Source organism: Rhinoraja longicauda, chromosome 14 (assembly GCF_053455715.1).
Source record: "Rhinoraja longicauda isolate Sanriku21f chromosome 14, sRhiLon1.1, whole genome shotgun sequence".
NCBI classification, from domain to species: Eukaryota; Metazoa; Chordata; class Chondrichthyes; order Rajiformes; family Arhynchobatidae; genus Rhinoraja; species Rhinoraja longicauda.
Genome location: NC_135966.1, coordinates 1 through 59,449, shown reverse-complemented (window position 1 = coordinate 59,449; position 59,449 = coordinate 1). Strand labels below are relative to the sequence as shown.

At 46.4% G+C, this 59,449-nt stretch overlaps 1 protein-coding gene across 2 annotated transcripts; it reads right to left on the bottom strand.

Annotated features, from left to right (window-relative positions):
- Window positions 1-1,262: 1,262 nt before the first annotated feature.
- LOC144599978 (E3 ubiquitin-protein ligase RMND5A-like) lies at window positions 1,263-38,691 on the bottom strand. Of its 2 annotated transcripts, XR_013548064.1 has the most exons (10): window positions 37,896-38,691; window positions 26,514-26,659; window positions 23,390-23,527; window positions 16,638-16,738; window positions 12,993-13,159; window positions 9,192-9,357; window positions 6,909-7,011; window positions 6,439-6,593; window positions 5,420-5,543; window positions 1,263-1,428 (listed from the first exon to the last, which is right to left on the bottom strand). XR_013548064.1 is itself a non-coding variant. In XM_078411259.1 (9 exons), the coding sequence occupies exons 1-9, from the start codon at window positions 38,344-38,346 to the stop codon at window positions 5,480-5,482; spliced, it is 1,491 nt and encodes a 496-aa protein (XP_078267385.1). In that variant the 5' UTR covers window positions 38,347-38,690; the 3' UTR covers window positions 3,211-5,479. The 2 variants fall into 2 exon arrangements, 1 of the variants encoding a protein (XP_078267385.1); XM_078411259.1 differs by lacking the exon at window positions 1,263-1,428 and having other exon boundaries at window positions 3,211-5,543; window positions 37,896-38,690.
- Window positions 38,692-59,449: the final 20,758 nt, after the last annotated feature.

The window sequence follows — 59,449 nt, the reverse complement described above, 5'->3', positions numbered from 1 at the left end:
GGCATTTGGATGGGCACTTGAAATGCTACAACATTCAGAGCTACGGTCCAAATGCGGGAAAATGGGATTAAAATTAGACTGTGTTTGGTAACGGGCGGCACGGACACGATGGACCGAAGGGCCTCTTTCTGTGCTGTAGGACTCTATGACTCTATGAGTATCATGAGAAAACCCTGTTTCCATGTAACCTGCCAGCAGTAATCAGACACCATTGTCCCTTGAGAACACAGTGTCAGTTTCACCATGGGCAGCCATTGAAATTCACAATCACAGTCTGAAGAAAGGCATCGACCCGAAACGTCACCCATTCTTTCTCTCCAGAGATGTCCCAAAGCATGAAAGAAAATGGCATCACCGCAAAGATGGGACAATCAGCTACATTAATGGAAGAAAATTACATAAAGATGATATCAATTTCACTCTGCCTTATGATTAAATGATAAGCCTTGTTATGTCGAATGGATTTTGATGGTTTGTGAGTGAACCTTGTGTGGAAGGAGTGAGCCACAGCCACTGTGCAGCTTTTACACCTCCCTGCCAGCTGAGTGTGGCATAAGACTTGCTTTTACACATTTATTTTACAATTTCCCCATGTACACAGCTTGAAACTTCAATTTTGTTTCACCTCAAGTTTAGGTATATTTCTCATATTAACCCTAAGTACATATCCTCACAGAACGAAGTCTAAGAAATTAGTCCAGCTATTCAAATGCTGATTCTTTAGCTCAACTTTTTGATTTTTTTTTAGATTTTAGAGATACAGCGCGGAAACAGGCCCTTCGGCCCACCGAGTCCACGCCGCCCAGCAATCCCCGCACATTAACACTATCCTGCACACACGAGGGAAATTTTTTTAAAAACATTTACCCAGTCAATTAACCTACATACCTGTACGTCTTTGGAGTGTGGGAGGAAACCGAAGATCTCGGAGAAAACCCATGCAGGTCACGGGGAGAACGTACAAACTCCGTACAGACGGCGCCCATAGTCAGGATCGAACCTGAGTCTCCGGTGCTGCATTCGCTGTAAAGCAGCAACTCTACCGCTGCGGTATACCGTGCCGCCCTTTTCACCTTTGATATGACAAATTCTCTTACAGGTCAGTGTTTTCTTCCTTGTGGAGATCATAATGACCAAGGGCAGTGAGGAAGTTAACATCTTCCAACCCACTGAAACAACCACCCAAACTATATGGTCACATGTAGCTACGTGTTTCTGTGGGTGAGAACAGTAAAGCCATTTCAATCATTTAATCACTTCAACATATTTATTAAACATTTGTTATATAACATAAATTATATTACGGTTAATAAAATTAAAAGTCACATAAGTCTGAACTGATCGGGGCATCGAGCCCCCAGCTGCAGATTGCATTCTCTACCTTTCCTTTGCATTCTTCTAGTTTTGTGGGGACTTGCGACAAGCAAGCTGGGGATAAAAGAAAACATCATGAAATAGAGCATTCTGGGGTTTTTTCCTCACACAAATACAAAGTGAGAATGAGGAAGGCATGATCACTCCCCGCTCTGCAATGGCATCAGGAAAATGTATCTTTTCCAATTAAAAACCTGAGCATCGTTTAAGAACTATGTTCCCCACACATTGCAGGGCAAGGTATCCATTAATTGTTTATCAGCCACACCATTCATTATTAAACTCATCATCTCTTAACAAACTAGGCCTGTGTGTTGGCCAATGTCACGAACCCACCAGACTCTGCACATCCCTATCTATCACCAATGATTTTGACAGTCAAGATTATCACAATACTTTAAAGCTTTAACGATTGTTGATAGTGATGCTGAATACCTGACATTCAAAACCTAGATAAACCCTGTTGTGTGCATGAGCCTCCCACCTTACATGATTAATTCTTGTCAAGTCAATGAGTTCTACTTAAGGATAAGGATAAGGGGGAAGTCTTTTAGGACCGAGATGCGAGTGGTGAGTCTGTGGAATTCTCTGCCACAGAAGGTAGTTGAGGCCAGTTCATTGGCTATATTTAAGAGGGAGTTAGATTTGGCCCTTTTTGCTAAAGGGATCAGGGGGTATGGAGAGAAGGCAGGTACAGGTTACTGAGCTGGATGATCAGCCATGATCATATTGAATGGCGGTGCAGGCTCGAAGGGCCGAATGGCCTACTCCTGCACCTATTTTCTATGTTTCTATGTTTTACTTCTGTTATCCATCTTATCAGCATTGCCACGCGAGGGATGTGAGCAGGAGCTGACCATAGGGGTGGTCATCCCATGGAAGGACAGTCTTTGCCTGTAGGGGTCTGCGCCAGTTGGGTAGCGTAGGGTGGGAAGGATAAAGGAATCAAAAATCTTCATAAAAGGGACCAACATCAAAGTTAACATCCAGTAAAAGTATTCAGAAGTAAAAAAAAGTGTAGCAGGTTCTGTCAGGTTCTCATGAGACAAACAGAGGGGCAAAATCATTTGTTTCCCAGTTTCTCCCAATTAGTCCGACCTCGGCTCCAGATGAAACTGTGTAAATTTACTTAATCCGTTTGACCAAACTGATTCTCTTCACTCCCATTCTGTGAAATGGCTAACCAATGGCAACGGCTAACCAATGGCAACGGCTAACCAATGGCAACGGCTAACCAATGGCAACGGCTAACCAATGGCAACGGCTAACCAATGGCAACGGCTAACCAATGGCAACGGCTAACCAATGGCTAACCAATGGTAATGGCTAACCAATGGCAATGGCTAACCAATGGTAATGGCTAACCAATGGCAATGGCTAACCAATGGTAATGGCTAACCAATGGCAACGGCTAACCAATGGCAACGGCTAACCAATGGCAATAGCTAACCAATGGCAATGGCTAACCAATGGCTAACCAATGGCTAACCAATGGCAACGGCTAACTAATGGCAACGGCTAGCCCATGGCAATGGCTAACCAACGGCTAACCAATGGCAACGGCTAACTAATGGCAACAGCTAGCCCATGGCAATGGCTAACCAAACTATTCCATGGTGACCGGTTATCTGGAATTTAATGCTCAAGAAGAACAGTTAGACAATAGACAATAGACAATAGGTGCAGGAGTAGGCCATTCAGCCCTTCGAGCCAGCAACGCCATTCAATGCGATCATGGCTGATCACTCTCAATCAGTACCCCGTTCCTGCCTTCTCCCCATACCCCCTCACTCTGCTATCCTTAAGAGCTCTATCCAGCTCTTTCTTGAAAGCATCCAACGAACTGGCCTCTACTGCCTTCTGAGGCAGAGAATTCCACACCTTCACCACTCTCTGACTGAAAATGTTCTTCCTCATCTCCGTTCTAAATGGCCTACCACTTATTCTTAAACTGTGGCCCCTTGTTTTGGACTCCCCCAACATTGGGAACATGTTTCCTGCCTCTAATGTGTCCAATCCCCTAATTATCTTATATGTTTCAATAAGATCCCCCTCATCCTTCTAAATTCCAGTTAGTGGCGCTACTCTGAGGTGTATCAGGCTTTTATGGGCCATTCTTAGTCACTGCCTCAGAAGGCAGTGGAGGCCAATTCTCTGGATGCTTTCAAGAGAGAGCTAGATAGAGCTCTTAAGGATAGCGGAGTCAGGGGGTATGGGGAGAAAGCAGGAACGGGGTACTGATTGACAATGATTAGGCCATGATCACATTGAACGGTGGTGCTGGCTCGAAGGGCCGAATGGCCTACTCCTGCACCTATTGTATATTGTATATTGTAAAAATGTGAAAAATTCTGAAAGCATTACAGGTATATTGTTTTGTACTGTATATATGACATATATGTCGAAGTTGATCAAGTGAAATTTTTATATGTTATGCTGACAATGTTTCTTTAGGGACAGAGGTCAATTATGACTGGTCATGTGTGTGTGACCTCACATGGTCACACATGTGACTAAGAATGGCCCTTATAATTAACTGGAAACTAGACTGTTTATCCCGTTAAAAGAAAACAAGCAATTATTTCCCCCCATAATTAACAGAAAATGTTCCTAGATGCACAACTACAACCAATGGATGGAAGGTCATGACTGACTTTCCAGTGCTATTCACTTAAAACCAGTGCAAGAGGCAGTTTTGCTGATATGTCATGGAAAACAAATATTTGCAATGGCACAGATAACAACCAAATAATGACCATATTATGACCATATAACAACTAAACCAGGGATACTTGTAAAAAAGATTAAGTAGAATCATAAATAAAACATCAATTTTAAAAGCTGACTTTTGAAAAATCAGTGAAAAGCCATCACAGCTGTGATGCTTCCAGCAGCACATCAACCCTTGTCTGTAACCGAGGAATTCACCCCCAGTCAGGGGGCAACGCACTAACAATGCACACACCCCGCAGTCTAAGCTGGGCACTGGTTTCATGGGGCACTGGTAGATGCACAAACTGACCCCAGGCAACACAAGAGACAAACCAGCAACTAGCATGATGGTCACAGGCTGACCACAGACACCTCTCACACAGACACCTCACACAGGCTCACCCTGACCACAGACACCTCTCCAAATGGATAAAGAATGAGAATAGGATGCAACTTCTCTCATTCCCCAGTTTAGGAAAACAATAGTTCTCCCACTTCAGCCCTAGATTTCAATGTGAGCACACCTAGAGGTTGTCATCACTAAAGTCCATAAAGACTAAGGTATACCGAGCTATAGACAGTTTGACATTAGGTCTGTTTGTGAAGGAAAGGGGCTATGTTGGTGGACTTCATGTTGCGTATGTCAATTTCAGGGAAGAGAAGAGATGGATCCGATGTAATCCATGATCCATGTCATCAGATGCAACTCTTGTTCCATTACTCCGCCATGCTCTTCCCACCACTCAGAAATATCAAAAGCACCTCATGAACTTTCAATATCATTGAAACTCACCAGCTATGAATAGTATTGTACAGATCATCCAAATCTGGGGACATGATGAGGTGAGGGAGGGAGAGTGGAAGACGGGGGTTGAGGACAAAGTGTTCTGTGATCAACATTCTCTAATTAGTGGCACAAATGGAACAAGGGGAAGTCAAATAATTTACACGCCATTTGTTTTACAACAGTAAACAGTGTCAGTGTACAGCAGTTAAGTCACTGGAACTCCACTGACAGGGAACTAACTACTCCACAGTAAAGGCTTTATAATGGATGCTGCCAAAATTAGATGGCAACAAATTAGAACTGGATTTGTACTTAAACTACCTGATAGTTGCTAAGCATTTGCAAGTGGGACAAATAAAAAGTTAGATAGGAATTAATGGCAATTCCAGGTTCCATACTGGTGCAACCAAAGTTCAGATCCCACACCAGCTGGGTGGACAGGGAAACCATCAGAAACTTCTGCTACAATCCCCTACAGCTAGCTCCAGGGCAAATCACATTCACACCACCCAGTGGTCTTGGCTGGCCACAATTAAACAGACACACCCTAGCTATAGCTCTTCTCCCAACAGGAGGTGTATTGTCCTCAGAGTTCAAACATGGTCTTCAGAAATAGATCTGCTTTGCATCAGAGGGCGCTTGTTCCATCGGACAATAGGGACACTTTAATCTGCAGAAAGAGAAACACACAAGGTAAGATACAGAAACAGATTACGCAGTTTAAAATAAAGACTCATTAAATTTGTGAATCAGTAAATATCTTACCACCAAAACAATTGTCTTGCAAACGGTAATCTATGCTTTTATATAATCCATCATCAGGAAGTGAGTAATGTATCCTGCTGGTTGCTTGAAATTCTCTAAAATGAGATTAGGAGCTCACCATGACAAGGCTTATCCTTCTCGATGAGGTGTCAACTCTTCACACCACACGGAAACCGGTGGAGAACCAGGTGGTTGGTAACGAAGACTGCCCGGGGCAGAGGGAGTGACCTCTGTCACCTCTCCAGCCAGTTGTGGACAGGGAGCCAAACCAGAGATATGGTCAATGCTCATGTTCATTTCATAGGAGCAGAATTAGGCCATTCGAGTCTACTCCGCCATGAAATCAGAGCTCATCTAATCTTTTCCTCTCAACCCTTGACACCCTTACTAATCAAGAACCTGTCAATCTCCACCTTAAAAATATTCAAAGACTTGGCCTCCACAGCCTTCTGTGGCAGAATTCCATAGATTCACCACCCTCTGACTAAAGAGGTTCTCCCTCCTCTCCTTTCTAAATGTACGTCCGTTTATTCTGAGGCTATGGCCTCTGGTCCTAGACTCTCCAACTAGTGGAAACATCCTCCCCACATCCACTCTATCCAGGCCTTTCACCATTCGAAAAGCGATACTTCACGCCAGGTGTTCATTTCTTTAGACCCCAAAGCATAAATTATTTCTCCTCATCCCCATCAAAATGAAGACTGTAGCCACTTTCAGAAACTGTCCACACAATAGCCACAATGGGAAGGGCAGTCTCAGTCACCGCTCAATGCAGCTGCTCTGTCCACTAAGGTACGTACTTCCCACCGTTGATCAGCTTGTTCAAAGCATCTCTGGAGATCACGTGGCCGCAGATGAGTTTCATCGGAGGGTTGGACTCGGTAGCCTGTTGCCGGAGGATGGGACAGGCAAACACAGAGTGGTACCAGCACCTCTTCCCCAGCTCAATCTCAATCTGAAAGAAGTGAAAGGATAGCTTACATTTTCATTTCTGATCTGGTTAAGGGGAACAATGTCTGTCAATAAATCACCAGAAGGGTCTCGACCCGAAACGTCGCCCGTTCCTTCTCTCCTGAGATGCTGCCTGACCCGCTGAGTTACTCCAGCATTTTGTGAATAAATACCAGTCCAGATGAAGGGTCTCAACAGGAACAAGTGTTGATTGTCCTGCACAGATGACCCACAGAACTGTTCTAGCAGCTCTCGACTTTCCTGCATCCCAGCTCACGCACAAGTAGAAGAGCATTTTGTCAGAAAATGAACAACTCACCGGCAGCTCGTCCTTCTGGCTCCAGATCCCAGTGCACTGTCGCTGGTCTATCACTGCCTTGATGTTCAGCAGAACCGGTAACGCCAGGCACCCGGCAGAAAAGCTGCAAGGGGAAAAACACTCAACTGTGAAGAGAGAGAACGTGGGCTAAATCTCTGGAAAAGGGTTTTCATCACTAGTAATTGGGAAACGTACTCTAGCTCAACAAAAAACAGACAGGTGAAAACATATTTCATGGCAACGGCTACTTCAAGAAACTAGACAAGCCTCTGATTGACCAAAAGATCGCCATTCCTCCCCCCCTCCCCTTAACTGAAGATCTTTCCAGGAAACAAGATCTGACTTTCACTGCATTGCTGGGCTGCGGTTTCCTTTAGCAATGGGAAGGTGGAGACTGGAACAATCATTCAAATCAAAAGTAGGTGCCTGTTGTGGATTCAGCACCTATGTCCTCCCCTTCTGGGTGTGATCTATAGGTGGACACAAAATGCTGGAGTAACTCAGCAGGACAGTCAGCATTTCTGGAGCGAACGGATGGGTGACGTTTCGGGTCGAGACCCTTCTTCAGACTGGCTGTGATCTGTGCCTGATTCAGGAATTGCACCAGCAATTGTGGCTCATGTTAAAATGAACCAACTAAAGAATCGTCCATCACACAGGCAACTGTCTGTCCATCACACAGACACTGTCCATCACACAGTGATGTTAACTGTCCATCACACAGACAACTAGAACCTTGCAGCACCAAAGAAAATATTCACACCAATATGCCTCTTCCATCTTTTTAAAGGAGCTATGAAACTATCCCCAATTGCCTTGATCTTTATGCAAACCTTCTGTACATGCTTTCTATCCAAGTGTGCTATGTAAATTTACTAGATTGTTGTAGCAATGCCCTTGTAAATTCCAGATATTAACAACGCATGGCATGAGGAGATCTTATCTCAAATCCTCCTGCATTCCTTGGCTTTGCATCGTTTACCACTCTCCCACTGCAAGTGGAAATAGTTCATTTAGTTTAGTCTCATCAAAACCTTTATATTTTAAAGCCTCTATTAAATCTAGTAAAAGTCTAACACTAGTTTTTTTGCACCTGTGGTTGTCAGACCTTTGAGAAGCTTCCAAACTATCCAAAGCCCAGGCAACATTACTGTTCTTATTAACTCCAAAGCTGTTTCAGGAAAACAACAGTTTGATCCAGTCTGGTCTGATACTCTTGCCTCTGCAAATTCTGGAATCTTATTTCATTTTTTTTGGAACTATTCACCGTGCCAACTTCTCACCCAGTTAGCTTTCATTCATATCTTGCATAAGCATATTCTTTTGCACCTGTATAATCCACACAACGGCATGCATGGTCATTATATTTTGCACCTGTATAATCCACACAACGGCATGCATGGTCATTATATTTGTTTCCTTAATTCAGATTGCAAAATTCAATTCTGTCTAATTAGAGTCAAATCAAAGAACAATCATTACGTCATTGTTTTTATAAGCATATTTCTCAGCAAAACTGAACATAGAACCATATAAACATTGAAAATCGGTGCAGGAGCAGGCCATTCGGCCCTTTGTGCCAGCACCGCCATTCAATGTGATTATGGCGGATCATCCACAATCAGTACCCCGTTCCTGCCTTCTCCCCATATCCATTGATTCCGCTAGCCTTCAGAGCTCTATCTAACTCTCTTTTTAATGCATCCAGTGAATCAGCCTCCATTGCCTTCTGAGGCAGAGAACTTCACAAATTCACAACTCTCATGGTGAAAAAGTTTTTCCTCATATCAGTTCATAATTGCCTAACCCTTATTCTTAAACTGTTGCCCCTGGTTCTGGACTCCCCCAACATTAGGAACATGTTTCCTGCATCTAGCTTGTCCAATCCCTTAATAATGTTATATGTTTCTATAAGATCACCTCATCCATAACCTCTGACATCCATTAGAGGTATTTTGCAAACAACAGACCTAATGCATTGGCTCTGAGATATTACCATGTGCTGCCTTCACACTGGCCCCGAGAAGACATGGAACATGGTGCACGTTGAAGTAGAAACTGACGATGGTTTTGTTCATTTTTTGGGTATTCTAGTATTTATTTTATTAAGATTATTTTTCCTCCACACTAAAGCATTCCACATTCCTGTAAGCAGTGTACATGTATAATTAGGGCTAACACAGCAATTGTCTTTTTCATAAAAGATGCATTTTATGTCAAAGACTGTAACACACAGCTACAACCTAAAGGGCAAAGAGATTCTTACTCGGATGTTAATCTTACCTGACACTGAGAGGGGACTCCACTGAAAGACCAAGGAGGGCACAGGCATCTCTGGTGAAGATGTCACAGATGTCTGCCCATTGAGTTGAATCCAGCAGGTGCAGATATGGGGAGTTTGCAATGCCATGTCGCAGATAGACCAGACTTCCCATCAACACCTGGATGTCTGGAATGACAACTTGTGTATCAGCATTGAGCAGTCATGGAGAATTAAAAAGCTAAAAGCTTCAGATCAAAACCAACACTTTGGAAAACAAGAAGTTATTCAGTTCAAGAAGTTATTCAGTTAACAAAAAGAACTGGAATATGGATCCCACTGCAGTGCAAGTGGATCAGGGTTTGCTCCTGAATTCTGGTGCCAACTCTGTGGAGTTTGCATGTTCTCCCTTGACTGCATGGAGTTCCTCATATGGTGCAGTTTCCTCCCACATCCAAAGATGTGCTGATAGGTTAACTAACGGCTGTTTGCTGTGCACAAGAGAGATTACAATGCAGGTTTACAGGGAAGTGGGGAGGGTCGGTTTACTCTGCCACCATAAACCTGATGGGCCAAATGGCCTCCTCTGTCGTAATAGATGAAGATCAAATACACACACCCCAATCTAAATCAGTTTACCAACCATAAATATACAGTGAACAGCCACATGCATTACAGCACGCCATTTTCTCAACGCAATACACTATGAAACCAGGTTTTCCAGATTTGTGTTGTTGATGCAGATGAGAACTGCATCAGGCAGGGGCAGTTGTAGTGAGTCATAGTGTCATTACCAAGTACGTGAGTTGTTGGGAGCCAGTAGAGCAAGTCTGGCTGGAATCTGGTCAGGGAGGGATGTGTTCAGACATCGCAAGCATTGCACGAGCAAAGCGCAGGTATTTGTGATTGACGTATCTGTGACGGGTAAATGTAGAACTAATTAAATTATTGCCTAATCGAGGCAATTTGAGGCCGTGAGGCAGTGGCTCACTATATATATATATATATATATATAGTGTCAGTGGTAGGGAAGCTATTGGAAAAGATTCTTCAGGATGGGATTTACACCCATTTATAAGGGTTAGATAATTAAGGTTACAGCAAGGTTGGTACACACCACGTTGTGGCTTACAAACGTAATCAAGTTGTCTTGAGGAAGTGATGAAGGTGACCGTCGAGGATAGGGTGTGTAAGAAAATAACTGCAGATGGTGGTACAAATCGAAGGTATTTATTCACAAAATGCTGGAGTAACTCAGCAGGTCAGGCAGCATCTCAGGAGAGAAGGAATGGGTGACGTTTCGGGTCGAGACCCTTCTTCAGACTGATGTCAGGGGGACGGGACAAAGGAAGGATCATGTTGCTAAACTCTCCTCGAAGAGAGGAGAACTTCTTCAAAGTAGACATACGTTACTCCAGCATTTTGTGAATAAATACCGTTGAGGATAGGGTGGTGGATACTGTTCACATACATTTTAGTCAGGCATTTGATAAAGACCCCCATGGTAGGCTGACCCAGAAGATTAAGATGCACACACGTTACACGTACTGTCCCGGGCAGCCGCAGGGGCACGATCCACCCGCCGACCAGAACGATGACCGGAACGCGCCCTGGTAGACCCGCCTTGCCCCACAGGCCTACCAGGGGACTGCAGGGAACCCAGGCGGTGAGGCCTGTCTGGGCCGAAGGAGCCTCAGAGGTGGTGGCGATGGGAGCCTCGGCAGTGGCAACGTGAGCCTCGGCGGTGGTGGGGCCTCGGCGGTGGTAGGGCCTCACGGTCGATGATCGTGGGAGGGGAGGGGAAGGCAATGGGGGCCCGGTTTGGGGGGACCACCGTGCGGGATGGTGGGAGTACAACGGGGGAGCTGGTGTGGGGGGGAACTCTAGTTACGAATCCTCTGCCCAGGGGATAAGTCTGTGTTTGTTTGTTTGTTCGTTTGTTCCGGTGAAGGCGCAGTGCACACGGCAGCCAGACAACAGGCGCTTGTCTTTTTCTTTTTGTTTTCACTTTTAATTTCAAGTTGTTGTGTACCTTGTGTGTTGTGACTGTCGGCAGAACAATCTCCCTCCCAAGATGAACAAAGTTTTATCTTATCTTATTAAGATAAATAGTGACTCAATCGTACAGATTCAGAACTGGCTTACTGACAGAAATCATAAGGTTATGGTGGAAGGGCCGTACTCATGCTGGAGGACTGTGGTCAGGGCGGGGATCTGAGCTGGGACCTCTGTTGTTTGCAATGTATGACTTGGATTAAATGTAGATGGATTAGTTATTAAGTTTGCATATGACTCCAAAATTTGTGGAGTTGCAGAAAGTGAGGAAGGCTGTCAAAGTTTACAGCGGGATATAGATCAACTATAGAAATGGGTGGAGAAATGGCAGAGGTAGCTTTATCCAAGATTGTTAAAAGCATTGATGTGCTTGTAAACCTTCATGTAGATAAATCGATAAATAAGGCATATGGTACGCTTGCTTCATTGGTCTGGGCATTGAATAAAACAGTCGGAAGTCATCTTGCAGCTTCATAGGATTCTGGCTCGGCCGCATGTGGAGAATTGGATGATGTTGCGGTCGGCCCATTACCAGAAAGATGTCGAGGCTTTGGAGGTTTCCCAGAATGATGCCTGGATACAAGGAGAGGTTGGACAAACCTCCGGAATGCCAGAGGTTGAGGGGAGACCTGACAGAAGTAATGAGAGGCACAAAGAGGGTAGACAGTCAGAACCTTTACCCAAGGGTGGAAATGTCAAAGATTAAAGAGATAAAGGTTAAAAGAGATGTGCAAGGCAAATTTAGTTTTACATGAAGGATGGTGAGTACCTGGGGATGTGGTGGTGCAGACAGATTATGGCAGTGGCATTTAATTGGCATGTATGCTGGGAATGAAAGGGGTTGAGCATGTGTAGGCAGGTGAGATTAGTTTATCTTGGCATTACATTTGGCACAGATATTGTGGGCCGAAGGGCCTGTTCCTGTGCTGTACCATTCCACATTCTATATAAAGTAGTTGTAATGCTTTTGTATAATTCACAATGGACATATTAATAGTTTCAGAGACTGCTATCAGAGGTGCTTATGTATTTAAAAAAAATACTGTATGGCCTTTCTTGCATAAAACATGAGATCATGATGGGATAAAAGTTTCTAATTCAGCTAATATATATTCATATGCTTTGTTATGTTAGGTTAAACAGCCATCTTTTACTCTGGTACTTTCAACATCTTGTGGCCTTTACACATGTAGGTGCATTGTGGAAGTCTCACTGAATGGTCAAAGTGAACCAATAGTCTCACAGGTCGGACACACAGCCCCAGGGTATTATTGATGTGTAACCAAGGAAGACCTTAGTCTGCTGGTGAGCTGAGTTGGTCAAGGTGGAAACTGGATCGCAATGCTGATGATGGTTACCCCAGCTCCGAGAGTGAGATCATCTGATTGGGCCCGGTGCTGAGCCTCGGCCTCTGCAGAAAGTCACAGTTTGAACAGGAGAGAATGAGATGAACACAGCAGAAAGCCCAGGCTGTCAGCTTCTGACAACATACAGGAGGGCTGAACATCCTTCAATGTACTGCCAAGAACTTTCATATTTTGTTTAGCATTAAAAAATGGCCACCAAAGCCTCATAATATCAATGTTCTGGTAAGAAGAGACAGGTGAAGTAGAAAGGCAACAGAATTAATAAAGTGAATTTAGGTTTTGAGTTATATTGAAAGGTTCATTCAATCAGACCACTGCAAATTTAGCTTGCTACCCAATTAGCTTATATTTCACCAATTAAGTCAACCTGTTAAACAATTGACCAAACACATTCTGGCTGACCTCTTTGATGTTGTTGTGCAAAGGGCTGGAAGTTCTTGGCATACCCCAGTGCCTCTGCTTGGTTGACCATTCCGCCTATTAGGAGGCTGATGAAATACAATCGGTGCAGTTTGAACTCCAGCGTGCTGTTCAGAGCCAGCAGTCTCTGCCGGTTTGATATCGTCCATCTGGGCACGAGAATCACAGCATTAAAATGCATCGTTGCTCGTACTCAAAAGAAATTGTACTCAAATGACAACTTTTGAGTTAAGAATGATTAATATAACAGCTACTAAACACAAAAGAATATACAAGGGTGCTACAGAATGTTATGTTGGACAACTGCCCACTGACAATATCCAACTTCTGTTTCATTGCAAGCACTGGGCTGGCATCATCCCTATGGTAACAAATTCACGTTGACACAGAGCCCAGTGTTTCACAAAGTCATATCCAAATGAAAAATGCATTGGGTTTTAAAAAGGGGAACATTCAAGGGTGTGGCTAGAGAGATGGGTTTTAAAAGGGAGGGGACATGCAGAGGGGATATTACAGTGAGGTACATGAACTCTGCCCACAGTGGAAGGTGCACAAACCACAGCCAAAGGAAACCATGACTCCATTGGGTTGTGGTGGACTGGGCACCAAGAAAGGAAGAGGCAAAACCACACAAAGGTTCAAGTACAAAACCGATATTGTTTGCTGTATGTTCGTGTTGTTACTTGCGAGCGGAGCACCAAGGCACATTCCTTGTATTTGTACATACTTGGTCAATAAACTTATGCATTCATTCATTCATTTAAAATTGAAAACGGGTGCGGTGGGAGCCAGCAGATATCCACAGCATTCACAGAGAGAGTGAGCCAGACTGGGCAGGCTAGGATCTGGGCAGAGTTCTGTCCACGTTGGGATTGAGAGATGTATGATCTCAAGAGCTGCCTGAATGGAGTTTGCATGTTCTTGCTGCAACCAAGTTGGTCTCCTCAGGGTGCTCTGATTTCCTTCACATTCTGAAGATGTGCTGCCAGGCTGCTGTAAGTCACCTCTTAGTGTGGGTGAATGGCAAAATTAATCCAGGGGTAGTGATGTGTGAACAAGAAGTTGGACGGTCAGGGGGAAATAAGGCGAGGGTCATTGTTTAGAATCAGAATCACAGGCCACAGAAATGAATCCTTTGTCCCCTCCCACTCCCAGTCTGACCCTTCTGTCATGGGCCTCCTCCATTGTCATAGTGAGGCCCAGCACAAATTGGAGGAACAGCATCTGATATTTCGCTTGGCCAGTTTACATCCCAGCGGTATGAACATTGACTTCTCTAACTTCAGATAGTTCCTCTGTCCCTCTCTTTCACCTCCCCCTTCCCAGTTCTCCCACTGTCTTCCTGTCTCTAGCTACATCCTACCTTTGTCCCGCCCCCTCCCATGACATCAGTCTGAAGCAGGGTCTCGACCCAAAAGGTCACCCATTCCTTCGCTCCTGAGATGCTGCCTGACCCGCTAAGTTACTCCAGCATTTTGTGTCTACCTTCCTTTGCCTCACTGTGCTCATGCCAACCTCCATTAGGACTGTATACTCAGAGAACAAGAGCCACGGCTTTGCTCCAGAGATCTAGTATGGAACAAGAAGGCTGAATGGCATCCTTCTGTCCATTTCCAAGTATAAGATGACTGTCAGGTGAAACACTTGAGTCCCAGTTCAGATTTTGATTGGTCAGCCAAAACCACCAGAGGTGCAGCCCAGATTAAGTGTGTGTTTGGGGAGGGAACGACGTCAGAGGCATCTAACGGAACGCACAGTTAAACCACGTGTACAGGTGGGAGAGTCCACAGGATGCCAAAGCTGCACGTTTAGGTGAACAAGACAAGGAAGGTATTTGCATCCTAACCACAGGAAACTACAGCTCTCCTGGCACTGAATATTAGGCAAGAGTACAAGACAGCGATCGTGCAGGATGAGTTGAACCTGGAGGTTTGGGACCATCATCCCCATGGGCACATTATTCTTTGTAGCAAAATAATTGCTCCACAAATCAAAGACATGTAGCACAAAGAATCTATGGCATTACAGCAAAGATTTCTAACAGAAAATGTTCAGAAATCAAGGAATTACTCTACTTCTGGGTGGTGTCACCAAGAAAGAGCAGGAGTGAACGGTGATGAGAACATTAGTGGAGAAGGGTTGGTACTCTGAGGGTGCAGGTCAACTGCACGGGGAAACACTGGGACAAAAGGTCAATCACGTCCCAGGCTACAGGCAGGTGATATTTTGTCATTGCAATTACTGGTCTTTTTCAAAACAGCAGCTAACTTTAGACACTGCATAAACATTGACAACAGAAGCCCTGGGGTGTTCTACTTTCTGCACTTTCACCTTTAACCATCTGGTGATGCTGTTGCAAATGTGTTTGAAATTTCTTTGCAAGTCTCACTAATTTTTACATTAAAATAAAACAATGACCAACTGAACAGTTACAGGTGCCCTGTTACAGGTGGTGCACAGTTACAGGTGGTGCAGTTACAGGTGGTGCACAGTTACAGGTGGTGCACAGTTAGAGGTGGTGCACAGTTAGAGGTGGTGCACAGTTACAGGTGCACAGTTACAGGTGCACAGTTAAAGGTGCACAGTTAGAGATGGTACACAGTTAGAGGTGGTACACAGTTAGAGGTGGTACACAGTTACAGGTACACAGTTACAGTTACACAGTTACAGGTACACAGTTACAGATACACAGTTACAGGTAGTATACAGTTACAGGTGGTACAGTTACAGGTACACAGTTACAGGTACACAGTTACAGGTACACAGTTAGGGGTGCACAGTTAGAGGTGGTACACAGTTACAGGTGCACAGTTAGAGGTGGTACACAGTTATAGGTACACAGTTAGGGGTGCACAGTGGCTATTTTGTCGTACATGTCCAAAAGAAGGAAATGTCAGAATGGCCAATTGAAAACGGAAAATAAAAATTAGTTCAAAATCACATAAAATACGTCTTCTTTTGCATGCACCATGTGTGTAGAAGGCATTGTTAAAAATCCCCATGGAGTTGGCGGGCCGAAGGGCCCATTCCTGTGCTGTACTGAGTTGCTGTAAATGGGAGGATTCTGATCCATAAACCATCCTTACTTGGAAAGGTACAGTTATTCCTTCATTGTTGCTGGCTCCCAATCCTGGAACTGTTTATCTAACAGTATGTTGGAGAACATTCTCCACAAGGACTGTGGCAGCTCAGAGAGGAGGTTCCACTCTCGCCCTGACTTGAACAGCCATGCCCGCTCAACCTGCCAACAATATCCGTCATTCTATTTACAGTTTCTATTTTGCACCAGCAGACCATAAATTAAGTAAAGAACAATCTCATCAATCTTGTCTGATATTGACAGTTTTTAAACTTAAGCACCAATAAAAAAATTGCATTAAGACTGCTGACCAATTGATCAGAATTCATTGTAAAACATAGGGCCCCGGTACCTGCACTTCACAGCGGTCCCAGTAAAAGCCACCAGCCATCTCAACCATGGAGGTGACCGATGAGGCCAATGGTGACTGCAGGCTCTGCCACTGGCAGGTCCAGCCATCCCAACTATGGAGATTCAAACATCTTGACCAAAGGAGAGTCCCAGATTGTCAACACCAGGGAAAAGGGGAAGCTTATGTTGTCACTTACTCCAGTGCGGGCCTCAGATCTCGGAGCCGAAGGGCTTCCAGGATGCGGTTCAACTCCAGGAACGGTTTCTTCTGACAGAGGTCGATGCATATTCCAGATTCCTAGAAAATAGTATTTGCATCAGATTCCGTTCTGTGACCACGGTCAACATAGAATGAGGAGGAAACAAAATAGAATGTTTGTTATAAATCTCTGGACTATAATATGAAGACCGCATTGGGTTCTTCAGCCACAAGCGATGCTGCTCCAGGAAGAATAATATGAAGTTAGAGTGTGGCAATGGGCCTGGGCTGATCTGGCCTCAACTTCAGTGTGATATTCAGCTCTGGCTATCACAGATTAGGATGTCAATGGTTTACAGAGGTTCTGCTTGATATTCTTTAGTCAGAGGGTGGTGAATCTGTGGAATTTATTGCCACAGAAGACTGTGGAGGCCGTCAGTGGATATTTTTAAGGTGGGGATTGATAGATTCTTGATTAGTACGGGTGTCGGGGATTATGGGGAGAAGGCAGGAGAATGGGATTGAAAGGGAAAGATAGATCAGCCATGATTGATTGGCAGAGATGACGGTGGGTGGAATAGCTTATGATTTATAACTTATGAAATTTCACATCAGTTGTCACGCATTCTCACTACATATATGGCCATTTGGCCCCCTGGGTTATTGACAGCTCGCAGAACAATAACAGAGGTGGCCACAACTGGGGTTTTGACAATGTACAAGGGCAAGACAGTCAGGTAACCATGAGCAAACCAAAATAAAGACGTGGATTTGAAAGACAGTTGTTGTGATCTGAAATACATTCCATATAACCATATAACCATATAACAACTACAGCACGGAAACAGGCCCGTTCGGCCCTACCAGTCCACGCCGACCACTCTCCCTGACCTAGTCTCATCTACCTGCACTCAGACCATAACCCTCTAATCCCCTCTTATCCATATACCTATCCAATTTACTCTTAAATAATAAAATCGAGCCAGCCTCCACCACTTCCGCCGGAAGCCCATTCCATACAGCCACAACCCTCTGAGTAAAGAAGTTCCCCCTCATGTTACCCCTAAACTTTTGTCCCTCAATTCTGAAACTATGTCCCCTTGTTGGAATCTTCCCCACTCTCAAAGGGAAAAGCCTACCCACGTCAACTCTGTCCGTCCCTCTCAAATTTTAAAAACCTCTATCAAGTCCCCCCTCAACCTTCTACGCTCCAAAGAATAAAGACCCAACCTGCTCAACCTCTGTAGCTTAAGTGCTGAAACCCAGGCAACATTCTAGTAAATCTCTTCTGTACCCTCTCCATTTTGTCGACATCCTTCCTATAATTTGGCGACCAGAACTGCACACCATACTCCAGATTCGGCCTCACCAATGCCCTGTACAATTTTAACATTACATCCCAACTTCTATACTCGATGCTCTGATTTATAAAGGCAAGCATACCAAACGCCTTCTTCACCACCCTATCCACATGAGATTCCACCTTCAGGGAACAATGCACAGTTATTCCCAGATCCCTCTGTTCCACTGCATTCCTCAATTCCCTACCATTTACCCTGTACGTCCTATTTTGATTTGTCCTACCAAAATGCAGCACCTCACACTTATCAGCATTAAACTCCATCTGCCATCTTTCAGCCCACCCTTCCAAAAGGCCCAAGTCTCTCTGTAGACTTTGAAACTCTACTTCATTATTAACTACACCACCTATCTTAGTATCATCTGCATATTTACTAATCCAATTTGCCACACCATCATCCAGATCATTAATGTAAATGACAAACAACAGTGGACCCAACACAGATCCTTGGGGTACTCCACTAGACACTGGCCTCCAACCTGACATACAATTGTCAACCATTACCCTCTGGTATCTCCCATTCAGCCATTGTTGAATCCATCTTGCAACCTCACTATTAATACCCAACGATTTAACCTTCTTAATCAACCTTCCATGTGGAACCTTGTCAAATGCCTTACTGAAGTCCATATAGACAACATCCACAGCCTTACCCTTATCAATTTCCCTGGTAACCTCTTCAAAAAATTCAAGAAGATTAGTCAAACATGACCTTCCAGGCACAAATCCATGTTGACTGTTTCAAATCAGGCCTTGTTTATCCAAATAATTATATATATTGTCCCTAAGTATCTTTTCCATTAATTTTCCCACCACAGACGTCAAACTTACAGGTCTATAAATGCTAGGTTTACTTTTAAAACCTTTTTTAAACAAAGGCACAACATGCGCAATGCGCCAATCTTCCGGCACCATCCCCGTTTCTAATGACGTTTGAAATATTTCCGTCATAGCCCCTGCTATTTCTGCACTAACTTCCCTCAATGTCCTAGGGAATATCCTATCAGGACCTGGAGACTTATCCACTTTTATATTTTTCAAAAGTGTCCGTACCTCCTCTTCTTTAATCCTCATAATTTCCATCACTACTCTACTTGTTTCGCTTACCTCACATAATTCAATATCCTTCTCCTCGGTGAATACCGAAGAAAAGAAATTGTTTAATATCTCCCCCATTTCTTTAGGCTCAGCACATAGCTGTCCACTCTGACTCTCTAATGGACCAATTTTATCCCTCGCTATCCTTTTGCTATTGACATATCTGTAGAACCCCTTGGGGTTTACTTTTACATTACTTGCCAAAGCAGCCTCATATCTTTTTTTCGCTTTTCTAATTTCCTTCTTAAGATTCCTTTTACATTCTTTATATTCCTCAAGAACCTCATTTACTCCCTGCCGCTTATATTTATTGTATATCTCCCTCTTTTTCCGAACCAAGTGTCCAATTTCCCTGGAAAACCATGGCTCTTTCAAATTATTATTCTTTCCTTTCCACCGAACAGGGACATAAAGACTCTGTACTCTCAAAATTTCACCTTTAAATATCCTCCATTTCTCTATTATATCCTTTTCATAAAACAAAAAGTTCCATTTCACTCCTTTTAAATCCTTTCTCATCTCCTCAAAATTAGCCTTTCTCCAATCCAAAATCTCAACCCTTGGTCCAGATTTGACCTTCTCCATAATTATATTGAAACTAATGGCATTGTGATCACTAGACCCAAAGTGCTCCTCAACACATACCTCCGTCACCTGACCCGTCTCATTTCCTAACAGGAGGTCCAACACTGCCCCTTCTCTGGTAGGTACCTATACGTATTGCTGCAAAAAACTATCCTGCACACATTTTACAAACTCCAAACCATCCAGCCCTTTAACAGAATGTGATTCCCAGTCTATATACGGAAAATTGAAATCACCCACAATCACTACTCTGTGCTTACTACTAATATCTGCTATCTCCTTACATATTTGCTCTTCCAATTCTCGTTCCCTATTTGGCGGTCTATAATACACCCCTATAAGTGTTGCTAAACCTTTCTCATTTCTGAGTTCCACCCAAACAGCCTCCTTAATCGTGCCTTCTAGTCTGTCCTGCCAAAGCACTGCTGTGATATCCTCCCTGACAAGCAATGCAATACCCCCACCTCTTGCCCCTCCGATTCTATCACATCTGAAACAATGAAATCCTGGAATATTTAATTGCCAATCGCAACCCTCCTGCAACCATGTTTCACAATACAACACTGATCGCCACAACATCATACTTCCAGATGTCAATCCAGGCTCTAAGCTCATCCACCTTTCTTACAATACTCCTAGCATTAAAATATACACATTTAAGGGACCCATCATTTCTTATTCTCAGTTTATTTCTTTTCACTTCTTTCTCTCCTACATATTGGGTCTGAGTGTTTCCCTTTTCTGCCTCCTGCCTCACACACTGCCTATTAGCTATCTGTGTTTGAGTCCCTCCCCCCAACTGTACTAGTTTAAAGTCTCCGCAATTACCTTAGCAAATCTCCCCGCCAGGATATTGGTTCCTCTCAGGTTCAGATGCAACCCGTCCTTTTTGTACAGGTCTTACTTCCCCCAGAAGAAGTCCCAATGATCCAGAAACTTGAATCCCTGCTCCCTGCACCAGTTCCTCAGCCACGTATTTATCCTCCACCTCACTCCATTCCTATTCTCACTATCGCGTGGCACAGGCAGCAAGCCTGAGATTATTGCTTTGGAAGTCCTTTTTTTTAACTCTCTTCCTAGCCCCCTAAATTCTCCTTTCAGGACCTCTTCCCTTATCCTACCTATATTGTTGGTACCTATATGTACCACGACCTCTGGCTCCTCTCCCTCCCCTTTCAGGATATCCTGGACACGCTCAGTCACATCCCGGACACCGGCACCAGGGAGGCAAACCACCATCCGGGTCTCCCGACTGCGTCCACAGAATCGCCTATCTGACCCCCTCACTATAGAGTCCCCTATTACTATCGCTCTCCTCTTCCTTTCCCTACCCTTCTGAGCAACAGGGCCGGACTCCTTGCCAGAGGCCCGGGCACCGTCGCTGCCCCCAGGTAGGCTGTTCCTCCCAACAGATAGAACCTGCTGTGGCGCGTCGGACAGGCGAGCCGCCACACTGCCATTGTTATAATAATAAAGGGAATTGGATACATTTTTGAGGGAGGAAGATTTGCATGATTATCAGAGGAAAAAAAGTGTACTCAATAAAAGCTGTACCAAAAGAACCAGCACAGAAATGGCGGGCTGATTGGCCTCTTATGGCTTAGACAATTTTCAATAATTGAAATGGAATTGGAATTCTAACATGGCTTAGAAACCAGTTGCCATGACAGCAGCCTGCTGTGGTGGCAAACCCTGCTATTAAGCTCCAAAGCCAACAGATTTCCTGGATGGCTGAGATTTACTGCCCAATCCTAACCACCCTTGAAAAGGTGATGAAGGGCTTACCTTGATCCACTGTGGTCCTTCCAGTCTTTGGGAAGGGAATGCCAGGCTTTAGATACATAATAATGGAGAACCAGCAATATATTTCCAAATCAGGAAAATGCACATGATGGAGGGGAACTGTAGGTGGTGTTCCCATGGACCAAAACCCTTGTCCTTGGTTGGACAGAGATTTTGGGTTTGGGGGGTGATGTTAAAATGGCCTTGGTGAGTAACTGCAATGCATTTAGTAGATGGTACACACCACCTTCAGGTGCATGGATGGTGGAGGGATGAAGGTGTGGGATGATGACGGTCGTTTGCTTTGTCCTGATTGTTGTGGAACTCCTTGAATATTGTTGGGGCTGCATCATCCAGGCAAGTGGACAGGAATCCACCAGCCTTTCAGACCGAAGAGTCTGTAGAAGGATCCTGTCCTGAATATTGCCTGTCCATTCCCTCCAGAGATGCTGCCTGACCTGCTAAGTTACACCAACACTTTGTGATTTGTTCAAGATGCCAGCATCTGCAGTCCCTTGTGTCTCTAGCCTTCTGGACTAGGTTTGCAAATGGTGGAGATATATTTGGTGGAGAGAAGGTGAGCCATGAGCCACAGGATATCTGGACTCTGGCCTGATTTTGAAGCTGTAGTATCCGTGGCTGGTACAGTGAGGTTTCTTGTCAATGTTAATGGTGGGCGATTCATGTTGGTAATGCCGGAAAAGTCAAAGATAGATACTCGCTCAGAGGAGTAGTCGTTCCCTGGCATTTTGTAACACAAATGTTACTTGGCTTGAGTATTATCCATGTGCTTGCACAACATAAACCTGTTCCAACAACATAACATCACTTCCCGTTGCTGCTCTGAGAACTTCCTAACTCTACACATTTTCTTAACTGTTCAAAATTGAATATTTCCTTATTATAAGACAACTCTCCTACCTCAAACTTTCAGAATGCAGCTTCCAGATTTGGATTACTGTTTTCCCAGCAGTAATGTCTATCTGAATAAATGAAATCTTTGTTGATAGTTCCAGCAATCTTTGTTTAAAAGATTAATTGATATGGGATATGAGTAAACTTAGTGTGACCAGTGGTTACTGGCATTACAAAATAACAAACTATTTCGTAAAGGTATGCACAGCAGAGAGCTTGAACTAATATTACTTTGTAAGGATGGAGTGTAATTTGAAGATGAAACCATTTCCAAGCATTTGTTGTCCTTGCCTTTCTAGATAGTCAACATTTGGGGGGTTTTGTTAAAGAAGCAGTTGTTGGGAAGTCCACACAGTTGAGCCATGATTCTGAAGGAGCAGGCAGCATCTGTGGAGAACATGGATAGGTGATGTTTCACAGAGTGCTGGAGTAACTCAGCGGGTCAGGCAGCATCTGTGGAGAACATGGATAAGTGACGTTTCACAGAGTGCTGGAGTAACTCAGCGGGTCAGGCAGCATCTGTGGAGAACATGGATAGGTGACGTTTCACAGAGTGCTGGAGTAACTCAGCAGGTCAGGCAGCATCTCTGAAGAACATGTTCAGGTGATGGTTGGAGTCAGGACCCTTCCAGGAGATGTCAACCTGCCTGAGTGTTGGAGCTCACTAACACAAACTCACAGAGAGCATTACATCGTACATTAGGGTTAGGGTTACCCTAATGTACACCATAATTGTAACACGGTTAAACACAGTGGAGAGGTTTCACTTCATCAGGAAGTGTCAATGTTCCACTGATCACCATCACAAAAGCCTTTACCTTTATCTAAACCAATATCTGGTCCCGAATTTGAAAGAGGACAAATGCAGGAAAGCGACATTGGTGCGACAACATCAGTGAGAGTTTGTCCACGACACTCTGACCCTTTCCTCTCCCCCCCAAACATTCAGCCCCCTCAATGTTCTGAACAGATGGCTGCAGCCACAGTGGGCAGGCCTGTTTCCGTCTCACCTGGCACAGCTCCTCTGCCACGCTCAGCAAACCTTGTCTGTACAAGTGTCCCACCAAAACCTCGCTCAGGACCTGCTGCTTCTCGTGTAAATCCCAGACACCTTCCACGCCGACTCCACTCACATCCGTGTCAAAGTTCTGCACAAAAGGCAAGATGTTATGGCAGAGCCACACATGGACACGCTTTAAGTCACACGTGTGGAAAGGCATGACGTTATGGCTGAGTCACACTGACAGCACAGGAGATCAGGATTGAACTCAGGTTTCTTGTTCGATGAGGCAGTCGCTATTGTCTTGCCGCAAATACTATATTAGTAATATTTCTCTAATATGATTTCCTGTTGTATCTCAACACAACTTTTGCTGATTTACTGATTTTTCTACCCCACCACCTGCTGCCTCATTGCTGCTGTTGCTAATGCACCAGCTAACCCTGACCCTAATGCACCTGCTAACCCTAACCCTAACCCTAACGCATCTGCTAACCCTAATGCACCTGCTAACCCTAACCCTAATGCATCCTAATGCACCAGCTAACCCTGATTCTAATGCACCTGCTAACCCTAACCCTAATGCACCTGCTAACCCTCACCCTAATGCATCTGCTAACCCCGACCCTAATGCATCTGCTAACCCTGACCCTAATGCATCCTAATGCACCAGCTAACTCTGGTTCTAATGCACCTGCTAACCCTGACCCTAATGTACCTGCTAACCCTAACCACCCTTGTACACACTGCAGTCCCGGCTGAATGGGTGCAAGCACAGAGACTCAGCACCATGTGGGGTATGCACTTGCTCACTGACAACCTGGCATCCCCTATCATAGAGTCATAGAGTGATACAGTGTGGAAACAGGCCCTTTGGCCCAACTCGCCCACACTGGCCAGCATGTCCCAGCTACACTAGTCCACCTTGCCTGCGCTTGGTCCACATCCCTCCAAACCTGTCCTATCCATGTACCTGTCTGTTTGTTAAACATTGGGATAGTCCCTGCCTTCACTACCTCCTCTGGCAGCTTACCATACACCCACCACCCTTTGTGTGTCCCCAGTGTGTAGGATAGTGTTAGTGTGCGGGGATCGCTGGGCGGCGCGGATCCGGTGGGCCGAAGAGCCATTCCGCGCTGTATCTCTAAATGTCCTCTGGTCCTCGATTCCCCTACTCTGGGCAAAAGACTCTGTGCGTCTACCCGATCTATTCCTCCCACGATTTTGTACACCTCCAATAAGATCACCCCTTATCCTCCTGCGCTCCAGGGAATAGAGACCCAGCATATTCAACCTCTCCCTACAGCTCACACCCTCTAGTCCTGACAACCTCTCCCTGTAGCTCACACCCTCTAGTCCTGGCAACCTCTCCCTACAGCTCACACCCTCTAGTCCTGGCAACCTCTCCCTACAGCTCAGGCTCTCTAGTCCTGGCAACCTCTATGTACAGCTAGGCCCTCTAGTCCTGGCAACCTCTCCCTATAGCTAGGCCCTCTAGTCCTGACAACCTCTCCCTGTAGCTAAAACCCTCTAGTCCTGGCAACCTCTCCCTACAGCTAGGCCCTCTAGTCCTGACAACCTCTCCCTGTAGCTCACACCCTCTAGTCCTGGCAACCTCTCCCTACAGCTCAGGCTCTCTAGTCCTGGCAACCTCTATGTACAGCTAGGCCCTCTAGTCCTGGCAACCTCTCCCTATAGCTAGGCCCTCTAGTCCTGACAACCTCTCCCTGTAGCTAAAACCCTCTAGTCCTGGCAACCTCTCCCTATAGCTAGGCCCTCTAGTCCTGACAACCTCTCCCTGTAGCTCACACCCTCTAGTCCTGGCAACCTCTCCCTACAGCTCAGGCCCTCTATTCCTGGCAACCTCTCCCTACAGCTTGGCCCTCTAGTCCTGGCAACCTCTCCCTACAGCTCAGACCCTCTAGTCCTGGCAACCTCTCCCTACAGCTAGGCCCTCTAGTCCTGGCAACCTCTCCCTACAGCTTGGCCCTCTAGTCCTGGCAACCTCTCCCTACAGCTTGGCCCTCTAGTCCTGGCAACCTCTCCCTGTAGCTCACACCCTCTAGTCCTGGCAACCTCTCCCTACAGCTAGGCCCTCTAGTCCTGGCAACCTCTCCCTACAGCTTGGCCCTCTAGTCCTGGCAACCTCTCCCTACAGCTCAGACCCTCTAGTCCTGACAACCTCTCCCTACAGCTCAGGCCCTCTATTCCTGGCAACCTCTCCCTACAGCTAGGCCCTCTAGTCCTTTCCTTTCCATCTTCGTACTAGGGTTGCTCTTGGTCCTTCCTGAAAAATTTCCCCAGGAAATAGAACTGCAGGAATTTCTCTGTTACTTCCAGGAAGCTCTGGGCGTTTACACCAGTGCACGCACAGAATGGCCAGGTCTTCAACCTACATCGGCATTAATGTTGGAAATGGCTTGAGTGCCCTCGGAAGCCCGAGTTTCCAGAACTATGATCAGTGGAATAGTGGACATGGAAGAAGGTTTTCTAAGGTTGCGACAGGATCTTGATCAACTGGGCCCATGGGCGAAGGAATGGCAGATGGAGTTCAACGCAGATCAATGCAAGGTGGTGCGTTTTGGACCAGGGCAGGACGTGCAAAGCAAACAATAGGACCCTGGGTAGTGTTGTGGAATGGAGAGACCTCGGGGTGCAGGAAATGAAATTTTACATTTTCCGTGGCTGGTAAACAGCAATTCTGGGGCAACAGAAGACTTGCCCCCAGGTTCTGAACTGGAAGAAGTGGTTATCACAGCACAAATATTTCTGTTTGTTTGCTACCGCCATGGGGTCAGTTTGATTGAAAATCTCTAATCAGCATCAAAGTGGAGAGAGAAACATAGAAAAATAGGTGTAGGAGTAGGCCACTCGGCCCTTCGAGCCAGCACCGCCATTCAATGTGATCATGGCTGATCATCCAAAATCAGTACCCCATTCCTGCTTTTTCCCCATATCCTGATTCCCTTAGCCCTAAAGGAACTTCTCCTTAATCTGCTGCAGGCATCAACATTGTTCTTACCCTGTCCCATTCCCTCTCTTCTAGATACTGCCTCACCTGCCGAGTTACTCCAGCATTTTGTGAAACCTTTGGTTTGTACCAGCATCTGCAGTCATTTTCCTACACTACTTACCCTGTCGATCGCCTTCCCCACTTTGGAAACACTCCCGTGGATATCTTTGTGATCCAATGCCAACTTCTGAACTGTATCCTTTATCTTCTTACAACACTGTGACATAATCAGCGAGAGTGTTGCAGATAATTGCAGATCAAGGTGGCCTTCAAAACAAAACAGAAGCTAATGATCAACCACGCCATCTTGCAATGAACTTTGTACAATGTTTACTGGTATCAATTTGGTATTGATACAATGATTCCTGCTGAAGTAATGGAATAGCTCACACACACCGTGTATCTAGCGGCTAACATTGAAATCAGGGGACCTGTACATGTATCTAAATGCTCAAAGTTCATTGAAGGGAGATAGACTTTTATAAATTTCTGATTATAAATGTATAAATTTATAATCTATAAATTTATAAATTTCTGGCACTCAGAATGATGTGATTTAATTTTTTTAAAGGATTGCTTTATATCAACAAGAGTGTTATTTTGAAACTTAATAGATGTGTTCCTTGTAATTTGAACGATAGACTATTATCATAGCAACAGCAGCGTTCCAATGCTGAGATTTGAGCTCATGATCTCATTGATATTGTGCGTACCATTAACATCAAGGCTAGGGCAGGCTTTAGGATTTGTGGAAAAATAAAGTTCCAGTCCAGTCCAGAAAGCAAGAAATCCAATGACTGTCTTTCTGTTTTCATATACATTTAATCCCTGTGTGGTACCTCAGCTGCATGGAGGCAGAGAGGAACGCTCTTCAGCGGATAGTCCATAGAGCTCAGAGGACCATCGGAACACAGCTACCAGCCTTGGAGGGCATCTACAACACACGATGCCTCAGAAAAACTACCAGCATCCACAAAGACTCTTCACACCCCTGCAACAGTCTGTTCGAACTTCTACCATCGGGCAGACGATACAAGGCCTTCTACGCCCGCACCTCCAGACTCAGGAACAGCTTCATCCCTAGGGCCATAGCTGCTATGAACCGGTCCTGCTGAGCCGGATGGTCACATCGCACAGTGATCCGGCACAGATCTACTTGCACGTTATTCTGTTTTAAAACTGTTACAATTTGTTTCATTGGGTTGTTTAAATTAATACTGACTAGCTAATTAATTTGGGTGACATTTCGGGTCGAGACCCTTCTTCAGACTGATGTCAGGGGGGCGGGACAAAGGAAGGAGATAGGTGGAGGCAGGAAGATAGAGGGAGATCTGGGAAGGAGGAGGGGAAGAGAGGGACAGAGGAACTATCTAAAGTGGGAGAAGTCGATGTTCATACCTGACCTGCTGAGTTACTCCAGCATTTTGTGAATAAATACCTTCGATTTGTACCAGCATCTGCAGTTATTTTCTTAAACTTCTTAAGCTAATTAATTTATTGCATTGTATGGGAGGCGCATTCCCAATCTCGTTGTACCCCTGTACAATGACAATAAAGATATATTGTATTGTATTGTACATTAATATTTTATGCATTGCGCTGTGATCTTCCAAAATGTTATGATTATAGGTAGGTAGATGGCAAGCTAGCAACAGTTCGAGATTGTTAAATAAAGTATACTAAATGCCTATCTGTGTTTATAATGAAAACAGGAACCATTTTTGAGGATGTAACTAGGAAAATTGGGGGGGGGAAGGGGTTGACAAACTGGGAATATGGAGATGGAGTTAAAGGGGAAGCAAATACAGGAGAAATTGCAAAGGACTCTCGAATGAATGGGGAGGGAAGTTCTAGAAGGGATAAGAGGGTAAGGTCAGGGCCAATTGTGACCGGTGTGAGAGGGGAGGTGAATACGGAAATTAAAGTGTTGTATTTAAATGCGCGAAGTATAAGAAATAAAGTGGATGAGCTTGAGGCTCAGGTAGACATTGGCAAGTATGATGTTGTGGGAATCACTGAGACATGGCTACAAGAGGACCAGGGCTGGGAACTGAATATTCAGGGGTACACAACATATAGAAAAGACAGACAGGTGGGCAGAGGGGGTGGGGTCGCTCTGTTGGTGAGGAATGATATTCACTCCCTTGCAAGGGGTGACATAGAATCAGGAGATGTAGAATCAGTAAGGGTAGAAATGAGGAATTGTAAGGGTAAAAAGACCCTAATGGGAGTGGCCCCCAAACAGTAGCCTCAACATAGGGTGCAAGTTGAATCAAGAGCTAAAATTGGCATGTCGCAAATGTAATGCTATGGTGGTTATGGGAGATTTCAACATGCAGGTAGGCTGGGAAAATCAGGTTGGTAATGGACCCCAGGAAAGAGAGTTTGTGGAGTGTCTCCGAGATGGATTCTTAGAACAGCTTGTACTGGAGCCTACTAGGGAGAAGGCAATTCTGGATTTAGTGTTGTGTAATGAACCTGATCTGATAAGGGGACTCGAGGTAAAAGAGGCATTAGGATGCAGTGATCACAATATGATAAGTTTTACTCTACAAATTGAGAGGGAGAAGGGAAAATCGGAAGTGTCAGTATTACAGTATAGCAAAGGGGATTACAGAGGCATGAGGCAGGAGCTGGCCAGAATTGACTGGAAGGAGGCCCTCGCAGGGAAGACGGTGGAACAGCAATGGCAGGTATTCCTGGGAATAATGCAGAAGTTGCAGGATCAATTTATCCCAAAGAGGAGGAAAGATTCCAAGGGGAGTAAGAGGCACCCGTGGCTGACAAGGGAAGTCAAGGACAGCATAAAAATAAAAGAGCAGAAGTACAACAAACATTCTGGCAGGCAAGTTTGCTAGTGTGACACCTGTGGCTTTAAACTAAGTAGTGGGGGGGAGGGGTTGACAAATTGTGAATATGAAGATGAGGTAAAAAAAGGGAATACAGGAGATATTGCAAAAGACTCTTGGAAGAATGGGAACAGAAGTTCTAGAGGGGAAAAGAAATTAAGGGCAGGGCCAATTGTGACCGATGTGAGAGGGGAGGTGAATACAGAAGTTAAAGTGTTGTACTTAAATGCGCGTAGTATAAAAAATAAAGTGGATGAGCTTGAGGCTCAGTTAGTCATGGGCAAGTATGATGTTGTAGGGATCACTGAGACATGGCTACAAGAGGACCAGGGCTGGGAACTGAATATTCAGGGGTACACAACGTATAGAAAAGACAGACAGGTGGGCAGAGGGGGTGGGGTTGCTCTGATGGTAAGGAATGATATTCATTCCCTTGCAAGGGGTGACATAGAATCAGGAGATGTTGAATCAGTATGGATAGAAATGAGAAATTGTAAGGGTAAAAAGACCCTAATGGGAGTTATCTATAGGCCCCCAAACAGTAGCCTCGACATAGGGTGCAAGTTGAATCAGGAGATAAAATTGGCGTGTCAAAAATGTAATGCTACGGTGGTTATGGGAGATTTCAACATGCAGGTAGACTGGGAAAATCAGGTTGGAAATGGACCCCAGGAAAGAGAGTTTGTAGAGTGCCTTCGAGATGGATTCTTAGAACCGCGTGTACTGGAGCCTACCAGGGAGAAGGCAATTCTGGATTTAGTGTTGTGTAATGATCCTGATCTGATAAGGGGACTAGAGGTAAAAGAGCCATTAGGAGGCAGTGATCACAACATGATAAGTTTTACTCTGCAAATGGAAAGGCAGAAGGGAAAATCGGAAGTGTCAGTATTACAGTATAGCAAAGGGGATTACAGAGGCATGAGGCAGGAGCTGGCCAAAATTGACTGGAAGGAGGCCCTAGCAGGGAAGACGGTAGAACAGCAATGGCAGGTATTCCTGGGAATAATGCAGAGGTTGCAGGATCAATTTATTCCAAAGAGGTGGAAAGACTCTAAGGGGAGTAAGAGACACCTGTGGCTGACGAGGGAAGTCAGGGACAGCATAAAAATTAAGGAGAGGAAGTATAACATAGCAAAGAAGAGTGGGAAGACAGAGGATTGGGACTCTTTTAAAGAGCAACAAAAGTTAACTAAAAAGGCAATACGGGGAGAAAAGATGAGGTACGAGGGTAAACTAGCCAATAATATAAAGGAGGATAGCAAAAGTTTTTTTAGGTACGTGAAGAGGAAAAAAATAGTCAAGGCAAATATGGGTCCCTTGAAGACAGAAGCAGGGGAATTTATTATGGGGAACAAAGAAATGGCAGACGAGTTAAACCGTTACTTTGGATCTGTCTTCACTGAGGAAGATACACACAATCTCCCAAATGTTCTAGGGGCCGGAGAACCTAGGGTGATGGAGGAACTGAAGGAAATCCACATTAGGCAGGAAATGGTTTTGGGTAGACTGATGGGACTGAAGGCTGATAAATCCCCAGGGCCTGATGGTCTGCATCCCAGGGTACTTAAGGAGGTGGCTCTAGAAATAGTGGAAGCATTGGAGATCATTTTTCAATGTTCTATAGATTCAGGATCAGTTCCTGTGGATTGGAGGATAGCAAATGTTATCCCACTTTTTAAGAAAGGAGGGAGAGAGAAAACGGGTAATTATAGACCAGTTAGTCTGACATCAGTGGTGGGGAAGATGCTGGAGTCAATTATAAAAGACGAAATTGCTGAGCATTTGGATAGCAGTAACGGGATCATTCCGAGTCAGCATGGATTTACGAAGGGGAAATCATGCTTGACAAATCTACTGGAATTTTTTGAGGATGTAACTAGGAAAATTGACAGGGGAGAGTCAGTGGATGTGGTGTACCTCGACTTTCAGAAAGCCTTCGACAAGGTCCCACATAGGAGATTAGTGGGCAAAATTAGGGCACATGGTATTGGGGGTAGGGTACTGACATGGATAGAAAATTGGTTGACAGACAGAAAGCAAAGAGTGGGGATAAATGGGGCCCTTTCGGAATGGCAGGCAGTGACCAGTGGGGTACCGCAAGGTTCGGTGCTGGGACCCCAGCTATTTACGATATACATTAATGACTTAGACGAAGGGATTAAAAGTACCATTAGCAAATTTGCAGATGATACTAAGCTGGGGGGTAGTGTGAATTGTGAGGAAGATGCAATAAGGCTGCAGGGTGACTTGGACAGGTTGTGTGAGTGGGCGGATACATGGCAGATGCAGTTTAATGTAGATAAGTGTGAGGTTATTCACTTTGGAAGTAAGAATAGAAAGGCAGATTATTATCTGAATGGTGTCAAGTTAGGAGGAGGGGGAGTTCAACGAGATCTGGGTGTCCTAGTGCATCAGTCAATGAAAGGAAGCATGCAGGTACAGCAGGCAGTGAAGAAAGCCAATGGAATGTTGGCCTTCATAACAAGAGGAGTTGAGTATAGGAGCAAAGAGGTCCTTCTACAGTTGTACCGGGCCCTGGTGAGACCGCACCTGGAGTACTGTGTGCAGTTTTGGTCTCCAAATTTGAGGAAGGATATTCTTGTTATGGAGGGCGTGCAGCGTAGTAGGTTCACTAGGTTAATTCCCGGAATGGCGGGACTGTCATATGTTGCAAGGCTGGATCGATTGGGCTTGTATACACTGGAATTTAGAAGGATGAGGGGGGATCTTATTGAAACATATAAGATAATATGGGGATTGGACACATTAGAGGCAGGAAACATGTTCCCAATGTTGGGGGAGTCCAGAACAAGGGGCCACAGTTTAAGAATAAGGGGTAGGCCATTTAGAACGGAGATGAGGAAGAACTTTTTCAGTCAGAGAGTGGTGAAGGTGTGGAATTCTCTGCCTCAGAAGGCAGTGGAGGCCAGTTCGTTGGATGCTTTCAAGAGAGAGCTGGATAGAGCTCTTAAGGATAGCGGAGTGAGGGGGTATGGGGAGAAGGCAGGAACGGGGCACTGATTGAGAGTGATCAGCCATGATCGCATTGAATGGCGGTGCTGGCTCGAAGGGCTGAATGGCCTACTCCTGCACCTATTGTCTATTGTCTATTGTCAAAGCAAAGAAGAGTGGGAAGCCAGAGGATTGGGACTCTTTTAAAGAGCAACAGAAGATGACTAAGAAGGCAATACGGGGAGAAAAGATGAGGTACGAGGGTAAACTAGCCAATAATATAAAGGTGGATAGTAAAAGCTTTTTTAGGTATGTAAAGAGGAAAAAAATAGTCAAGGCAAATGTGGGTCCCTTGAAGACAGAAGCGGGGGAATTTATTATGGGAAACAAGGAAATGGCAGACGAGTTGAACCGGTACTTTGGATCCGTCTTCACTAAGGAAGATACAAGCAATCTCCCAGATGTTCTAGTGGCCAGAGATCCTAGGGTGACGGAGGAACTGAAGGAAATCCACATTAGGCAGGAAATGGTGTTGGGTAGACTGATGGGACTGAAGGCTGATAAATCCCCAGGGCCTGATGGTCTGCATCCCAGAGTACTTAAGGAGGTGGCGCTAGAAATTGTGGACGCATTGGTGATCATTTTCCAATGTTCTATAGATTCAGGATCAGTTCCTGTGGATTGGAGGGTAGCTAATGTTGTCCCACTTTTTTAGAAAGGAGGAAGAGAGAAAACGGGAAATTATAGACCAGTTAGTCTGACATCAGTGGTGGGGAAGATGCTGGAGTCAATTATAAAAGACAAAATTGCGGAGCATTTGGATAGTAGTAACAGGATTGTTCCGAGTCAGCATGGATTTACGAAGGGGAAATCATGCTTGACTAATCTTCTCGAATTCTTTGAGGATGTAACCAGGAAAATTGACAGGGGAGAGCCAGTGGATGTGGTGTACCTTGACTTTCAGAAAGCCTTTGACAAGGTTCCACATAGGAGATTAGTGGGCAAAATTAGAGCACATGGTATTGGAGATAGGGTACTGACATGGATAGAAAATTGGTTGACAGACAGAAAGCAAAGATTGGGGATAAATGGGTCTCTTTCAGAATGGCAGGCAGTAACTAGTGGGGTACCGCAAGGCTCGGTGCTGGGACCGCAGCTATTTACAATATACATTAATGACTTGGATGAAGGGATTAAAAGTACCATTAGCAAATTTGCAGATGATACAAAGCTGGGTGGTAGTGTGAACTGTGAGGAAGATGCTATGTGGTTGCAGGGTGACTTGGACAGGTTGTGTGAGTGGGCGGATGCATGGCAGATGCAGTTTAATGTAGATAAGTGTGAGGTTATCCACTTTGGTGGTAAGAATAGGAAGGCAGAGTATTATCTGAATGGTGTCAAGTTAGGAACAGGGGACGTACAACGAGATCTGGGTGTCCTAGTGCATCAGTCACTGAAAGGAAGCATGCAGGTACAGCAGGCAGTGAAGAAAGCCAATGGAACGTTGGCCTTCATAACAAGAGTTGAGTATAGGAGTAAAGAGGTCCTTCTGCAGTTGTACAGGGCCCTAGTGAGACCGCACCTGGAATACTGTGTGCAGTTTTGGTCTCCAAACTTGAGGAAGGATATTCTTGCTATTGAGGGCGTGCAGCGTAGGTTTACTAGGTTAGTACCTGGAATGGCGGGATTGTCATATGTTGAAAGACTGGAGCGACTAGGCTTGTATACACTGGAAGTTAGAAGGATGAGAGGGGATCTTATCGAAACGTATAAGATTATTAAGGGGTTGGACACGTTAGAGGTAGGAAACATGTTCCCAATGTTGGGGGAGTCCAGAACAAGGGGCCACAGTTTAAGAATAAGGGGTAGGCCATTTAGAACTGAGATGAGGAAAAGCTTTTTCAGTCAGAGAGTTGTGAATCTTTGGAATTCTCTGCCTCAGAAGGCAGTGGAGACCAATTCTCTGAATGCATTCAAGAGAGCTGGATAGAGCTCTTAAGGATAGCGGAGTCAGGGGGTATGGGGAGAAGGCAGGAACGGGGTACTGATTTAGAATGATCAGCCATGATCACATTGAATGGCGGTGCTGGCTCGAAGGGCCGAATGGCCTCCTCCTGCACCTATTGTCTATTGACTAAAATTGATAGGGGAGAGCCAGTGGATGTGGTGCACCTCGACTTTAGGAAGCCTTCAACAAGTACCCACATACGAGATTAGTGGGCAAAATTAGATAACATGGTATTGGGGTGGGGTAGGGTACTGACATGGATAGAAAATTGGTTGGCAGACAGAAAGCAAAGAGTGGGGATAAATGGGTCCCTTTCAGAATGGCAGGCAGTGACTAGTGGGGTACCGCAAGGCTCGGTGCTGGGACCGCAGCTATTTACAATATAAATTAATGACTTGGATGAACGGATTAAAAGCACCATTAGCAAATTTGCAGATGATACAAAGCTGAGTGGCAGTGTGAACAGTGAGGAAGATGCTATGAGGTTGCAAGGTGACTTGGACAGGTTGTGTGAGTGGGCGGATGCATGGCAGATGCAGTTCAATGTGGATAAGTGTGAGGTTATCCACTTTGGTGGTAAGAATAGGAAGGCAGATTATTATCTGAATGGTGTCAAATTAGGAAAAGGGGACGTACAACGAGATCTGGGTGTCCTAGTGCATCAGTCACTGAAAGGAAGCATGCAGGTACAGCCGGCAGTGAAGAAAGCCAATGGAATGTTGGCCTTCATAACAAGAGGAGTTGAGTATAGGAGTAAAGAGGTCCTTCTGCAGTTGTACAGGGCCCTAGTGAGACCGCACCTGGAATACTGTGTGCAGTTTTGGTCTCCAAACTTGAGGAAGGATATTCTTGCTATTGAGGGCGAGCAGCGTAGGTTTACTAGGTTAATTCCCGGAATGGTGGGACTGTCATATGTTGAAAGACTGGAGCGGCTAGGCTTGTATACATTGGAATTTAGAAGAATGAGAGGAGATCTTATCGAAATATATGATTATTAAGGGGTTGGACACGTTAGAGGCAGGAAACATGTTCTCAATGTTTGGGGAGTCTAGAACCAGGGGCCACAGTTTAAGAGTAAGTGGTAGGCCATTTAGAATGGAGATGAGGAAAACCTTTTCAGTCAGAGAGTTGTGAATCTGTGGAATTCTCTGCCTCAGAAGGCAGTGGAGGCCAATTCTCTGAATGCATTCAAGAGAGAGCTCTTAATGATAGCGGAGTCAGGGGATATGGGGAGAAGGCAGGAACGGGGTACTGATTGAGAATGATCAGCCATGATCACATTGAATGGTGGTGCTGGCTCGAAGGGCCGAATGGCCTACTCCTGCACCTATTGTCTATTGTCTATAATATGGGACAACTGTGGAATTATATATCATATAACAAAAGTTACCTAAACAATGAATCAACAAAGACCGCATTTCCTTTCAGATCCATGATTTGGTGATCAATGGCCAGGCAACACATGACATTCGCCCCTCTTCCACACTCCAGATTCAGTTTTAATTATGTCATTGAAACTTACTGATTAGTAAAAGGCCTGGATAGATGGATGTGGAGAGGATGTTTCCACTAGTGGGTGTCTAGGACTAGAGTTCATAGCCTCAGAATTAAAGGACGTTCCCTTCGGAAGGGGATGAGGAGGAATTTCTTTAGTCAGAGGGTGGTGAATCTGTGGAATCCATTGCCACAAAAGGCTGTGGAGGCCAAGTCAGTGGGTATTTTTAAGGTGGAGATTGCCAGGTTCTTGATTTGTAAGGGTGTTAAGAGTTATGTGGAGAAGGCAGGAGAATGGGGTTCAGAGGGAAAGATAGATCAACCATGATTGAATGGCGGAGTAGACTCGATGGGCCGAATGGCCTAATCTGCTCCTATGAATTTATGAACATGAACAGAGGGCACTCACTTCCATTGAGGAGGAGCCCTTAAGGAACTTTTATCTTTATGTCCTACTTTGTGAACGTCATGATGTGGTGTTGGGGCAACAAACCGTTCACTCAATGTCAGCATGACAAAGGAGATAGTGATTGAAAAAAGCAAACAAAGTGGTACACAGAGTAGGGGAATCGAGGATCAGAGGACATAGGTTTAAGGTGAAGGGGAAAAGATTTAATAGGAATCTGAGGGGTAACTTTTTCACGCAAAGGGTGGTGGGTGTATGGAACGAGCTGCCAGAGGAGGTAGTTGAGGCTGGGAATGTCCCAATGTTGAGGCAGGGACTATCCCAATTAAAAAAAAGGTAATCACGTACTTGGATAGGACAGGTTAGGAGGGATGTGGGCCAAACGCAGGCAGGTGGGAGTAGTGTAGCTGGGACATGTTGGCCGGTGTAGGCAAGTTGGGCCGATGGGCCTCTTTTCACACTGTATGACTTAATAAATGCACCATTTTCAGTACCATAAGATTTTTCCCAAAAATATATCGATAACACTTTACAGAGCAATCTAACAGAAGAGTCGATGTTCATTGAAAAGTAGTTTAAAAAAAAGCAAAATTACCAAGGAGATATGAAGAGCTGTTTAATTTGTTATATTCATGTGTCAGATGAGATATGCAGAGAGCATCGGATCCTAAGTGACTGCAGTTTGCAGTCTGGGCACATTGTAACCATGTCCACAAGTCCTCGCCATTCTTTAACTGATTTTACTTGGAGCAAAATAAAACATGAAGGATACAGAGGACATTAAGCACAAGTTCACAAGTTATAGGAGTAGAATTAGGTCATTTGGGCCATCGAGTCTACTCTGCCATTCAATCATGGCCGATCTCTGCCTCCTCATCCCATTCTCCTGCCTTCTCCCCATAACCCTTGACACCAGTTCTAATCAAGAATTTGTCCATCTTTGCCGTAAAAATATCCACTGACTTAGCCTTCACTGACTACCATGGCAATGAGTTCCACAGATTAACTACCCTCTGACTAAAGAAGTTCCTCCTCACCTCCTTTTAAAAATAGAGCTTTTTAATTCTGAGGCTTTGACCTCTGGTCCTACACTCTCCCACCAATGGAAACATGCTTTCCACATCCACTCTATCTATGCCTTTCTATATTCTGTAAGTTTTAATGAGGTCCCCCCTCAACCTTCTAAACTCCAGTGAGTAGAGGCCCAGTGTTGTCAAACACTCATCATATATTAACCCATACATTCCTGGGATCTTTCTTGTAAACCTCCTCTGGACCCTCTCCAGAGCCAGCACATCCTGCCTCAGATATGAGGCCCAAATTTGCTCACAGTACTCCGAATGCGGCCTGACCAGCGCATTGTAGAGCCTCAGCATTACATCTCTGCCACAGATGGGGAATAATTTGAGGCGCATAAGCGTAAGAGGGCTCCTGGTATCCAGCAGTATCTAGAGAGCAGATAATGCCCTCTTTGGTTGAATAACATACTGCTCAAGGCTTCAGCTCAGAATCACTGCGATGGTGACACCAGAGCAGGATCTGCAACCCTTGGCCTCGATGGAATGGGACCACAACTGGTCAGGACCTGGAGGGCAAAGTATGAGCGATTAAAGAATTTAACCAATTCTACAATGAGTAGGAATTAAATCCAGGTGTGATCGGGGATAATAACCCAGGGCCTTATGGTAATTTAACATAAACATTTCAGCCATAATCGGTTAGACTGTGCACCTCCTGAAATTTGGAACATGGAATGAGTGTTGTCTGTGTGCACAGATGCCGTGACGTGCTCACCTGTAATGGACAGCTCCTGTCTGAGGCCGCTGACATAGTGTAGCAGTTCCTCCAGGCTGTGATCACAGTGTTGCCCATACATCAGGAACTTGTGCAGCACCTTTTCCAGCTCCCGCTCCACACATACACACTGGTCCATGGGGCAGAGACACAGCGGGACAGACACACGCAAGCAAGGATGGGGTAACTTGGAGTTAGCCAGCAGAACGCACAAATGAACCCGCACTCGGTGTAGAAACACACAAAACACAACCCTCGGGTCTTTACGAGAGAGTCTGACAGAAACAAAGCAGTAAAACCTCAGTGTTAGATTCAGGGCGACAGAACATAACACAAGCAGAGACAAAAGAGTCTGACCAAGAGTCTGCACTGAAGGCTTGGATGCAATGGGGAGCGAACCGTCCCACTGCCCCAAACACTGGCACTTTGGCACCAACACAGACAGCAGCATCGAGCCCCAGTGCAGTGGCTGGTTAGGCGCAGACAGCCAGAGCCTGGAACTCAGCGACACATGAGAGAAACATCGCAGGAGCCACTGCTCGGCCGGTCCCCCCCCGCCTAGCCCACGATGGTGCCGCTCGGCCCGTCCGGCCCTGCCTAGCCCACGATGCCGCCGCTCGGCCCGTCCACCCTGCCTAGCACACGATGCCGCCGCTCGGCCCGTCCACCCCGCCTAGCCCACGATGCTGCCGCTCGGCCCGTCCCCCCCGCCTAGCTCACGATGCCGCCGCTCGGCCCGTCCGGCCCTGCCTAGCCCACGATGCCGGAGCCGCCAATCGGCCCGTCCCCCTCGCCTAGCCCACGATGCCGGAGCCGCCACTCGCCCCCCCCCCCCCCCCCCCCGCCTAGTCCGCGATGCCGGAGCCGCCACTCGGCCCGTCCGCCGCCAATTTGTCAGCTGCTCCGGGGGCCGCGCGATTCCCAAGCGGGGCAACACGGAAGCGCGGCCCCGCTGGCTGGGCGGCGGTGACACGTTGGCCGCTCCCGGACACCGACTGGAAACGATGCGCGTGTCCTGCCCGGGGCCGCGGGCGCGCTCCCGCCGCCGGGAACAGCCGCCCCCCCCCTCCTCCCCGCGCCCAGTGGTCGCGTCCACCAGGAAGCAGCGCGCGCGGGGATGCACCACTCGGCCGGGGGGGGATCCGGAACCATCCAATCGCCAGCGGCGCCGCGCCGGGACCTGCGGCCTCGACCCGGCGCGTCACACACACAAATACAGGCGCGTCACACACACACCGGCGCATCACGCATCACACACACAGGCGCGTCACACACACAGGCGCATCACAAACACAGGCGCGTCACACACACACACAGGCGCGTCACACACACACACAGGCGCGTCACACACACACACAGGCGCGTCACACACACACAGGCGCGTCACACACACACACAGGCGCGTCACACACACACACAGGCGCGTCACACACACACACAGGCGCGTCACACACACACACAGGCGCGTCACACACACACACAGGCGCGTCACACACACACACAGGCGCGTCCTGCGACGCTCCCCCGTTTGCCAAGAATGGAGCAGCCCTTTAACGAACACAAAGAGTCGCGCGCGTTGCAATTGTCACTCACGAGAGCGCGCATACACGGGGGGGGGGGGGGGGTGGGGGAAGCGCGCACACGGGGGGGAAGCGCGCACACGGGGGGGAGCGCGCACACGGGGGGGGGGGGAGCGCGCACACGGGGGGGGGAAGCGCGCACACGGGGGGGGAGCGCGCACACGGGGGGAAGCGCGCACACGGGGGGGGGTGGGGAGCGCGCACACGGGGGGGGGTGGGGAGCGCGCACACGGGGGGGGAAGCGCGCACACGGGGGGGGGGGGAGCGTGCACATGGGGGGGGGGGGGGCGCGCACGGGGGCCGGGCAGGGCAATGAAGGCCAACATGCCATTAGCTTTCTTCACTGCCTGCTGTACCTGCACGACAACTTTCAGTGACTGTAAGAAAATAACTGCAGATGCCGGTACAAATCGAAGATATTTATTCACAAAATGCTGGAGTAACTCAGCAGGTCAGGCAGCATCTCAGGAGAGAAGGAATGGGTGACGTTTCGGGTCGAGACCCTTCTTCAGACTGATGTCAGGGGGTGGGACAAAGGAAGGACATAGGTGGAGACAGGAAGATAGAGGGAGAACTGGGAAGGGGGAGGGGAAGAGAGGGACAGAGGAACTATCTAAAGTTGGAGAAGTCAATGTTCATACCGCTGGTCAGTCCCGTGGCCGCTCCGCACCGGGCGATGGAAGGCCCCGCGGCCGAGCTGCACCGGGCAATGTTCATACCGCTGGGCTGTATGCTGCCCAGGCGAAATATGAGGTGCTGTTCCTCCAATTTCCGGTGGGCCTCACTATGGCACTGGAGGAGGCCCATGACAGAAAGGTCAGACTGGGAATGGGAGGGGGAGTTGAAGTGCTCAGCCACCGGGAGATCAGGTTGGTTAAGGCGGACTGAGCTAAGGTGTTGAGCGAAACGATCGCCGAGCCTGCGTTTGGTTTCGCCGATGTAAAGAAGTTGACATCTAGAGCAGCGGATGCAATAGATGTTGGAGGAGGTGCAGGTAAACCTCTGTCTCACCTGGAAAGACTGTTTGGGTCCTTGGATGGAGTTGAGGGGGGAGGTAAAGGGACAGGTGTTGCATCTCCTGCGGTTGCTGGGGAAAGTGCCCGGGCGGGGATGGGGTGGTTTGGGTAGGAAGGGATGAGTAGACCAGGGAGTTACGGAGGGAACGGTGTCTGCGGAACGCAGAAAGGGGAGGGGATGGGAAGATATGGCCAGTGGTGGGGTCCCGTTGTAGGTGACGGAAATGTTGGCGGATGATTTGTTGGATCCGCTGGCTGGTGGGGTGGAAGGTGAGAACGAGGGGGATTCTGTCCTTGTTACGAATGGGGGGAGGGGAGCAAGAGCGGAGCTATGGGATGTAGAAGAGACCCTAGTGAGAGCCTCATCTATAATGGAAGAGGTGAAGCCACGTTTCCTGAAGAATGAGGACATCTCTGATGTCCTAGTGTGAAAGGGCTCTAGACTGGATAGACTCGGCTTGTACTCGCTGGAATTTAGAAATTTGAGGGGGGATCTTATAGAAACTTACAAAATTCTTAAGGGGTTGGACAGGCTAGATGCAGGAAGATTGTTCCCGATGTTGCGGAAGTCCAGAACAAGGGGTCACAGTTTAAGGATAAGGTGGAAGTCTTTTAGGACCGAGATGAGAACGTTTTTTTTCACACAGAGTGGTGAATCTGTGGAATTCTCTGCCACACAAGGTAGTTGAGGCCAGTTAGAGTCATAGTCATAGAGTCCTACAGCACAGAAAGAGGCCCTTCGGCCCATCGTGTCCCCTTACCCTGTATCTATGTTCCCTCGTTGTTGAACCTTCCACCAGTGGAAGAAGTTCCCCGCCATCTACCTTATCCATGCCCCTCATGATCTTGTACACCTCGATCATGTCCCCTCTCAGCCTTCTCTGCCCAGGGAAAACAACCCCAGTCTGCTCAGTCTCTCCTCATAGCCGAGGCCCTTCATCCCTGGCAGCATCCTGGTGAATCTCCTCTGCACCCTCTCCAAAGCTATCACATCCTTTCTATAATGTGGTGACCAGAACTGTACACAATACTCCAGCTGCGGCCTCACCAGTGTTCTGTACAATTCCATCATTACCCCCCTACTTTTATATTCGATGCCCCGGCTAATGAAGGCCAGTAACCCATATGCCTTTTTGACCACCCTGTCCACCTGTCCTGCTGCCTTCAAGGACTTGTGTACCTGTACTCCAAGGTCCCTCTGTACCCCTGTCTTCCCTAGGGTCCTTCCATTCATGGTGTACTCCCTCTCCAAGTTATTTCTGCCAAAGTGCATCACCTCGCACTTTTCAGGATTAAATTCCATCTGCCACTGCTCCGCCCATCTGACCATCTCATCTATATGGCAGGCAGTGACCAGTGGGGTACCGCAAGGTTCGGTGCTGGGACCCCAGCTATTTACGATATACATTAATGACTTAGACGAAGGGATTAAAAGTACCATTAGCAAATTTGCAGATGATACTAAGCTGGGGGGTAGTGTGAATTGTGAGGAAGATGCAATAAGGCTGCAGGGTGACTTGGACAGGTTGTGTGAGTGGGCGGATACATGGCAGATACAGTTTAATGTAGATAAGTGTGAGGTTATTCACTTTGGAAGTAAGAATAGAAAGGCAGATTATTATCTGAATGGTGTCAAGTTAGGAGGAGAGGGAGTTCAACGAGATCTGGGTGTCTTAGTGCATCAGTCAATGAAAGGAAGCATGCAGGTACAGCAGGCAGTGAAGAAAGCCAATGGAATGTTGGCCTTCATAACAAGAGGAGTTGAGTATAGGAGCAAAGAGGTCCTTCTACAGTTGTACCGGGCCCTGGTGAGACCGCACCTGGAGTACTGTGTGCAGTTTTGGTCTCCAAATTTGAGGAAGGATATTCTTGCTATGGAGGGCGTGCAGCGTAGGTTCACTAGGTTAATTCCCGGAATGGCGGGACTGTCGTATGTTGAAAGGCTGGAGCGATTGGGCTTGTATACACTGGAATTTAGAAGGATGAGGGGGGATCTTATTGAAACATATAAGATAATTAGGGGATTGGACACATTAGAGGCAGGAAACATGTTCCCAATGTTGGGGGAGTCCAGAACAAGGGGCCACAGTTTAAGAATAAGGGGTAGGCCATTTAGAACGGAGATGAGGAAGAACTTTTTCAGTCAGAGAGTGGTGAAGATGTGGAATTCTCTGCCTCAGAAGGCAGTGGAGGCCAGTTCGTTGGATGCTTTCAAGAGAGAGCTGGATAGAGCTCTTAAGGATAGCGGAGTGAGGGGGTATGGGGAGAAGGCAGGAACGGGGTACTGATTGAGAGTGATCAGCCATGATCGCATTGAATGGCGGTGCTGGCTCGAAGGGCTGAATGGCCTACTCCTGCACCTATTGTCTATTGTCTATATCTTCCTGCAGCTTGCAGATCCCTTCCTCGCTATTCACCACCCCCCCTAACTTTGTGTCATCTGCAAACTTGCTGATCATGCCCTGTACGTTGACATCCAGATCATTTATGTAGATTACAAACAGTAAGGGTCCCAACACCGATCCCAATTTAGAAATTTTCCCTCTGGTCCCTCTTTATCCTTTTCCATTACCACCTTAAATATCACTGAATTGTGATCACTATCACCAAAGTGCTCTGCTACTGACACTTCAGCCACCTGTCCGGCCTCATTTCCCAAGATTAAGTCCAATACCGCCCCCTCCCTTGTTGGACTTTCAACATATTGGCTCAAAAAGCCCTCCTGGATGACCCTTAGGAACTCTGCACCCTCTGGGCCCTTGCCACTTTGGCTATCCCAATCAATATTCGGGAAGTTGAAATCCCCTACTATTACTACCCTGTTGTTTTCACACCCCCCCGAGATTTGCCTACAAATATGTTCTTCTATTTCCCTCTGACTGTTTGGGGGTCTGTAGTATACACCCAGTAAGGTGCATGCCCCTTTTCTATTTCTCAATTCTACCCAAATAGCCTCATTTGAGGAACCCGCTAATATGTCATCCCTTCTTACAGCAGAAATAGATTCTTTGATTAATACTGCAACACCCCCTCCCCTTTTTCCCTGCTCTCTGTCTCTCCTGAAGATTTTATATCCTGGAATATTGAGCTGCCAGTCCTGCCCTTCCTTCAACCATGTTTCCGTAATGGCAACAATGTCGTACTCCCATGTGTTCAGTAACACCTTCAATTCATCCCCCTTGCTTCCAATACTCCTTGCATTAAAATAAATGCTGTTCAGACTTGCCCTACCCAATTGTGCTGGGGCATTCTTGTTCTGCCTCCCAATCTGACCATTTTTTTCCTCTATATTTACCTTCTCCTCACCCCCTATACTAGCTCCATGCTGTATCCCAACCCCCTGCCAAATTAGTTTAAACCCTCCCCAACAGTGCTAGCAAACCTCCCCGCCAGGATATTGGTCCCCCTCTGGTTAAGGTGGAGACCGTCCGGCCTATACTGTTCCCACCTTTCCCAGAAACAGGCCCAATTATCCAGAAAAACGAATCCCTCCCCCCGCTCCAACTCCTGAGCCACGCATTAAGCTGCTCTATCCTCCTATTTCTATACTCACTAGCTCGTGGCACAGGGAGTAATCCAGAAATTACAACCTTAGAGGTCCTGCACTTCAATCCTCTACCTAGCTCCCTAAATTCTTGTTTCAGGACCTCATCCCTCGTTTTACCAATGTCGTTGGTTCCAATGTGTACAATGACCTCTGACTGATTCCCCTCCCCCTTCAGGATACCCTGCAGCCTTTCCCTGACATCCTTGACCCTGGCACCAGGGAGGCAACAGACCATCCGGGTCTCCCGACTGCGTCCACAGAATTGCCTATCTGACCCCCTCACTAGAGTCCCCTATCACTATCGCTCTCTTCTTCCTTTCCCTACCCTTCTGAGCAACAGGGCCGGACTCCGTGCCAGAGGCCCGGGCGATGTCGCTGCCCCCAGGTAGGCTGTACTCCCCAACAGTACCTAAACAGGAGTATTTATTGCCAAGGGGTACATCCACTAGGGTACTCTCTAGTCCCTGTCTCTGCTCCTTGCCCCCCCCTAACCGTGACCCACTTGTCTACCTCCCTTGGTCTTGGAGTGACCACCTCTCTATAACTCCCCTCTATAACCTCCTCACTCTCCCTGACCAGACGGAGGTCATCAATCTGCCGCTCCAGGTTCCTAATATGGTCCCTTAGGAACCCCATCTCGTCGCACCTGGCGCAGATGTGGATGTCTGGAAGACTATCAGACTCCCAGATTCCCCACATCCGACACCCAGAACAATAAACTACCCTAGCACTCATACTCCCCCTTAACTGGGAACGTTGCAGAGTGGTCTGCTCCAACCGCTCCAACCGCTCCTGGGCCTCTGTAAGAACAAAGCCCCGTGCTCGGTTTCCAAAAACTACCGCCCGGACGCTACTCCAACCGCTCCAACCGCCCACCCAAAAGAACTGAGTGATCTCCTGGGAGAGGCGAAAAACCGGATTAAAAACCCAGGCCAATTTGGGAAAAAAAATCCGGGAAATTCCTCTCCAACCCCAAGCTAGGCGATCAAAACTTGTCCGGGAGATCACACAGGTCTTCCTCCTTACTATCCCCACACAGTTCATTGGTTATATTTAAGAGGGAGTTAGATGTGGCCCTTGTGGCTAAAGGGATCAGGGGGTATGGAGAGAAGGCAGGTACGGGATACTGAGTTGGATGATCAGCCATGATCATATTGAATGGCGGTGCAGGCTCGAAGGGCCGAATGGCCTACTCCTGCACCTATTTTCTATGTTTCTATGAAACACCTCATCCCGGGCGCAGATGCGGCGTAGCGGAGGAATTGGGAGTAGGGGATAGAGTGGGAGACAGGGTGGGAAGAAGTGTAGTCCAGATAGCTGTGGGAGTCAGTGGGTTTATTGTAGATGTCAGTCACTAGTCTGTCTCCTGTGATGGAGATGGTGAGGTCCAGAAACGGGAGGGAGATGTCGGAGATAGTCCAAGTATATTTAAGGGCAGGATGGAAATTGGAAGTGAAGTGTATGAAGTCAGTGAGTTCTGCATGGGTACAAGAGGTAGCACCAATGCAGTCGTTGATGTAGCGGAGGTAGAGTTCGGGGATGGGGCCAGTGTACGCCTGGAACATGGATTGTTCGACGTACCCGACAAAGAGGCAGGCATAGCTAGGGCCCATGCGAGTGCCCATAGCTACGCCTCTGGTTTGGAGGAAGTGGGAGGAGTCAAAGGAGAAGTTGGTAAGGGTAAGAACCAGCTCTGCTAGGCGGAGGAGGGTGTTAGTAGATGGGGATTGGCTGGTTCTACGGTCGAGGAAGAAACGGAGGGTTTAGTAGATTTTCTGAGATTCCTCTATACTGGAAACATTATTTCCACATCCACTCTATCTAGGCCTAGATACAAATCACAAAAGTAATGCTTGCTGGGCAATCTTCTTCATCTTCATAAGAAACGTAATTCGTAACGTGAAACACTTTGTAGTTATAGCAGAGACGGAGGCACACGAGAGCAGGTTGAAAAAACGAGGGCAACGAAAGCGGTTTACAACAAAGCAGTATAACATATAACATATAACAACTACAGCATGGAAACAGGCCTGTCCGGCCCTACCAGTCCACGCTGACCATTCGCCCTGACCTAGTCTCATCTACCTGCACTCAGACCATAACCCTCTAATCCCCTCTTATCCATATACCTATCCAATTTACTCTTAAATAATAAAATCGAGCCAGCCTCCACCACTTCCGCCGGAAGCCCATTCCATACAGCCACAACCCTCTGAGTAAAGAAGTTCTCCCTCATGTTACCCCTAAACCTTTGTCCCTCAATTCTGAAGCTATGTCCCCTTGTTGGAATCTTCCCCACTCTCAAAGGGAAAAGCCTACCCACGTCAACGCTGTCCGTCCCTCTCAAAATTTAAAAAACCTCTATCAAGTCCCCCCTCAACCTTCTACGCTCCAAAGAATAAAGACCCAACCTGTTCAACCTCTCTCTGTAGCCTAAATGCTGAAACCCAGGCAACATTCTAGTAAATCTCCTCTGTACCCTCTCCATTTTGTCGACATCCTTCCTATAATTTGGCGACCAGAACTGCACACCATACTCCAGATTCGGCCTCACCAATGCCCTGTACAATTTTAACATTACATCCCAACTTCTATACTCGATGCTCTGATTTATAAAGGCAAGCATACCAAACGCCTTCTTCACCACCCTATCCACATGAGATTCCACCTTCAGGGAACAATGCACAGTTATTCCCAGATCCCTCTGTTCCACTGCATTCCTCAATTCCCTACCATTTACCCTGTACGTCCTATTTTGATTTGTCCTACCAAAATGCAGCACCTCACACTTATCAGCATTAAACTCCATCTGCCATCTTTCAGCCCACCCTTCCAAAAGGCCCAAGTCTCTCTGTAGACTTTGAAAATCTACCTCACTATCAACTACTCCACCTATCTTAGTATCATCTGCATATTTACTAATCCAATTTGCCACACCATCATCCAGATCATTAATGTAAATGACAAACAACAGTGGACCCAACACAGATCCTTGGGGCACTCCACTAGACACTGGCCTCCAACCTGACATACAATTGTCAACCGTTACCCTCTGGTATCTCCCATTCAGCCATTGTTGAATCCATCTTGCAACCTCACTATTAATACCCAACGATTTAACCTTCTTAATCAACCTTCCATGTGGAACCTTGTCAAATGCCTTACTGAAGTCCATATAGACAACATCCACAGCCTTGCCCTTATCAATTTCCCTGGTAACCTCTTCAAAAAATTCAAGAAGATTAGTCAAACATGACCTTCCAGGCACAAATCCATGTTGACTGTTTCTAATCAGGCCTTGATTATCCAAATAATTATATATATTGTCCCTAAGTATCTTTTCCATTAATTTTCCCACCACAGACGTCAAACTAATAGGTCTATAATTGCTAGGTTTACTTTTAGAACCTTTTTTAAACAAAGGCACAACATAATAATAATAATAATAATAATATTCATTTATTGTCATTGCAACGAGTACAACGAAATTAAAAAACAGCCAATCCTGACGGTGCGTACAAACATATATGCAATAAATGCAAAAACAAATAAATACATAAATACAATTAAATTAAGTACAAGATTTTTTAACGGTGTTGCCTAGTGCACAGGTAGTGTTCAGTTCTCGTATGGCCCTGGGGTAAAAACTGTTCTTAAGTCTGTTTGTTCGGGATTTGATTGACCTGAAACGTCGACCAGAGGGCAGATGAACAAACAGACGGTGGCCGGGGTGGGATGGATCTTTTATTATTTTGCCTGCTCTACTGAGGCAGCGCAGGCTGAACAGGTGCTCCAGGGAGGGCAGTGAGCAGCCGATGATTTTCTGGGCCGTCGTGATGACCCTCTGAAGGGCCTTCCTGTCCTTTTCTGAGCAGCTGGCATACCATGTGGTTATACAGTATGCCAGCACACTCTCGATGGAGCAGCGATAGAAGGACAACATGAGCTTCTCCTGCAGGCAACATGCGCAATGCGCCAATCTTCCGGCACCATCCCCGTTTCTAATGACGTTTGAAATATTTCCGTCATAGCCCCTGCTATTTCTGCACTAACTTCCCTCAATGTCCTAGGGAATATCCTATCAGGACCTGGAGACTTATCCACTTTTATATTTTTCAAAAGTGTCCGTACCTCCTCTTCTTTAATCCTCCTAATTTCCATCACTACTCTACTTGTTTCGCTTACCTCACATAATTCAATATCCTTCTCCTCGGTAAATACCGAAGAAAAGAAATTGTTTAATATCTCCCCCATTTCTTCCGGCTCAGCACATAGCTGTCCACTCTGACTCTCTAATGGACCAATTTTATCCCTCACTATCCTTTTGCTATTGACATATCTGTAGAACCCCTTGGGGTTTACTTTTACATTACTTGCCAAAGCAGCCTCATATCTTTTTTTCGCTTTTCTAATTTCCTTTTTAAGATTCCTTTTACATTCTTTATATTCCTCAAGAACCTCATTTACTCCCTGCCGCTTATATTTATTGTATATCTCCCTCTTTTTCCGAACCAAGTGTCCAATTTCCCTGGTAAACCACGGCTCTTTCAAATTATTATTCTTTCCTTTCCACCGAACAGGGACATAAAGACTCTGTACTCTCAAAATTTCACCTTTAAATATCCTCCATTTCTCCATTATATCCTTTTCATAAAACAACAATTTCCATTTCACTCCTTTTAAATCCTTTCTCATCTCCTCAAAATTAGCCTTTCTCCAATCCAAAATCTCAACCCTTGGTCCAGATTTGACCTTCTCCATAATGATATTGAAACTAATGGCATTATGATCACTAGACCCAAAGTGCTCCTCAACACATACCTCCGTCACCTGACCCATCTCATTTCCTAACAGGAGGTCCAACACTGCCCCTTCTCTGGTAGGCACCTCTACGTATTGCTGCAAAAAACTATCCTGCACACATTTTACAAACTCCAAACCATCCAGCCCTTTAACAGAATGTGATTCCCAGTCTATATACGGAAAATTGAAATCACCCACAATCACCACTCTGTGCTTACTACTAATATTGGGGCGTGGCTGTGTTCTGCAGCTGCGGCTCACCGGCAGTCTCTCCGTTTTTTTTGTTGTGTTTTTTAGTCAATGTTGATGTTAAATGTACGTTTTGTTTTATTTTTAATTCTGTGTATGTAGGGGGGTGGTGGGGGAAACCTTTTTTTAAATCTCCTCCTCAACGGAGATGCGACCTTTACCGTGTCGTATCTCCGTTCGCGCTACGGCCTAACATCGTGGAGTCGGCGGCCTCCAGCTGGGATCGACCTCGAAGACTCCGGTCGCAGGGCCTGGACTTACCATCTCGGAGGCTTCGGCCGTGGGCCCTGCAGACCGCAACATCGGGAGCTCGCAGGTCCCTGGCTGGCGACCGGCTTTTGGGAGCTCCAGCCGTAGCAGCTTCGACCGCCCCGAAGCACAAGGCACGATCAACCCGCCCGCAGGCCCTTCATCACCCTGCGTGGCTCGGCCGCAGCACTTTACATCGCCCGGTGGGGGCTCAGGACTCTCATCGCCCTGCGTGGCTCGGCCGCGGCATTTTCCATCGCCCGATGGGGGCTCAGGACCTTCATCGGCCTGCTCGGCTCGGCTCGACCCTGGGACTTTCCATCGCCCGGTGGGGGCTTCAAGGGGTTGGGAGCCTCGATCGCCTCGTGGCGCCACGGGAGAAGAACGAGGAGGAGATAAGACTTTGCCTTCCATCACAGTGAGGGTATGCCTAGAGCAATCACTGTGATGGCTGTTTTGTGTAAAAAATTGTATCTGTGTGTCTTGTGTTCTTTAATGTCTACTGCCGGACCCTGACGTGAGAGGACGCTGGCGTTGATTATTCGCCGCTTTTCCGTCAGGATAGTTTGTCTGTTTGTCTGTTTGTTTCTATGTTAATTGTATTTGTAAAGCGCTTTGTGCATGTGTTAAGGCGCTATATAAAATAAATATATTATTATTATTATTATTATTAATATCTGCTATCTCCTTACATATTTGCTCTTCCAATTCTCGTTCCCTATTTGGCGGTCTATAATACACCCCTATAAGTGTTGCTAAACCTTTCTCATTTCTGAGTTCCACCCAAACAGCCTCCTTAATCGAGCCTTCTAGTCTGTCCTGCCAAAGCACTGCTGTGATATCCTCCCTGACAAGCAATGCAACACCCCCACCTCTTGCCCCTCCGATTCTATCACATCTGAAACAATGAAATCCTGGAATATTTAATTGCCAATCGCAACCCTACTGCAACCATGTTTCACTGATCGCCACAACATCATACTTCCAGATGTCAATCCAGGCTCTAAGCTCATCCACCTTTCTTACAATGCTCCTAGCATTAAAATATACACATTTAAGGGACCCATCATTTCTTATTCTCAGTTTATTTCTTTTCCCTTCTTTCTCTCCTACATATTGGGTCTGAGTGTTTCCCTTTTCTGCCTCCTGCCTCACACACTGCCTATTAGCTATCTGTGTTTGAGTCCCTCCCCCCAACCGTACTAGTTTAAAGTCTCTGCAGTTATTTTAGCAAATCTCCCCGCCAGGATCTTGGTTCCCCTCGGGTTCAGATGCAACCCGTCCTTTTTGTACAGGTCATACTTCCCCCAGAAGAGGTTCCAATGATCCAGAAACTTGAAACCCTGCTCCCTGCACCAGTTCCTCAGCCACGTATTTATCCTCCACCTCACTCCATTCCTATTCTCACTATCGCGTGGCACAGGCAGTAAGCCTGAGATTATTACTTTGGAAGTCCTTTTTTTTAACTCTCTTCCTAGCCCCCTGAATTCTCCTTTCAGGACCTCTTCCCTTATCCTACCTATATTGTTGGTACCTATATGTACCACAATGTATACTAATAGCGGCCACCTATGGCTCTGACAAGGTTACAAAGCATGCCGGTTCCCCCTTTTGTTCCCCCACCCCGGTTCCCCCTTTTGTTCCCCCACGCGGGGTCCCAATTGCCCTTTGTCCAATTTTCTATTCGGTCAGCTAACTCTACGTGGATCGCATGTGATCTAACTTTCCAGAACAGCCTACCATACCCATTTCTTCTCTCCAGAGATGCTGCCTGTCCCACTGAGTTACTCCAGCATTTTGTGTCCACCTTACCATACCTTCTGCCCCAGCCCTTTGGTAATGACTAAACATCACATCAGTCCGGATTATCATTCTTATCAGAATATACAGTGCATTCAGAAAGTATTCAGATCCCTTCACTTTTTCCACAAACGTTACGTTACGTAACAGCCTTATTTTAAAATGGATTAAATTAATTTTTTTAATCATCAATCTACACACAATACCCCATAATAAAAATGTGAAAACAATGTTTGCAAAGTAATTAAAAAGAAATAACTGAAATATCTCATTTACATAAGTATTCAGACCCTTTACTCAGTTGTTGAGGCACCTTTGGCAGCGATTACAGCCTCAAGTCTTCTTGGGTATGACACTACAAGCTTGGCACACCTGTATTTGGGTAATTTCTCTCATTCTTCTCTGCAGATCCTCTGAAGCTCTGTCAGGTTGGATGGGGAGTGTTGATGCACAGCTATTTTCAGGTCCCTCCAGAGATGTTTGATCGGGTTCAAGTCCGGGTTCTGGCTGGGCCACTCAAGGACATTCACAGACTTGTCATGAAGCCACTCCTACATTGTCTTGGCTGTGTGCTTAGGGTCGTTGTCCTGTTGGAAGGTGAACCTCCGCCCCAGTCTGAGATCCAGAACGCTCTGGAACAGGTTTTCTTCAAGGATCTCTCTGTACTTTGCTCCGTTCATCTTTCCCTTTATCCTGACTAATCTCCCAGTTCCTGTTGCTGAAAAACATCCCCAAAGCATGATGCTTCACCATAGTTATGGTATTGGCCAGGTGATGAGCGGTGCTTGGCATTCAGGTCAAAGAGTTCAATCTTGGTTTCATCAGACCAGAGAATCTTGTTTCTCATGGTCTGAGAGTCCTTTAGGTGCCTTTTGGCAAACTCCAAGCGGGCTGTCATATGCCTTTTACTGAGGAGTGGCTTCCGTCTGGCCACTCTACCATAAAGGCCTGATTGGTGGAGTGCTGCAGACAGTTGTCCTTCTGGAAAGTTCTTCCATCTCCACAGAGGAACTCTGGAGCTCTGTCAGAGTGACCATCGGGTTCTTGGTCACCTCCCCCGATTGCTCAGTTTGGCCGGGCGGCCAGCTCTTTGAAGATTCCTGGCGGTTCCAAAGTTCTTCCATTGAAGAATGACGGAAGCCACTGTGCTCTTGGGTGCCTGCAATGCTGCAGAAATTGTTTTATACCCTTCCCCAGATCTGTGTCTCGACACAATCATGTCTCGGAGGTCTACGGACAATTCCTTCATCTTCATGGCGTGGTATTTGCTCTGACATGCACTGTCAACTGTGGGACCTTATATAGACAGGTGTATGCCTTTCCAAATCATGTCCAATCAATTTAATTTACCACTGGTGGACTCCAATCCAGTTGTAGAAACATCTCAAGGATAATTAATAGAAACAGGATGAACCTAAGCTCAATTTTGAGTGTCATAGCAAAGGGTCTGAATACTTATGTAAATGTGATATTTCAGTTATTTATTTTTAATTACTTTGCAAAAATTTCTAAACAGCTGTTTTAGCTTCTTCATTCTGTGGTATTGTGTGTAGATTGATAAAGAAAAAGGATTTAATTCATTTTAAAATAAGGCTGTAACGTAACAAAATGTGGAAAAAGTGAAGGGGTCTGAATACTTTCTGAATGCACTGTACTAAGTTTTCCCATGATTGCAGCATTTCCGATCACTAGCTCGAAGTGCACCATTATTAAAAAAACTTTTTGTATTAGTTTACAGTGTGCTTGCAAACAGATTAGAAAATTGTATTTCAGTTGACTACTTTAAAAGAATACTGCACTTTGATAAATGAATCCGGAAATTCTAGATTGCTAGATGACTGTAACTATAGGTCGTATAGCCGACACTCCCACCCTGTGGTGCGATGCTGTAACTTCAGGCCGTTCCAATTTATGACCGACACTCCCACCTTGTGGTACGATGCTGTAACTACAGGCCGTACCAATTTGTGGTCTTACACTCCCACTCTGTGGTGAACGGGAGGGGGGGGGAGAGAGAGGGAGGGAGAGAGGGGGGTGGCCATGGACAAGATATTTCTCATGGGAGAATGGAACAAAGGGATTAATGTCCGTCATTTAAAGGTAAAAGGCGTATTTTTCTCATGGATCTTTGACACCACCGTTCTCAAGGATGGAAGTAGAAGGGTTGAAAGGTTACTGTTGTGGCGCCAGCTGGGGTCAAGCCACTTACTGATCGAACCTTCGTCACCAGAACTGGAACCATCACGTGACAGGGAGATGACAGTTGACAGTTGGAGATTTGAAGCTCAGCTCGAGCCCTCGAGTGAACAGACGCGTGGTGCTTCTCTCAACAGCAACTAGCATTAACTGTTCCAACTATGCGTGCATTCAACCACTGTTTCGTTAATAAAACCCGTTTGATTCACAACGCTTGTTTTACTACACTGTGATGGGCTGCGTTGGCTTTGCAAGCAGAGCAGAAGATTGAATGGAGCAACAGGCTCCAGAGGCTGTGGTCTATCTCTGTTCCTAATACATATCTTGTTCGTGGTGTTATACTTATTGAAGTGGCAATGGTGGGAGGTGAGAAGCAGTTTTCACTGGTTTTCAGACGAAGATCGTGATTTCAAAGGTAGACTTTGTTATTGGCAGTGTGGGATCATCTCATACAAGGCTGAACAATGTCAATGGAAATCTGGACAGCCTGTTTCATCCAAAAGCCTTTTTGAAAGGAGCCATTTTAGTGGTGGTGCAATGCCTGTGTCTTATTCCTCTTCTGATCTCAGTTGCTCCAGCTCTAACAGATTTTCATTTGCAAACTCTAATGATTCCAGTAACTCTGCCACAATCTCATCTCCAGCAAACCCAGCCTAATTTGTCAATATCTTTAGTTTAAAGATACAGCATGGAAACATGTCCTTCAGGCCAATGAGTATTTATTCACAAAATGCTGGAGTAACTCAGCAGGTCAGGCAGCATCTCAGGAGAGAGGGAATGGGGGACGTTTCGGGTCGAGACCCTTTTTCAGACTGATGTCAGGGGGTGGGACAAAGAAAGGATATAGGTGGAGACAGGAAGATGGAGGGAGAACTGGGAAGGGGGAGGGGAAGAGAGGGACAGAGGAACTATCTAAAGTTGGAGAAGTCAATCCAAATCCAAAAAATCCAAAATAACTTTATTTGTCATTCGTTCAGAACGAGATTACTTAGCCAGCAGTACAAAAAACACAAGACACAACCCCAACACAAACATCCATCACAGTGACTCCAAACACCCCCTCATTGTGATGGAGGCCAAAAACTTCCCCTCTCTCTTCCCCCATGCCCCTCCCACGTACAGACAACTCGACGCCTACCGAGGCGACCGACCCGCACAGCCCCCGCAAGGAGATGGAAAGTCCACGCGGCCGAGCCGCACCGGGCGATGGAAAGTCTCGCGGCCGCGCCGGAAAGTCCCGCGGCCGAGCCGCGCCGGGCGCTGGTCAGTCCCGTGGCCGCTCCGCACCGGGCGATGGAAGGCCCCGCGGCCGAGCTGCACCGGGCACTGTTCAGTCCCGCGGCCGCGCCGCACCGGGCAATGTTCATACCACTGGGCTGTATGCTGCCCAGGCGAAATATGAGGTGCTGTTCCTCCAATTTCCGGTGGGCCTCACTATGGCACTGGAAGAGGCCCATGACAGAAAGGTCAGACTGGGAACTGGAGGGGGAGTTGAAGTGCTCAGCCACCAGGAGATCAAGTTGGTTAAGGCGGACTGAGCGAAGGTGTTGGGCGAAGTGATCGCCGAGCCTGTGTTTGGTTTTGCCGATGTAAAGAAGTTGACATCTAGAGCAGCGGATGCAATTGATGAGGTTGGAGGAGGTGCAGGTGAACCTCTGTCTCACCTGGAAAGGCTGTTTGGGTCCTTGGATGGAGTTGAGGGGGGAGGTAAAGGGACAGGTGTTGCATCTCCTGCGGTTGCAGGGGAAAGTGCCCAGGGGTGGGGTGGTTTGGGTAGGAAGGGACGAGTGGACCAGGGAGTTACGGAGGGAACGGTCTCTGCGGAATGCAGAAAGGGGAGGGGATGGGAAGATATGGCCAGTGGTGTGGTCCCGTTGTAGGTGACGGAAATGTTGGCGGATGATTTGCTGGATACGCTGGCTAGTGGGGTGGAAGGTGAGAACGAGGGGGATTCTGTCCTTGTTACGAATAGGGGGAGGGGGAGCAAGAGCGGAGCTGTGGGATGTAGAAGAGACCCTAGTGAGAGCCTCATCTATAATGGAAGAGGGGAAGCCCTGTTTCCTGAAGAATATGGACGTACTCCAAAGACGTACAGGTATGTAGGTTAATTGGCTGGGTAAATGTAAAAATTGTCCCTAGTGGGTGTAGGATAGTGTTAATGTACGGGGATCGCTGGGCGGCACGGACTTGGAGGGCCGAAAAGGCCTGTTTCCGGCTGTATATATATGATATGATATGATGATATATGATATGATATGGACATCTCTGATGCCCTACTGTGAAACACCTCATCCCGATAGTCCAGGTATATTTAAGGGCAGGATGGAAATTGGAAGTGAAGTGTATGAAGTCAGTGAGTTCTGCATGGGTACAAGAGGTAGCACCAATGCAGTCGTCGATGTAGCGGAGGTAGAGTTCGAGGATGGGGCCGGTCGGTGTACGCCCGGAACAGGAATTGTTCGACGTACCCGACAAAGAGGCAGACATAGCTAGGGCCCATAGGTACGCCTCTGGTTTGGAGGAAGTGGGAGGAGTCAAAGAAGAAGTTGTTAAGAGTAAGAACCAGCTCTGCTAGGTGGAGGAGAGTGTTAGTAGATGGGGATTGGTTGGTTCTACAGTCGAGGAAGAAACGGAGGGCTTTGACACCATCCTTGTGGGGGATGGAAGTGTAGAGTGACTGGACATCCATGGTAAAGATGAGGGAGTGGGGGCCTGGAAACCAGAAGTTATCGAGGAGATGGAGAGGACCTGGGAATCCATGACACCACCGACATGCTGACCTGAGGCCAGACGACAACTCTCAGACACCTCTTCCTACTTATCCCTGGACCATGACCCCACCGACAAACACCAGACCTTTATCCTCAGCACCATCATGGACCTCACCATTTCCGGCGATCTACCCTCCAATGCCTCCAAACTTAGTTCCCCAGACCCGCACGGCCTGATTTTACCTCCTACCTAAAATCCATAAACAGAGCTGTCCCGGCAGACCCATTGTCTCTGCCTGCTCATGTCCTACCGAACTTATTTCCAACTACCTCGACTCCATCCTATCCCCACTGGTCAAATCCCTCTCCACCTACGTCATTAAAAAAATAAAAAAAATTAAAAAAATTTTTTTTTTAAAACACAGCCACACCTGTTCACACTTGTTCTATTTGCCCATTTTCTCATCCACCCCTTACACATTATGGACAATTTACAGAATCATAGGTTTGTCATTGCCATTTGACTCTAAAGTAACACACCCTTTTCTGCACTTTCATAGAAAGCCTTGAATGTAGCAGGTCCCTGGGCAGTAACAATGGTGTCAGGAGCAAAATTGCTACTCAGATAGCTAGTCAAGTGCTCAGTGGTAGCCAGATATCTAAAACCAATGATTCAAAACTCATTGGTTAATCCTGGCACACCTGCCACAAAAGGATATGATTCTGGGCAACACGGTAGAGTTGTTGCCTTATAGCAAATGCAGCGCCGGAGACCAGGGTTAGATCCCAACTACAGGTGCTGAAGGGCCTGTATCTCTAAACTATACTAAAATGCCTTCCGAAATGTTCAAGGCAGCCACGGTGGTCTGAACCTATTGTCAGCTTTGAAAGATTCACCAGCATCCTCACATTCTTTCAAGTCTCTTCATAATGACTTCACTTTTGCCCGGATCATCAAACATAGGGGCATCTAACTGCACAGTTAATCCACTTTTCTGACTGTTAACTCTGCCCTTTCACTAAATATATTTCCAGAGGTACCATTCTGGGTAGGAACCTTACTTTGTTGTACCTGCATAGTTCAGGCTTGTTGATGCTGCAAGATTTAACGTGCAGCAAACCCTCAACTTTTGTTTCAAAACAATTACTCTCAGCTTAATATTAATGCTTGGAACTTGCCATGATTTCTTAGCACAGGAGCAATCCTCATAAGTACTGGAGCTTTTTAAATGTCATGACGCACAGGATTACTTCTGATGTCTTCCAAATACAAATGGAACCCTGCAATCTCAATCCATGTGGTATGGGAGGGAGCAAAACATTCATAGAGAGATTGGCATTCTTTACATTATAGTCAAAATACTTGGCATAGAAAAGGTAGAGACAGAATGTTTTTCTCCCAGGGTGGAAATATCAAAAGCTACAGGGCAGGGATTTAAAGTGAGAGGATGAAAGTTTAAAGTAGCTGCGCTGGGCAATTTGTTTTAACACAATGGTTGCTGCCTGGAACGAGCTGTCAGGGGTAGAGGTGGAGGCAGATACAATAGTAGTAGCATTTCAGAAGCTTTTGGATAGACACATGAATGTACAAAGAATGGAGGGATATGAATCATGTTTAGGCAAAAGGCATTAGTTTAATTTGGCATTGTGTTCGGCTCACACATCACGGGCTGAAGGACCTGTTCCTATGCGTACTGTTCTAGGTTTTATGCATTAATTATGGTATGGAACAAAGTGTATCAATTAAGGAAGAGCCATAGGAAGCAAGTCAGGAGGTAGAATAAAAGTTGGCATTAGCACTTTCGAACAAAAGAGCCAAAAAGGTTTCAGCAAGATCGATCAGTCTGAAGGATCTCGACTTAAAACCTCACCCATTCCTTCTCTCCAGAGATGTTACCTGTCCTGCTGAGTTACTCCAGCATTTTGCATCTACCTTCAGCAAGATCTATCAGTCTGAAGTGTCTCGACCCGAAACGTCACCCATTCCTTATCTCGAGATGTTGCCTGTCCCGCTAAGTTACTCCAACACTCTGTGAAACGTCACCCATTCCTTATCGTCAGAGATGCTGCCTGTCCTGCTGAGTTACTCCAACACTGTGCCTACCTTCAGCAAGATAGATCAGTCTGGTCTCAACCCGAAACCTCACCCATTCCTTCTCTCCAGAGATGCTGCCTGTCCTGCTGAGTTACTCCAACACTGTGTCTACCTTCAGCAAGATAGATGTGTTTCTGCAATGTGACAATGAATACCACCAATCCAAATCAACAAAGAAATCCCAAAACGTTAAATATTCAAAGTCAACTAATGGTAAACCTCTTGTTGCAATAAATTACTTGTTTTGATAACTATTGAATACCTATGTGGACTATGATTTGAAAAGTATTTATTTTTAAATTCCATGAAATAATGTTTACATTTTCGCCAGTGCTGCTGCTGTTTGCTCAGTGTTCTTAAACGAAGTTAGGGTCAGGGTCAGGGTTAGGGTTAGGGTTAGGGTTAGGGTTAGGGTTAGGGTTAGGGTTAGGGTTAGGGTTAGGGTTAGGGTTAGGTTGTGATTTATCGGACAGTGGGACAAAATGCCCTCTGGTGCTCAATGATCTCTGCCTGGAGATTCCTTTTCACCATGTACTGCCACTTTGCTCTGGCCCACGGTCTCATCACCCTCGTACAAATCTGTTGTCCTTTGCACTTGCCCTTCTGTAGATTTTTAGGAGTCAGTCAGGGTCCACCCTAAGTTTGAGTTTATGCTTGGTTGAGGCCCTTGGCCTCTCGCGTCTAACGCTTCAATCCATATCCCCTCTGCCCTCTTCCGACACCCGGTTGCCCAATTTATGTTTGTTTCTAGGCCCATGATCTCTAGGGACTGGGTCCCGTGCTGCTGGGAATGTCAACTACTGGGTATGGACTGGCCTCCCTTTATGTGTTGCTGAGGTGTCCTGTCAGGCTGACTCTGAGGCTGTTATCTGTTCCGCCTATGTACAGTAAGTTACACTCCTTACATTAAACTGCATACACCCCATTATTTTGCTCACAGGTTATCCTCTGTGCTATCCAGTCTCTCCTGTCACCCTGTTCTATGTTTTTGTCTATTACCCAGTGGGAGCAGGCCCCATATTGACATTAATTTGTATCCCTACTGCTCCCATTGTCTGCTGGTTTTATCACAATCTCATTTTTATCCCTCAGCTCTGCCATGGTCTCCCTATCTTTTCTGGTGAGGTTCGGCCTATCCTTTGTCATGGGCATATCACAGGCTGTTTTGGTAATGTTCTTTTAAAATGTGTCGTGTTTGTTTGGCTTTACCAATAGAGGCCAATTTTTGCAATGTTTCCTGGGTGGGATTTGCCGGTTTTACAAATTGTGTCATTATCTCGCCCTGCCTCCTGATACCCTTATGGGGTC

What these genes read in the sequence shown, in the direction of transcription:
- LOC144599978 (XM_078411259.1), bottom strand. Translation starts at nt 38,346, where the DNA reads ATGCTGCTGTCTGTGTTGGTGCCAAAGTGCCAGTGTTTGGGGCAGTGG. An exon ending in TGGCAGAGGAGCTGTGCCAG is followed by an intron (nt 16,739 to 23,389) that starts GTGAGACGGAAA and finishes ACTATTTTCTAG; the next exon opens with GAATCTGGAATATGCATCGA. An exon ending in TGCACAACAACATCAAAGAG is followed by an intron (nt 9,358 to 12,992) that starts GTCAGCCAGAAT and finishes TTGTCATTCCAG; the next exon opens with ACATCCAGGTGTTGATGGGA.